This window comes from Dreissena polymorpha, chromosome 3, assembly GCF_020536995.1.
Source record: "Dreissena polymorpha isolate Duluth1 chromosome 3, UMN_Dpol_1.0, whole genome shotgun sequence".
Classification (NCBI taxonomy): Eukaryota; Metazoa; Mollusca; class Bivalvia; order Myida; family Dreissenidae; genus Dreissena; species Dreissena polymorpha.
In genome coordinates, this window is record NC_068357.1 from 684230 (window position 1) to 741298 (window position 57069).

Genomic DNA, 57069 nt, shown 5'->3' on the forward strand with positions numbered 1-57069 from the left:
AAGAAACTGCAGCCGTACTGCAGTCAGACATTGATAAAATATCCAGCTGGGCTGACAAATGGTTTGCATGTTTTAACCCATCAAAATCCGAATAAATGCTTATATCCCGCAATATAAATCAACTATCCCATCCCCCATTGACTATGCAGAAGGTGAATATACCCACTGTTGATATCCATTAACATTTAGGTGTCTTTATATCAAATGACTGTACCTGGCATGCGCATATATCTTTCACAAAGGAAAAGGCTTAAACACGAATTCATATAATGCGTAAAATAAAAATAATGCTTAATAGAAAGACTCTCAAGAAAATATATGTGTCGTTTATAAGATCAGTCTTGGAGTACTCAGACGCTGTATTCGATAATTGTTCGCAATATGAAAAGGATGAACTTGACAAAATCCAAACCGAAGCAGCGCGAATAGTATCTGGATGTACGCGTTTTGTCTCACTAGAAGATCTGTATAATGAGTTAGGATGGGAAACTATCAGTCAACGAAGACGCAATAATAAATTAATATTAATGTATAAAATGTACTCTAGCAATGTAATTACTTACAATCGCTTTTACCCGAAACAGTTGGATCGCGTAGCAATTACATGTACTCTTTAAGAAATGCATCTAATCTCCAAACAATTCAAGCGCGAGCATTACTGTATTCGAGTTCATTCTTACCATCCAGTGTATCTGAATGGAATAATCTTTCCGATGACGTAAAGAACGCTGAATTGATTCATTCCTTCAAAAGGCTTATTAACACAGATCGACCGATTCCAAATCCATTATTTTCCTACGGTGAAAGACGCTCTTAAATGTTACACACGCGCCTAAGAACAAAGTGAAGCGTCTTAAATGACCATCTCTTCAGACGCAATATTATTTCCTCTCCGTTATGTATATGCGGACTTCATGAAACGATGTCACATTACTTTCTTGAATGCACTCAGTATGAACATATTCGCGGCGGAATTATAAACTCAATATCAATGTATTCCTTCCCCTGCATTGAACCGATGTTATGTGGAGACACCACTCGTGACTACTTAATCAATACTAATACTATGCTACAGAACGACTCTAAACCCTTCTTCTCCCCTTTCACACAACAAGCCTTTCAAAACCTCTCTTTTTCTTCCCAAACCTCTGCTGCTCTCTCTCCTACATTGATCACGTGTCAATCCGTTATCTGTGTTTCACACATAAAACTCTATAAACGGAGTTTCTCTTTCTTTTACCCTTATGTTATTATTGTGTAAACCATTTACATCCTATTATGTTCGTTTGACAACATGAAACTATTATTATTGTATGGGGAGAAAAACTCTATAAAACCTTGTCTTTCGTTCCTATCCTATTCGAACATGGGTACTAATTGTGCGCCACTTATAGCTGATCTTTTTTATATTGTTATGAAAGCGATTTTATATTAGAATTATCTTAAACTAAATAACTAGATTAGATTCCATGTTTTAACCTTACTAGTAGGTACATTGCTGACATACTTAATTTAGATAATCCATTCTTTGAACAATATATTAACAAAATCTACCCGAACGAACTAGTCTTTAATAAATCGTGTCAATCCAATACAGACGCTGCCTATTTAGACTTATATCTTACTATTAATAATAATATGATTACAACTAGTTTATATGACAAACGGGACGACTTTAAATTGAAATTGTGAATTTTCCGTTCCTAGATGGTAACATCCCTAGAGGTCCATCCTATGGTATTTACATTTCGCAGTTGGTACGTTATGTCATCGCTTCTATATTGCTTCATACGACCAACTTTCACTGTTTAAATCTACATGCATAGGTCATTGGATTTATAGCGTTAAATTTTTATTTTATTTCTCTCTTACAGGCGTTTCTTGTTTGGTTTATTTCGTAGTAGTCACATAAACAACCAAGCTATTTAATATGAATTTTTTACACCCATTATTGCTGCTTCTTCCTGTATTTGCGCGATCCGATTGATGATCTGAAATATTAACTTTATGATGCTATATTCTTAAATCTTTTTCTGTAAAGAAGGAATGTAGTTGACACTTGTTCGTAATTTCATTTCATCGTTCCTCAAAATGTTGTAACTCTGTTGCTCTGGTCTCTTTCCTACCATTGAGTAATTAAATGCTAATTAAATTGAATGCGTTTTAATTCCCTTTTATTATTGTTTAATTTGAGTTGCAATGCTATGAGGTTAAATTTTATTTACACTTAAATGTATAATGAATATTGCTGGGCCAAGTGTGAGGTTGAGCGCTCTAAAACCGGTTTAAACCCCCTATGCTTTGCATTTACCGTTCCAAGGCGGTGACCCCAGCTGTATTCTTTTATGTGTTATGTATGTTGTTTTGTATTGTGCTGTTGTGTGCTGTTTTTTTTTACTGTTTTAGCAATTGGTCACTTTCCTTAAATATAGACCAACTATATAATGAGAATTCAATACTGCTCCAGCAGCTGGAGTTTCACTTCTTTACAGTGGGGTTTGGGATTTTGTTCCGGGATAAATCTCTTTAGAATCCCTAAAAAATAACCCTCATTCAGTCGATTTTTAGGGATTAATCCGTTTTCACCCCTTTTCATCCGAATTAATCTGTACCAAACCTTTTCCAGTGGTTTTAGGGGTTAATTGCGGTGAATTATAAGAGATGAATTCATCGCAAGGGATGAATTAAGCCCTATACGGGATGAATTCATCGCAACGAAGCGCAAGGGATGAATTCATCTCTTCAAGCGATTATTTAATCTCTACGCATGCGCAGTTGATGTCAGCGGGGAATACGGATGAAAAGTCGGAGTTAATCACTGCCGTAAACGAGTAGGCGGGGCGTAGACAACTATTTTTAGATGAGGTTTTAATTGTGTCGGTTTTGTGCAGAATACAATTTATTAATTTATTAATTGTACACCAGTGCACATTTATGTTTCACTGGCCATCACGCACTGGTCTATTTGGATCAATTATTTCTTTGGCGAACACCCGGGCAGCACGGCACAAGTTGGATTTTACGTTATATTTGCCGTGCTGCAACAAAGATTCGTGTCATTCCGGCAACCTATATTTCAGTCAAGTGATAAAGATTACGCATCTTATCGTTATAATCCTGTCTACGCATGTGCCGGCATGTGGTGTCACAAGCATACCAGTAAACGCTTTAAATAAAAAATGGGGACATCCACATTGAAAAGAATGCGTGTGAGCCTCTATCGCAGATTTGAATTCAAAATGTCTTTCATATATTATGTATCAATAATAAGTGAACGCATAATAAATATATGAGTTTCTGTTTGCTGTTCAATCTTAAAATTATAAATTATTTAGAAAAGTTTATTAAGAAATAGATCAGTTTAGGAATAGAGAGAACATCGCCGGGACAGTTAAATATTAATAAATCATTTTTTGTTCAACCTATAGTTTTTGTATTAATATCAAATTGATACTTGATTTAGAAACTTACTAACAATTTCAGATTATGGCAAAGGTATACATGAACTGTTGAATAAGAAGGTTTACCACGGCCTGAAATATTTCAAAGTTTATCTCAATTTAAATGTAGAATTTCAGCAGATATTCAGTAGAGAAACCTGTACCTGTTTCTTTGTGTATAAGACTAACACAGAATGTACAACATAATTTTTCTCATAAATACATTGGTATCAACGAGCATTACATAAAATTATCAAGCAAACAACATTAAATTAAAAATTAAATCTTTTTTAAATAAAATTAAATTTCATTTATTTTCATTTCATTTCTAATTAATGTCCATGTATTTACCGTATCGGATTATTAATATCCGCCCACCGCCGCCTTCCCCGCCTCACCAATAATTTTTAAAATGTTCTTGTCAAATATCGTAGGATGGCACTTTAAAAATACATATACTGCAATGCATGAGTCGTAATCTGACGTATTGTTTTTTCTCAGGGGGTCAATACTTTCCCATTGTTTGCATTAATTTGCGCGTCTTTATAACATAAATCAAGATTATTTTATTATCTCGACGCGTTTGATGTCTTTGAATTCATTTATTTCCGAATTAAAACGCGTTAACCCCCCTTTTTGGAACTAAGTTTCATTTAAAACACATTTTGGGACCTGACTTCCAAATGATAAACAGCCCTCTCCTATTTTATAAGGTTTTATGCGAATTAACTGTCTTGAATAAATTCCGCATTGGTGCGAATATTTTGGAAAACATATTCACTTGAGGAAATCAATAGTTATCTTTTTTATTAATTGTTATATTATTATTTTGTATTCTTATATGTTTTATCGCGTACTAAACGCCAACAGTTAGTGTGTGTAATATAAGACGTTCGACGGTATTAATCATTCTACTGTAGAATTATACAAAAAAACTGCCGACAAACTGCATATTAGTGCGGAGACATGAAATTATTTCGAAAGAAAGCAATTAGAGGTTCAATTCTATATGATCAAGTCTCACTGCCCACGATTACTCTCTTACGACACGAATGTTTTTGACTCTTATGGATCTTGACAAATACCTAGTGTTTTATTTTGCTTAATCTAAATTAAGGTTTGCATGTATATGTACAGCATAGCATGACTCCCAAATGACCAACAGCTCTTTCATAAGAAAACACTTATATTGCACCACATGCAATGCTATAAAACTACGCATATAAACTTTATTGTAGATAGGTAGGTATTTCGTATTAATCTCATTTTCATATGAAACAGCTGTTGGTCATTTGTGAGTCATGTCTCCGAACTAATATGCAATACGCCCGGTGTTTTTCTATACACGTATTCGGATTAATGCTCCGTTTATATCCGTAATTAATGAACGCCTCAATATTTTCAAAAATTAACACCGGATTAATGTTCACCGACATTGTTTCATACAGATTTGATATAAATATTATAGAGCTGAATAAAAAAATACATTAAGCCCTGTTTTCCCGGCACACGCGCTGGACATACACCTTTAAAAAACGCTATACCAATTCCAGTACTCGTGCACTTAATTGATTATAAACACAGACGGTTGAAATCCGTGCGTGGGAATGTTTCTGTAATCAAGAGCGACGTGTATATATGCGTCGGGTGTCAAAATCCGCACCAACGGATGTAAAATCTACTTTTAGCCTGGCATATTATCCGCCGCTGTGTGCACCCGCCAATAAGTTTAAAATGGATTCCGAACTGATAACGCCGGTCTTTTCGAAGAACGCGCGTATACATATTTCAAATATGTACAGATGATTCATTTGTTGCCGGCTGACCTATATGCTTTCTTTTATTTTCATTCTACTTGCGTTTTTCTATTCTGTAAATATAGATATTTGAGCTTGCCATAAACTGCTTAAAATGCTTTGTATTGATAAATTTAAACATTTGAACTAAAAATCTCCAGTAAAAAATAAGAATACAATTTTAAAAAAGAAGAAAAAACGTTAACCAGGGCTCGAACCACTGACCCCTAGAGTCATGGAAGCTTGGAGAAAAATGTCTCCCGACTTTACCACTCGACCATCCACGCTCACAACAATTGTCGAGGTATGTTTTATCTATATCAGCAATCCTCGTAGTTTCCCAAAACATCGATTCGCGTCGAACGACGTATTAATCTGTTGGACAGTCCCTTTAAAACTTTGCGCGACACACAAGTGTACTGTTCAAATATCGCTGAAATACTATCGCATGTCGACTTTCGCGTTTTTAAACGGTGTTACAATAATTTTTAACCATTTATTATTAATATGGCTGCCCTCGATGCTTGATGACGGAAAATATCCTATTTTTATCTCCCCTGATTTTTTTTGAAAACGCGATATTTTGCGCAATACTCAAAGCGACACACGATATTTCGCGCGATACACGAAGCGACAAACGAATTTTTGCGCGATACACGGAGCGACACGCGATATTGATATCGTACGTGCTTTTACTTGTTATTTCAATATCCTTAAAGTTTTCATTATTTCCGTCTAGTGTAATCGGTAACGGGATCTTTATTTACGTACGATACATTATTTAGTTCTTAATAATTAATTATTCTGTCCATTACGGTCTTAGTGAATGTTGTATTTGTAGTGTTTCGTTTTCAGTTAGCATTAAATGTTACCATTCTTCAATTTATGCAAATTAGCGTTAAGCGCTAATATTCTATGATCCATAATAGATGTAAATAATCAAAGAAGTCGACAGTGTAAACAGCCCATTTTATTCTCTGTAATATCCGGAAAAACACTGTGGTGAGTCCCCCACAGTGTTTTCTTAAATATTCTTTCGGATGCAACTTTCTGAAACCTGATCAGACTTTTCCTAATACGTTTCTCACGTGATCCTATGTGGTCTCACGTGGTACGCTGATTCACCTACTTTTTTATATTTGTTCGGGTCAAAGTTGTTAATCCTTGGTCATGGAACTTTCTAGAAGTTTTTACTGCTTACGTTTGCGTTCTTGATTTGGTAAACAATTTAGATTTGAATGTGCTATTCTTTGTTAGCTTAGTAAGCTGTTTTCTTATAGTACATCAATATGATAGAGTTTGTAGCTCACCTGGCACAAAAAAGTATTCCGGTGTAGTTTTGTGAAAACTGGGCTTAATGCGTGATATGAACTGCGCAATTCCTTAAGTATTTCTAACAATGTACAATAGTTATTCTAAACAATATGCAATAGTTATTTTAAACAATATGCACTAGTTATTTTAAACAATATGCAATAATTATTTTAAAATTTTGTTAATTGAAATTAATTAAAACTTTATTAATTATGATTAATTAAAATTATTAAATAAGTTAAAGTGAAAATTTAAATATTACAAATATTTCATAAGATTGTGATTTTAATTGGATTACATTTACCACGATATATCGCCTTTTGGGCTACCTACACAAGGGCGATATTTCGGGGTACATTCTCGCGCGTCGCTTCGTGTGTCGCGCAAAAGATATTGTGTCGCTTTGTGTGTCGCGCATAATATCGTGTGTCGCTTCGTGCGTCGTGTGTCGCCCTTGACAGAGGAAGGGCGAGATTATAGATGGCACTCTCCGGATTCCGTATAATTGTAATGGCTGTAGAGATTTGATAAAGCTATCATCGAATCAAGTCAAGTCTCTGTGCTGTGATAGGTTGTAGAGACTTTTGTATGCTTGCACAAAGTACAAAGATGTCGTGTGTAATTTATTTTATATTGACCTAAACTGCTAACAAATATTACACTGACAGCTTGAAAACCCTGAGGCGGTATATTGAAAGTATTGAACATAATCAGAACATAGTTATTTAAATGGTACACTTTTAAATCTTTAATTATAATATACAATTTGTCAAGTGTATGACACTAAATTCGGGACTATTTTCTGTATATTTGTGTATCTAGTCACGTCCGGTAAAAAGTTCAAAGTATTGTGAGTGAAAAACCAGTGGTGTCTGGTATAAGTAAACCGGAAGTGGTCATGCTCGCTTCTGTCCTCTCGTGCCTTGAATTCGTTGCAGGCCTTGCGTTCTAGGGTCCCGGAAGTTGGATCGAGGTTCAAGCACACTCGTCTGTAGTGCCAGTAGGACTTGCTGAACCAATTTTCCGCCAAAGTGTTCATAAAGTAATGCGTGTTGGGAACGTATACAGCTCTTGGATCCGTCTCGTGTAACCTTCCTTTGTAGTGATACGGTGAGCTCCCTTGATGGTCCTCGGCGACCTTGTAAAACTCGCCGACTGAGAAGTTGTTGTAAAGCATGTACTGCGTCGTGACAAATATCGGTCCTGCTACGTCAAGCGTCCCTTTCATCGGCCTAAAACTGGAGATCGTGTAGACAATGTGCCTTAGGAACGAGTGCTTCGGTTGCGCCATCATGATGGCGTTGTTGACGCAGAAAGGAATGCGTAGGCGAAACACGGCGTGCTCGAAAGGTTCCAGAGGAAACACTGCTGTATACTTCATAGTTACCCTATCCAGGGGACGTAAGCACTCAAAATCCAAGTCCGCGTACACACCCCCATACTCGTATAAGACGAAGTATCTGAGCGCGTCGGCCCTGTTGATTGGTTCTGCGTAGTTGTCCCAGACCGGGAGAAAATCCGGGTACCTGTCGCTAATGAACTTCCGGGCCGAGGCATCGGTCCAGAACATGTAGGTCCAGTTGGCATTGTACTTAACGAAGGATTTAATGAACGGGATATACTTATTTGGAATGAACTCGTTCTTGTATGTCTGGTGGATAATGTGCGGAATTTTAGGCGCCTGTCCGATAACCGTTGGAAAATCCTCTGTGACAAGCGGTTCGAGGAAATACTTAGAGTCGAGCTCGTGTGATGCGTAGCGAAGAGGATTCCCTTCGATGTTTTCTGAAATAAATATTATACAATAAATTAAAACCAAAACATCGGACATTCTTCAGTGCAACAAATGGTTGATGACAAACGCGGCTTATACCAGTAATATACAATAATCGATACACGTGCAGTTAAACGTGCTATAGTTGGTACCACATTTCGTCTCTAAATGTACACTAAAAATTTATTTAAATAGGATCAAACAAATAAACCGTTGTTGGTTAATAAAAAAAAAAAACACCGCTAATGGCGAAATATCGAAAGACTGTTACGACATTAAAAATAAAGATTTTCTTATTTGTTAAAACCGTTCGTGTGACTGTTTCAACTTTAAACAACAGAAATGTTGATAATCAATTTTAAATCTGTTTAACTTGTACGAACAAAGATCTATCCTTCAAGCCACACAACTTTTATGGCATTGTAAATTTAAATATAAATAAGACATATATTTTATCTATGCCAATTAGAATATATCTGGTGGTAACAAGGTAGAAATCAGTCTTTTTTGCAATTTAAAACTTATAAATAATCGCGTTTGTCGAAATGGACTTATACGTCTAGAAATCCTACTTTCGGTTTACAAAGCGTGACCGTTTGAAAAATAATAAATTACATGCTAACTAGGCTATAGATTTAATTTTATCTGTGCCAATTAGAATATATCTTGTGGTAACAAGGTAGAAATCCGTCTTTTTGCGTTTTAAAACTTAAAAATAATCGTGTTTGTCGAAATTGACGTATACGTATAGAAATCCTACAATCGGTTTTAAAAGCGGTACCGTTTGAAAAATAATAAATTACTTGCTAACTAGGCTATAGATTTACTGATAATTTTGCACACTTTCAAAGTGCATCTAACTGTATTGATTAATATGCATTTCATTTCCGTGATTTAAAAATGCTTCTTATTTCAGACAGAACAAAATAAATATTATTATCAGGTTACTTGCCAAAAAAAACATCAAAAACGTATGACAGGAATGGTATATAATATACGCCCATGTATCTTGATGCTGCGGGAGGGATTGCCCTCTGTAATAATTACCCAGTGTTACACCACTGACTATCGAACCATATTAATAGACCTTACTTTTACCCTACCTTTGTCCTGATTTGGACTTATAATAAATCAAAGGGTCTTATTCTCGGATAATTGATATACAGTTTCATCAGGCCAACAGAGATCTTGCTACATGACAATGTCCAATATATACCAATATAAAAACACGTTAAAAAAGACCAACTTAAAGGAATCTCTGATTCTCAATCGGGTATTAAAGAGACTTGTGCACAGTTGAGTAAATGGACGATTTTGATAATAATGTTCATACATTCAAAAAAGAATGTGTGCATTATAACACTCCCGACTAAGGCAAATCCAAAAAATATTGGTTCATTTATGGACAATCATAATTCAAAGTCGGTAAAATAAAATAAAAATTGTAACTCTTTTCCGTGATATTTCGGAAAAAAAGCTGAGCGGCACCAAAATAAGGCTCATATTGTCCATATGCAATTTGAAGCGTGCCAGGCGCAGTGGTAGAGCGTGAAGCGTGCCCGGCGCAGTGGTAGAGCGTGAAGCGTGCCCGGCGCAGTGGTAGAGCGTTAGCTTTTGTGCTCAGCGGTCCCGGGCTCGAATCCAGGGTATGAGAACATGTAAATCAAATCCAAGTTCTTAATTTTAATTCTCGTAAAGTATAACTAGTACTTCGTTAATGTCTAAGTTATGATACTTTTACTGAACAAAAACATGCAAAATATTATTTCAAATAGTGCGGGGTCGGGTATTTCCGACTACCTAAGGCAGATTTTGTTATGTTCGGTATTTTGTTTTACGGATCATTTCGGCTTATTTGACTCACCAGTCATGTAAAATATCAAATATAATATATATATTTATAAACAACTGGAAGCAAGATGAGGTGAAAATATTTGGTCAGTAACCATATTTTAACTAATTCTTTTGAACTGTTTATTCTTTTAAGATCAATTCAACAGTGAAAAATGTCCATAATATCACTTTAAGCAATTATTTAATTTTAAACACCGACATAGATCCGTAAAACAAAATAGTGTCGTTGTGTCGTATGAACGAATCTGCACTAAAACCAATTTTAGATTCACATCGTAAATCGAATTATTTCTGTCGTCATTTGTCAAAACGAAAGTACGGTTGATATTTAAATGCATTATTTTTCTCTTTCCGAGATATTGTTTTGATATGTTGATACTGCATTACAAATATAAGTGTATATGAAGTGAAAACACCAAAAATAAACAACGGTTGCGATAGACACCTATAAACTGATAGATGCCCATAATATCACTTTAAGTCAAAGGTCTATGATAATGTCGGTTTAAGGGTACCTGTGTTTTGACACACCCTGCTTTTTCACGCCTATAATGTCGATTCATATTTGATTTACGACCGTGATATAAAATCAGCAACATTGTTGTTGATATACATTGTATACATTCACGTGGTTGAACTTCGCGGAGAAGTAGTCTGTACAAAATCCACGACAACAGTTACTTTCTTCCGTCAAGAAACACATGTATGCCCACATTTGAAATCTAAATCAGCGACAATGGAACACTGTACTTTTATTCTCTGCTTGTTAAGGATCAACTTTCAAAATACGACGACATGAGTAGATATTTTAGGTTGTGTGCGAATTAAACATTTAGCTGTGATCATATAATACAGACATGTATATATGCGCAAACAAAACCTTAAACTTACCATTAAATGTGCCAAACTTCCAATACACGAAGAACAAAACAACGGTACTCATCACAAGAGTGATTTTCTTCTTGATCTGAATTCTCCGCCATGTTATACAAGGTCTAGTTAGTTGGCTGATAAACATTTGTCTTACACGAGAGCAACACACCGCTATTTTATCCTTATTTGTTGATCGTAACATTTGTACATGTAAACAAATATTGAATTAAATATTTCCGTTGTATCGGCTGAAATCGCGCTTCCAACTTACCAATCAAGTTTATACTTAACGTGTAAAGTGTCAAATTACAAGATCAGCTATTATTGTCAATGCAGGTAGAAATACGCTGTGTGGCATTATTCTCTGTTCTCCAATTACAACTGGATAGGCATTTTTTTCAAATGGGCAGGTTTAAATACTCATCGACCTTACCATTAAATACATTCCAGAGGCGTATCCAGAAATTTATCAGACGGGGGCTCAACAGGGGAGGGTGCGGGATGGGTGTTTCCTCCCTATCGTCGATTTTTTCTTTAAATGGCACCTTAAAATGATGCAATATACTACTATCTAATCAGCATTTTGCATGATAAAGGTGCATGTAAAACAAACAAGAACTGACATCAAGTGTGACAGACACACAGACAGACACACAGGGGTAAATCAAATGTCTCTCAAACCATTAAAGTGTTGGGTGACATAATCTTTATCCAGAAGTTTTTAACAGTGTTAGATGGGTGGACCTCCTATTTAACCTTGTTGGATATCCTACTAGGTCACCCTGTTGGATGGGTGGATATTTATCAAACTTGGTTGTAATCATATTATGTATACCTTGTTGAGTCTTGTGGTTCAAAAACTGTCAAATAAGGCAAAGTCATTGATAAGCTGAACATATATAAAGTATTCGAAGATAATTAATGACTTCAAAGTATTCAATAAATTTTCTTTTCATGAAATTAAAAAGTACAATTTGAACACAATCAATTTTTTTTTTGGAAAGTACCTGATAGCAGCAACAGACTCATTTTCAGTTGGTTCATTAGTTTTTTGTTTCTTGTTCCAAATGGATTCAAATTTTGCCTGTTGGCGTTTCATTATGAAAATGATTTAGTTTCATACTAGCAAAGTAATTCTTCATTTTTGAGTCCTTTTTAATTTTAAAAACTATGGATCAACATCAAAGCAGTTTATAAAAAAAATGCAATTTATTAAAATGTGCTGTTGAATTTCACTGGCAATAACTTGTTACTCAAAAGGATTGTCACTCTCAAGAGCGAATACCAATTCAATTCATCAAAGAAACTTACCGAAAAATTAATGATGATACTACATTGCGTTCGTCTAAACTCTTTAATTGCTACAAATTGAAATATTGTTTTTCACAAGTTCCATGCGGCAGCCAATTGTTAACATTTACCTATAGCTAGATGTATTGATGAATTTAATTAGTTCAATGTATCTCCGGCAGCCAATCAAATAGCGCAGTTTATCACTTACAGTCAATGAAGCGTGCAGTTTAGCTGGTGAAGCTTAGATCGTCTGTACACATGCTTGGGGGCTAATCACACAAATCGACAGCTGTTTATGGCTTAATTAATTGCATGTGACAAGAAATACACAAGTGGATCAAAACTGTAAGGGGCTCATTTTTTTTGTAAAATCGTATCTAGCCAGCCAGCTGGGGGGGGGGGCTTAAGCCCCCTAGCCCCCACCTAAATCCGCCTCTGCATTCGGCCATGCTATAGTAATGATGTGTTTTACATGAACTGTTATAAATCGATGCGTTGTTAATGATTCTGGATTCAAAGTTGTCAAATCGAAATTATAGACCGGGTAATTCGTGATTAGTTGAAATTTAATCAATTGAAATGTATGTTTTGTGTGTTGTTGTTTTTTTTTTGTCCATCGAAATGCTATTAAAAAGCTTTATAGAGTATATCCACAATTGTTAATGGAACAGGTGGACGTTAGTGCGGAAAACTTTTTTAGTTGCTCTCTGACTCACTAAGGAGATATACCCAGTGCGTCGCATAAACATGTCACCGCTACAGTCCAATTAAACGCATCTACATGTATAATCCGGTATATTTACTACCGATTAACTTGTATTTCTTACTCGGGATCTTTTGGATATTTTAGGATATTTCGATGTTTGTTTCGTACGCTTAATGTCATTCATATAATGATATTTCTATTTCTGTGTTTAGCATTAATTATTATATATATATATATATATATATATATATATATATATATATATATATATATATATATATATATATATATATATATATATATATATATATATATATATATATTCCTTGCCTGGTGGTTTGATGATATTAATTTAAAACAAACGATCTTGCCAAGACAGTCCAATTTTATTTCTGTTAGCGAGACAAGAAAATGTTATAATATATTAAAATAATATATATACGTGAATTTACACGCACAGTTTATAATAGTATGTCATAACGCATTTTGAATAAAATGCTTCTACAGTAATTTTCAGAAACATAGGATTTCAGTAACTAACAATAGCAAGCATATATTTTAATATATGTTATATTATATCAGTTTGTGGTCCAGTTATTATAAAGTCTACGTAATTTTTACATACCGAATAATCCTATAGAGTTAACAATATAATGTTATTGATTATTACAATAAAATCCAAATACAACCAACATGAATTATTAATATAAATTAACGCCCTTAGTAAAATAATACAAACAACAAATAAATATCCAAAATGTAAATAATTACAAGAACCATACCTGTACGGTTTTCGCACAGCTTATAACTGATAATAGGGACTGGCTGTGATATCGATCGCGATAGGTTGGCTATCTTCGAAATATCCGTAAGATAGTTTTCCACAAAAGTGCAAACTGGTATTAATCGATTTTTCCTTTTTTGTCAAATTTCAAGGTGCTGAATCAGTGACCTGCGATCAGTTTACGTAGTATTCTTTCACCCTGACTGACTGACTTTTTGGAACTGGAGATATGTGTTTTGCTAACCCGACTCTTACGTTTCTTACCTCAACCGATCGAATATATGTCTGGTTTTGTTCTTGTTAATAAGAATTTGCTTACGATGTATTTTCTTTCTGTAGGTAAAGACAGGCGTAAGAAAATGTACTAATTTCTTTTGTTCTTGGTAACCATTTGCTATTCTAATATGATTATGGTCTATGGTAATTACATTTATTATAAAAATAAAATGATAATTATATTTAATATAAACAAGAGCTGTCACCATAGGATGACTTATGTCCCCTATAAACGCTTGATATAATAATAATAATAATAATAATAATAATAATAATAATAATAATAATAATAATAATAATAATAATAATAATAATAATAATAATAATCTCTTTATTTTCAGAAAGTAACTCATTAAGACAACACATTGATTGATACAAAGTCATGCAAACAGTTTAACAATGGCAATGTTTTTTCAATGAGGCCTTCAAACAACTATGGTATGTATAATGCATTTCTTCATTATAATGCAAACATGTAGACTTTGACGGACATGAGAGTAATGTAACAGTGTAATAGAAGTGTCATAAAAAGCAAGTGTATTATATCACTTTTCTTATATTATTAATTTCTCTTCCAATATTGAAATGGTCTCAAGGGACAAATATTTATTAACAGAAAGTATTTAAGAATATAAATGTATTGTTGATTACATTTTCCCATATGCACACGCTCTAACGCACGCACGCGCACGCACGCACGCACACACACACACACGCGCACGCACACACGCACGCACGCACGCACGCACACACACACACACACACACACACACCTATACACACACACTTATACAATTACCATATCTTAATTAACACGACCAATAACAATAACAAAAAGTTAACAAAAACAGCCGCGTACATTATTGTAGAAAGTCAGAGTTTAAAAACGTGGAAGACATTATTCTTGAATTAGTTTACGATTGACAGAAGTGGCTGATAAACACAAATTTAATAATTACAGAAAACAATATTCATGACCACTGTTGTTCACAATAGGATATGAAATTACACAACTGTTAGGAAGAATAGCCTGCACCTCCTTGCTATATAAATAGTTTGAAAAAGCAATATGTATATTTGTTTGCAGAAATTTAATCTACAGTAATCATTACGATATTACGATATTACGATTATTATGAGCTTTTTTCGAAACCTAAACGCAGATTTCGAAACCTAAACGCGGACCCTAAGTTCAAGGTCAAGCTAGGTCACAGGGGTCAAAATTTGTGTGCGTATGGAAATGTCATGTCCATATATACACACATGCCAAATATGAAATTGCTATCTGAAGTGACATAGAAGTTATGAGAATTTTCGAAACCTAAACGCAAAGTGTGACGCACAGACGGACGGACAGTCCGATCACTATATGCCCTCCTTCGGGGGCATACAAATAACAATTAATGTTAATATATTGATCCATAAAGTCAGTATTTTGTTTTAAAGGGATTAGACATCTACGACAAAAAACTTTAACAACAGCATCTTTATACGTTGTATTTTAAATATATCGCCGATACGCTACATGTATACCGGTTGAAGAAGTAAACACTAATTGATAGGCCGTTGGTATTGGATACATACATATGATGCCTTATTCTTTTTATCCGTTTGTCCGTCTGCCTATAGACCCAAATATCGTTCAGACTCTCTGTATTAAAAATGAATAAAATGGAATAAAATGAACAGCCGATGAAAGAAGTATTATTGAGTATTAGTGTACATTTGGTTTTTTGTAGGGATTTGTAATAATTAAATATAAAAGCATGGTCTATTTAAAAATACATTTAGTTGTTTGTAACCTAAAAGACCGAAAACGCTCAACAATATTCGGGAACAATTTTAAACTTGTTTGTTTACATAGGACACGGTGCCTTTTCTAAAAAAATAAGCACCATAGGCACATCAAAGTATATTAATGAATTGCCATATAATTTAAATGTTATTATCGGATAACAAGGATTTGAACTTCGTATAGGAATACTTTGGGTAAGGCGGTTTATCAGGTTGTCATATATATTCGCGACACTTGCGCCAGTTTGGCCTTTTCAGCTTTTTGACAGCTTTGACATTTAAACTTTTCACTAGATCGGGAGATTTGAGCACAATCGGACAACATGTGTTAGCTTTCTTTTATAGTAAAGTGTTGATGGTTGTAACTGTCTTCATAAGAGCTTTTATAAGAAAACTGCAAAGTTTAAAAGAGCACTTCAGGTCTTGCCTTCATCAAGTTCATGTCCCTGTGGCATATTTGAAATTGATTATATTCTATATACATCATACATGCTAGAAATGTTCAGGTCCAAATTGGGACATTGCATTAAAAATGTCGGGTCTTTTGATAAAAAAGCGGGACACCTAAAACGATCACTCATGCCACCTTTACTGTAGTCAGTAATCTGTATATTACTTACAAAACCTCATAATTTCTGGCAAATATTGACAGTAAATGTGTTTACAAATTTCATGAACACAGATCTTCACCTTTTCTGGAAGTAAACACACATGTGCACTATGGGGATGAATCCATAACGTGAAATGTAGGGTTTGCCTCTATTTGACTTCAATCTTGGACAGAGGCATGCATTATCGATCAACGCGATGTGCCCGCATGGAGCACTGTTTTTACTCAACCAACCATCAATTAACTCTAAATTTAGACTGATGCAATAGGTACAAATTATTTTTTGAAAATCGGCAAAAAAAAGAAAGAAAATTTATATGAAACATCAATTTGTATCGGTCAGCGCTCAATTTGTTTGATATACAAAACTGGTGTGTTGACAGGTTTTATAGTCTCAGTTGGTAAAATGCACTGAATACTTGGACTTTATTTGGACCATTAAATACTAAAGCAGTCTGCGTCACTTTGATGCATCTATCGCTAGCAATTAGCGACCCTATTATACAAACACCATGGTGTGAATGCCCGATAATATCAATAATTTGCCGATAGAGCACTGATAAAGTGTCAAAATCAACACTTGATCACACGACTAGTGGATATGGTTTGTTAATAAAGGGGCCATAAAGGGATAAGCATTGGTATTTTAAGCCAGACAGAGCTTGAATAGTGAAATTTATTGTGTCCTTATAGTTATAGAACATCATTTTGTACGAATGTCGGGACAAATTGTGTCACATCGGGACAAACAGCCCAAAATCAGGACTGTCCCGCCAAGATCAGGACATCTGGCATGAATGATATACATGAATGATATACATGCATATAAAATATTCCATTTTACATGTTCTTTTATTCAAACATTGTTTTTCTTATTGATAGTTTGACTTAAATGTTAAGTTTATTTATTGAAAGGTAAAAAACAAAAAAATAGTTTTGGTTCAGTGAACAAGGCCAGAAAAATGTAGGAGGGTAGATTTGTTTTTTTTTCATACTTTTTTTTAACCAGTTGACTGATTTAAGGGTGAAAAAGGATCAGTTAATGCACCAATGATTGTTTAAACACTGACCAAATGATTAACATTGCACATGGGGTGTTACGTCGTTGTATATTATTCATCATTTCATGATGCATAAAGAGCTAGGAATTATAGCTCTTTATGCATCTTTTGCCTTTTAATCACCCTCTGTACTAATGCTAACCTGCATACAGAATTCACATAAGAGAACACATCATGTATTCATTTTTCATCTATAAATACAATGTATTTTTATATTCATAAAGGTTTTACATTTATCATATACCGGTATTCAATTAATTATTTTGTAGTACATATTTGCCTTTTGCGAATTCTGTCAGTAACATGTGTACATGGTGACATGGTGAGTGGATTCACAGAGACCCATGTAAGGCATTAGCTAGGTCTTGGTGTACTTCATAACAGTGCACTCAGGTCCCGAGTATGTGTAAAAACCGTAAAAATGATCGCAAAGTAAACAGTATTTATTTTGTAGTGTAAGGTTGAATTTGGAAGTCACTGGTGTACTTCAGAAAAGTCACAGAAGAGAGATACATGTATGTGCATAATGTGCTAAAAATAGATTTTTATTTTCTGTAGTTGAGATGCGCTAAATTTTACTTATTTTGAAATAAGTTAATGGATTTATTCCAATCGGTGTTAGACATCAGATATTTTATCATTGATGTTTCGTATCTAACATTTTCCTGTTTTAATAAAGCAGTGTTTGGAACAGAATCTACCAAAATGCAAACGTCCGGGTAATGTAAACACTGACAGACAATGTTAGTAGTGAATAATTCAGTACTTCCTGGTGTTAACCATGTTAACATCGACTTTAAGCAAATATTTTGGTATGAATCTATTACTTGGAAACCAATTTGTGTTGAGATGAATTTTTTTTGTGGTCACAATTTGCGATGTGTATCGCCAATATTAGAGACGTGGACGCCGGAATGTTTATAAAGCGTAAACAAATGGATTTGTCGTAATTGGATACAATGCCCTTTAGGTAAAACTAGTACTGTACCGTACCGGCGAAAAACATTGCTATCAGATTTTTTCCGCTGACCAAAAAAATGTTAGGGTTGGGGGTAAAAAATAGGGTCGGTCAGGTTCCCTGAACCAAGACATTTTTTTTTTGCCAAACTGAAAATTCAATTAGCTGTATACTTATGTGATCTAATTAAAAATGATCATGTAGGAACTTTGAGAAAAATGAAGATGGGCCCTCCGGTTTTAAGGCCTAAGTAATTTTTGAATAATTAAAAGACCACCTCAAAATATGTTGGTCTTGTCCGTCGTACCAACAGTTTGTGGGAAGTCTGGTACTGTCATCTTAAAAGATGCTAAACATGATCAATTTACATTATTTATTGAACAATTCCGTGCGAAGTAGTACAAATAAGACAAGGATTAGTGGAAAAGGACTGGAACTTGTCCTACAGTCAAGTGCCTCAAAATATTATTTTCGTTTCCTGACCAGGTTAAATAATAACAAATATTTGAAAAACTGTTCTCATGACAAAGTCTTTACAAAATCTTTAGGAAGCCAGGCTAGAATATATAATGTATCTTGACATTATCAGAATATATAATGTATCTTGACATTATCATGGTCAAGTAAGAATCTTGATTAAGTGAGGTCAAAATATAGGTCACAATGTCAAATCTTATTAAACAAACTTGTTTCCACTCTTGAATAGAGCCCTTATAATCGTAATGAAGCATTTTCACAAAAAAACAAGGCCTTGTTTTAATCTGGGCAAAGTGGGGTAAATCTTAAAAAATAATAAACACTTTTACATGTAGCTGTGTGATGGTTTGTGTGCAATCTGTCATTTTTATGCTCCCAATAAAAATTTTGGGGGGAGCATATAGTTGCCGCTTTGTCTGTCCGTGCGTGTGTCCGTCCGTGCACAAATTTTTGTCCGGGCTATTTCTCAACAATTAATGACCGTAATTCAATTAAACTTTATGGGAAGCTTCACTACCAGGAGGTGTGCATATTATCAGCTGGTTCTGGGCAGATGATTTTTCACAGAGTAATGGCCCTTTGAAATTTTCCATTAACTGTACATATTGTGCAATTCTTGTCTCCCCAACTTCTGACTGGAATTCAATGAAGCTTTATGCGAAGCTTAACTACCTTTAGGAGATGCGCATGTTATTTATGCGTTCTGGTTAGATGATTTATTCAGAGAGTTATGGCCCTTTGAAATTTTTAAATTGCTAAACCATCCATCGTATTGTTTTGTACAAAGTTATGCCCCTCAAGACGTTTTCTTTTATCTGAATATATAGTGCAATATTGTGACAAAAAAAAACTTTGGGGAGCATCACCCATCTCCAACGGTTTCTTGTTGTTAAAATTCTTAACAAAATTTGATCATGTGAATCTTGCAATCCAATTTGATTACATAACCTATTTTCTTAACTATAAAAATCTGAAAAAAAAGCTGCCTAAAAAAGAGAATCCAACACTTTCAGTTATCATCATGCCAGTGCGTCCGACAATGATGGTGCTGTACAGCAATGATGCTACGGAGGTGAGATACTCTGACGGATCACGTTTGCACGTCCTTCCCTGCGGTTCATCATTCACACATCACTGCATGCAAGATGCTCACCCTGTACATGGTATGTTTATACTGTTATAATATTTAACAATATAAGTCTTAACTAGAAATGGCGCGGCAGAGGCCGACGCGTATCCCCACGCCGAATGTTTGACCTAGATGTGCCCCAGGGTTGGTAATGGGGCCATGCATAGCTGAGATTGACCGTATTGTCATAAGAGAAGTTCATCATCAATTAGAAGTGAATTGGTGTAGAAATGAAGAAGTTATAGTAAAAGGCAATTTTGGGTGGGTGTGACATATGTGGGCAGGGCGCCCCAGGGTTGGTAATTGTGCCATGCATAGTTGAGATTGACCGTATTGTCATAAGAGAAGTTCATTATCAATTTGAAGTGAATCGGTGTAGAAATGAAGAAATTATAGTAAAAGGCAATTTTGGGCGGGTGTGGTCTATGTGGGCGGGGCCCCAGGGTTGGTAATGGGGCCATGCATAGTTGAGATTGACCGTATTGTCATAAGAGAGGTTCAGTATCAATTTGAAGTGAATCGGTGTAGAAATGAAGAAATTATAGTAAAAGGCAATTTTGGGTGGGTGTGGTCTTTGTGGGGGGGGGGGGGGGGGGGCGCCCCAGGGTTGGTAATGGGGCCATGCATAGTTGAGATTGACTGTATTGTCATAAGAGAAGTTCAATATCAATTTGAAGTGAATCGGTGTAGAAATGAAGAAATTATAGTAAAGGCAATTTTGGGTGGGTGTGGTCTATGTGGGCGGGGCCCCAGGGTTGGTTATGGGGCCATGCATAGTTGAGATTGACCCTAATGTCACTAGAAATGGCGCGGCAGAGGCCGACGCGTATCCCCACGCCGAATGTTTGACCTAGGTGTGCCCCAGGGTTGGTAATGGGGCCATGCATAGCTGAGATTGACCGTATTGTCATAAGAGAAGTTCATCATCAATTAGAAGTGAATTGGTGTAGAAATGAAGAAGTTATAGTAAAAGGCAATTTTGGGTGGGTGTGACATATGTGGGCAGGGCGCCCCAGGGTTGGTAATTGTGCCATGCATAGTTGAGATTGACCGTATTGTCATAAGAGAAGTTCAGTATCAATTTGAAGTGAATCGGTGTAGAAATGAAGAAATTATAGTAAAAGGCAATTTTGGGCGGGTGTTGTCTATGTGGGCGGGGCCCCAGGGTTGGTAATGGGGCCATGCATAGTTGAGATTGACCGTATTGTCATAAGAGAGGTTCAGTATCAATTTGAAGTGAATCGGTGTAGAAATGAAGAAATTATAGTAAAAGGCAATTTTGGGTGGGTGTGGTCTATGTGGGCGGGGCGCCCCAGGGTTGGTAATGGGGCCATGCATAGTTGAGATTGACTGTATTGTCATAAGAGAAGTTCAATATCAATTTGAAGTGAATCGGTGTAGAAATGAAGAAATTATAGTAAAGGCAATTTTGGGTGGGTGTGGTCTATGTGGGCGGGGCCCCAGGGTTGGTTATGGGGCCATGCATAGTTGAGATTGACCCTAATGTCATAAGGGAAGTTCAGTATCAATTTGAAGTGAATCCGTGTAGAAATAAAAAAGTTAAAGTAAATGGAATTTTTTGGTGGGTGTGGCCTATGTGGGCGGGCGCCCCAGGGTTGGGATTGGGGCCATGCATAGTTGAGATTGACCCTAATGTCATAACAAAAGTTCAGTATCAATTTGAAGTGAATCCGTGTAGAAATGAAAAAATTATAGTAAATGGAAATTTTTGGTGGGTGTGGCCTATGTGGGCGGGGCGCCCCAGGGTTGGGAATGGGGCCATGCATGGTTGAGATTGACCGTATTGTCATAAGAGAGGTCCAGTATCAATTTGAAGTGAATCGGTGTAGAAATAAAGAAGTAAATGTAAAATAACCTAAAAAAATGAGTGATAATTTCTGACGCGGCCCCACCCCAACCGCTATAACTTTTGACCCAGGGGTCAGATCAAAATTCCAAATAGTGCAGGGTCGCACATATGCTCATAGCTACCATGTGTGTAAGTTTCAAGGTTCTAGTGCTTTTAGTGTAGGAGGAGATAGTGGCCAGGACGGACGGACGGACGGACAGACGGACGGACGGCGGAGATAACCACAATATCCCCACCTTTTTTTCAAAAAGCGTGGGGATAACAATTGTATTTTTGCTTTGTTTCAGCTTTGTAGTACATGTATTAGTCAGTAAAGGACTGTTACGCCTAATATGAATAGACAGTTTTCAAGGCAGTTTGTACACACATATTCAGAAAAATTATATTCAATGCTAAACTAATGAACATTTTGTTTGCATATTATTCAATGTGATAATGGTCATAAAGAACGCTGTTATGTAAAAAACAAATTCCTTTTTAATTTAATACATTTTAATATCCATCTTTGTGAAGGTTTATGGACACTCTTGTTCCAATTCAATGTCAAGAAGCTTAAAGTTAAAAGCCATAAAATGGCTGTTCGTATTAGTATTTTTTATATTTACTGTAAAAGTAAAAAATGTAACAATTGAATTTCAGGGATGAAATCTGTGCAACAAAGATGTCAGTATGCCACTAGTCAATTTAAAGACTCGTTATTAGCTGCGCTGGATTTTAGAAACAGGTAAACACATTATTGTCCAAATGATGATGTTTTATTACATGTATATCTGGAAGTAATAATAATTTCAGTCTTGAGGCTAACTTTTGAGAGCTCTTGCCCGAATTTTAATGTGAAAATGTGCTTCTTGTGTGACTACCGATATAGGTATTTAAAATATTTACTTGCTTGACTTTCATTTTAATTGCCCCAGATTTCGCACAAGTTGGTTAGTGTGATGTTTCTTCATCTCGATATTTGTATTCCAGTATTGTGAAGTACTTATGACTTCCAAAATAAAATAAATAGGAAAAAGGAGTAACTATTCAATAATTTTAGCAATCAAAATTGTGTTGCAGGTTTGCAGAACGCCCGTTTCTGTGTCAGGAATTGTTGGAACAAGATCACATTGTGGTAAGTTGCCCAGTTGTTTTGAAGGCCAACATCTGTCTGTGATTTTTATTAACAGGTATTGAATATGTTAATCAAGGTTTTCTCTCTGATCACACTCCGAGGCAGGACATTTTGATTTTCCCTTATTGGCCCTTCAGTCTATCCACCCTTCAAATATTTGTATTTTCTTTGGATAAAAAAATGAAAATGCACTGATACTAAAAAATGTTCTATGGATTGAATGCTTTTCCAAGTATAAAAACAAGGTTAAACTGGGTAAGGTCATGACCTTAAAGTAATGATGTCACATCACAGTGAAGCAAGGAAATTGATGGATTATCTTAATTTGTAAACAGTACTTTATTTCAAGAGAAACCTTATAATGTTATAAAACTTGTGTTCCAATCCTGTTGCATGCATTATGCAAATTAAGAGGTTAAGACTTACTAAATCATATTTCCTATGAACACAGGACCTGTACGCAAACATTCGTGAGATAGCCTGGCCTAAAGAAGTGACAGAAGAATGCACAGAGGTTTGCCAAGATGGGAGTGTGGCGATAACCTCAAAGGACGAATTCGCAAGTTTAGTACTCTCCCCTCATCGACAAGATTTCACCATCTGCTACCTGTCCCACCTCAGTGACGATAAAAAGAAAGTTGGAAAAGGAATTGGAGCGCGTAAGAAGGTCGATGAGTTAAATACTGGAAAGATAAATGAACTAGAAGGTCATACACATGTGAAAAACTGTGTTGTAAAAGCTGAGAAAACAGAGATTGAAGGACGTTACATTGATATAAATCCTAAGCATAGATCTCTCACACCAGATATTGTGAAGCAGAATATTCAAATTGGTGAGGGGTTAAATCTTTCACCGATAACTCAAGCAAGTTGCGCAGACAGTCCACAGTCCCTGAGTGCTGGAAGTGGTAGTCCGTTTACGCTGCATAACGCCTCAACCGATGATAATGCGAAGTTCAGGCCATTTTCTACTCCGACGGAGGGCCTAGAACAAAGGGCTAGTGGGGATTACTATGAGGGAAGTTTTCTGTGTGAGCAGTTTGGCACGAAACCTCTAAAGGCTGGCATCAAAACGAGTCATGAAAACAAAATTGAGAACCGTAGCACAGAGTCGGCTGCTTTACCTCAGAAACATGATCCCATATCAGTTCCATGTTGGGTTGAGGATCAACGTAAACATAGAGGCATGTCACTTCAGGATAATGTTTGCTTTGAATGGGCTCTGATGACAGGGTTGAAGGAAACGGGGGCGGAGACAGGATTGAACCAAAAGACGGTGGACTGTAGTTCAAAGACGAGACATCGCTACACTTGGCTGACACGACACGTTTCGTGTGACGAGTGCCCAGCATATTTTAGAAACACAGTCAAAATGGCAAAAGATCTGGCAGAAAAGGGCGTTCAGAAAGTTTTATCAGGTATGTATAATTGTGTATGGTACTGTCTTTAATTTTCATTTTACCAAGTTTTAAAAATGTTGAAAATCATGGTTAAATGATTAGGGTATTGCATGGGGGCCAGTGTAAGCAGATAATATTGATAAAATAGAACATAAAAGTACATCGTGTTGTCTACAACATATATCATTTAATAAATCAGGGCAACCCCCCCAAACTCATTTTTTTTCTGAAGCCATATTAACTGTAGAACTTCAAGTTTTATAAATTATCATTTTGTCTGTTTTATGATGTTTCAAGAAGACAAAAAATCCTTTATTTGTAGCCAACTGCAAATTTTGAGGATGTCAAAAAAGATCTTTACATTTATTTTTCAGATAAAAATGGAAGTCTCTTGAATAAGCAGTTTGACCCGACATCCCTTCGAAAGATCAATCGCAAGGAGTGCTGCATGTCTTTGGTTCCAGATCCCTTGCCACTTTCCTGCCCCGGGCAACATTTGCACAAGGTCTTCGGGAAAAATGTGTACGATGATGGCAAAAATCCTGCTGAAGACCCTTCAACTCTGTCCCAGGGACGTCTCAAAGTGATCCTCATTGATGGCGTCATTTACAGGTTGGTGTTGTCTTTCAAGACTTAATTTGAAGTACTGGGTAGTGTCTCTTTAAGTAATGTCAAATAATTTAGTGATGCGCCTTTCATATGAGGTGCTTTTGATGATTTTTAACCCTTTGCATGCTGGGAAATTTGTCGTCTGCTAAAATGTCATCTGCTGAATTTCTAAAATCAGCATTTTCTTCGATTTTTTTCAAAGAATACTATCAGAATGGATCCAAACTGTTTGCAAAGGCCTTCAAAATTCGGTTCCAGCACTGAAAGGGTTAAAACAACAGTGTAGTTTCATTAAACATTGTGTTTATATAAACGCAATCTATGCAAGTATATCATTCATGCACTTCAGAGTATTATTATCTCTTTCAGTGCTGGAACTGAATTTTGAAGGCCTTTGCAAACAGTTTGGATTCAGATGAGACGCCACAGAATGTGGCATCTCATCAGGATCCAAACTGTTTGCTATTCTGATAGTATTCTTTGATATTTATGCCCCCCTTCGAAGAAGAGGGGGTAAATTGCTTTGCTCATGTCGGTCGGTCTGTCGGTCCGTCCACTAGGTGGTTGTCAGACGATAACTCAAGAACGCTTGGGCCTAGGATCATGAAACTTTATTGGTACATTGATCATGACTCGCAGATGACCCCTATTGATTTTGAGGTCACAAGGTCAAAGGTCAAGGTCACGGTGACCCGAAATAGTAAAATGGTTTTTGAATGATAACTCAAGAACGCATACGCCTAGGATCATGAAACTTTATGGGTAGATTGATCATGACTCGCAGATGACCCCTAGTGATTTTGAGGTCACTAGGTCAAAGGTCAAGGTCACGGTGACCCGAAATAGTAAAATGGTTTCCGGATGATAACTGAAGAACGCATACGCCTAGGATCATGAAACTTCATGGGTAGATTGATCATGACTCGCAGATAACCCCTATTGATTTTGAGGTCACTAGGTCAAATGTCAAGGTCACGGTGACCCGAAATAGTAAAATGGTTTCCGGATGATAACTCATGAATGCATACGCCTAGGATCATGAAACTTCATGGGTAGATTGATCATGACTCGCAGATAACCCCTATTGATTTTGAGGTCACTAGGTCAAAGGTCAAGGTCACGGTGACCCGAAATAGTAAAATGGTTTTCGGATGATAACGCAAGAACGCATATGCCTAGGATCATGAAACTTCACAGGTAGATTGATCATGACTCGCAGATGACACCTATTGATTTTGAGGTCACAAGGTCAAAGGTCCAGGTCACGGTGACCCGAAATAGTAAAATGATTTTCGGTTGATAACCTCAAGAACGCTTTTGCCTAGGATCATGACACTTCATATGTACATTGATCGTGACTCACAGATGACCCCTATTGATTTTCAGATCACTAGTTTTTTTAAGAAATAGCTAATTTTAGAAATTCAGCAGACAACATTTTAGCAGACGACAAATTTCCCAGCATGCAAAGGGTTATAGACCTTTTTATGTCATCCAATCAGATGTTGCAATTTGAACCACATGGCTTTCCAATATTTCACCATATAGGATGAACATGCGTCTGATATATTCTGTATGTGGACCTTCCAGGTTTGAAAATTCATTTCGGATCATTCCTGAGCCAATTTAGCATGTATCCTGCACAAAGAGTACATAATGGTGAAACCAGACTAATTGCAGAGCTACCAAAATATGGCTTAAAAATAAATATGATTGAAATAATTTAGAAACAACTTTCTTCATAAATAAGTATTCTCACAGGGCTTATTTCTCAAGAAACACTGTGTTTGCAGCTACATGTAACGTCACTCAATGTTAATAAATGAGTGGACCTGACCTTGTAATAAATAGTTGACTTGGCTAATGCAATTAAATGTTACTCAAAGCATGAAATAGATGTAATAAAAATATAATTTTACAGCATTGTGTACAGTACTTTTATATATTTGTACACAGCGTGCATACACACATTTGGCACGCCAATTGCCCCTCAAAATTTAGATTGTCAGCTTTGTTCTTGTACAAATATGCATGTATAGCTGTATTGTACAAAATGCTGTTAAATAACCTAATAATATTCCCTAAATTTTGTGCATGTAAGTGTTGATTAGTTTAATTTAAACACATACATGGTAGTCTCCCTTTGATTGTGTGCCATACAATTGTGGGAATTCTACACAGAGTTGTCCTTTTAAATTGTGCAGTATTAGTGTTGAAGTAATTTTTGTGGAATGATGTAACTGCACTTTTTGTTAAATTCCCTTATGGTTATATAAAGTGATACATCCTTAATATCATAAATTTACATCAGTAACATGTTTAAATGTATGTATTTCACAATCATCAGAGCTTCGTCCATTTTATTTCTGTTTTTGCTAACAAAGCACTGCACAACATATTTATGGCGAGCTTTTGGGATCACCGTTTGTCTCCCATTTGAGTAGTGTTCTGAGAAAACTGGGAATAATGCATGTGCGTAAAGTGTCGTCCCAGATTAGCCTGTGTAGTCCGCACAGGCTAATCAGGAAAGACACTTTCCGCTTTTGTGACATTTTTCATTTAAATAAAATCTCTTCTTAGCAAAAATCCAATTTAGGCGGAAAGTGTCGTCCCTGATGAGCCTGTGCGGACTGCACAGGCGAATCTGGGACGACACTTTACGCACATACATTATGCCCAGTTTTCTAATAACTCTACTCATGTGTCGTAGGTCATTCCACGCCTGTTGTTTGTCCTCAACATTTACCTTGTGAACACTCAAGTGGTAACATTAATTGCCCAATCTTCATGAAACTTGGTAACATCATTGGCCTCAATAATATCTTGGCAGAGTTCAAACTTGGTAACATCATTAGCCTTAATAATATCTTGGCAGAGTTCAAACTGGGTAACAAACATGAGTCTGCTTGTTTTTTTTAGAGGTCACAGTTATTGCCGAATCTTCTTGTACATTTCTCAGAATGTTTGTCCAAATTATATCTTGGCTGAGTTTGAAAAATACTCCCGGTCCATTGGAAAACATCGCCACCATAGGGTGGGTCAGTTTTCTTATCTGACTCTTGAAATCTTGTGAACAGTCTAAAAGTCAAATTTTTTACCCGTTGATCACGAAAGTTGCTCAAAACATTTGTTCTGATGATATATGCCAACTTTTAAAATGGTTCCAGTCTGTTGAAAAATATTGCAGCCATGGACTGGGGAAGCTTTCCTTATATAACTACAGTATAACATTTTGAACATCCTAGAGGTCACGTTTATTTCCCAATCTTCATAAAAAATTCTACATTTTTTTTATTTAAATGATATATAAACCGGTCAGTTGAAAAACACAGCCATGAGGCGGCATGGTTGTTTTCCTATAAAGATAGAGTGAAACTTTGTTAACACTCTTCTAGTCACATTTTTTGCCCAGACTTGCTGATCATTTGTTCTAAGCAGACATTTTGTTGAACCCTTCTACCGACAGCTTTATAGATGGCTACTTAAAGTATGTGCCTGTCTAAACTGTTACTCAATTATTGGACTATTTCAATATCACCCTTTATTTCTATACCAGGATTGTGAGGCTACAAACAACCAAGATTGTGGAAGTGTACCCAGGGGATGGCAGTGTGCTTGTATCGCAGGGCATGACTGGCCAGTTCTTCCAACATATTATAGCGCATGGGAACAAGGTCAGTATATCATGAGAATTATTGACCAGGGCAGCATTTCATAAACGATCGTACGACAATTTAAACTTACGAGAGAAATTTGTAATCTTAATAAGTAGACGAACTAGCTCGCCATGCTCATCAATTATATACCGCGCTTGAGATGCCAATGTAATTAATTAAGTACTGAAAATTTTTAATCAAACGATATGGACTTAAGCAATAAATCTTCGAAAAATGTATCGTATCGTAAATGTGCACTACGATGTTTATTGAAACGGTCCCCTATTCTTCCAAAACTCATGGAAATAACTGTTGGTTTGTTAGTGTGAAATTATTCTATGACTCTTCCTCTGTATCAAGAAGTGCACTTGGTACATGTTAACTGCTTTATTCTGATAGGCCTGTCCTTGAAAAGTGTGAGCAGGTTGAGGGACCTATGTAGTTTGACTGAAATACTGATAAAATATTGCAAAAATAAATGCAACAGCCATGAACAAACAAAACTTCCATGTAACCAGGATGTGATTTTTTCTCCATTTAGCCAATTTGATCCCTTTAAGTGTCAAAATAATTTTACCAATAATTATTTACTTTCCCTGGATGTTTATGCAACTGAAAAGTTTCATTGAATACTTAAATGGTTGAGGGTAATGGAATTTTCCTCCACTCAGGTTGTGTCTTAAATCACACCCTGATGTAAGAAAATTGCCACCACATTCATTTTCAGTTGGAAGAACGCACCTACTCTCTTAAAGCGCCCCCTGTGACCTCTGCGGGCAGCAAGTACTGCGTGCGGTCCCTGATCCAGCGTGCCAACAGGTTTCTTGCACATGTGAGACAAGAGGACAACATGCCTGCGTCACTTGGACTATGCTGTTGGAAGGTACATAAGACGTTAATATAACTAAATGTAAACGTTTTTGGGCTAAAATAATTTTGGTTTCCTTCATATCCAAAATAAGTCTTTCAAATAAGAATGAAATATTTAGTTAGAATTTTTTTTTAAATACAATTGAGTGTTGCTCTGTCCGCACAGGCTAATCAGGGACGACACTGTCTGCTTTTATGATATTTTCTGTTTAAAGGAAGTCTCATTTTAGCAAAAAATCTAGTTTAGGCCGAATGTGCTGTCCCTGATTAGCCTGTGCGGTCTGCACAGGCTAATCCTGGGCGACACTTTACACTCATGCATTAAACCCCTTTTTCACAGAGGATAGCCCAATTATATATGATTACATGATGGGCTGTGTGAATAAATAAGGTACAGTTGCACAACAATGGTAAAAAATCCACTTAAATCACAGAAATTCAATTTTGCTGGTAATTAAAAATTGCTGAACATTTGTATAACATTCAGATTTATCTGGGTTGTGTTGCTAATACATATATGAATAAGTCACTATTTAAGTTGGTACAATATGTGTTGCTGATATTTAGCTAGTAGACTATATCATGATTTAAAGAACATCTGCAAAAGTATTTGCTCTGTCAGTATTTTTACAAAATTAATTAAATATCTACATGTGAAGTATGGTGTACTCCCAGGGCTTTTTTTCTTTATTTGGGAAAAGGGACTGGCCTTTCATTTTGTGGGGATATTTATCCACACAACTGGAAAAGGGGAAGACATTTTCCAAAGTAAGCTTGAAATTTGGGGAAAATTGCATGATTTTTAAGAAATTGCCTGAAGGTAATGGGTCTTTACAAGGTCCTTGCTAAAGAAAGAAAAAAGTCCTGGCCTTAACGAAATTTTACAGATTTTTTTGGCTTCATCTTTTAACAGCAACTAATTGACAACTCATCACAGTGTAAAGTTTAGAAAGCAGCTTTGCACAAATTTTTTATTTTGTTGTTGGTGCACTTTTATGAGCAGTATAGTTTCAGTATGCATTTCTATGATCTCGTAATTGCGAAGCCATTCATGAATATGGCATTATTTTACATTTGTGATTCTGAATTGAAAGGAATTTTATTTAGACATAATCTAGGCAAAACTTTTTGAATCTTAATTGTTTCATTTTATTTTTACATTGCTTCTGTCTGTTGTAAGTAATGATTTTTGCCTTGTGCAACAATTAGCAACTTCAGTGCCTTCAGTATGTTGATTTTTGTATTGAGATTACTAGGTAATGTTAAATTAAGGATAAGTTAAGTTGGCAAATCATAGAAAACCTAAACCACAAATCAATGAGTTTGCATTCAACATTTACATATGCCTCGTGTGCTATAATACCTTATCAAGTTATGTACTTTAATGGCTTTTGTAAAAAGAGGGAAATTTATGGAAACCACAAAACAAATCAAAAGACGTCATGAAATAAACAAAAGGTAAAATTGACTACAAATATTCAAACATCATCAAACACGTGGTAATGGTTATTTTTGCAAAACATTATTTTTATACTGCGAGTTGTGGATGTGTTTAACAAGGTGGAAAAGGGCAGAGTTGTTTGCCACGGTTTGATATTTTATTGTGAATGGGTAAATTTAATGCACTCCCAGATGTGCATTCAAGATTGCAGTTGTCCATCTGTATGTTTGTTTTTGTATATACAATGTATTCGTCAGCGTTTGTGTTTTCACCGACAATGCGATAGTACGATGGCGACAATGCACCAGTATGATGGCGACAATGCGATAATACGATGGCGACAACGCGATAGTATGATGGTGACAATGCGATAGTCATATCGTACTGTCGCCATCGTATCATCGCATTGTCGCCATTGTACTATGGCATTGTCGCCATCGTATTATCGCGTTGTCGTACTGTCGTCATCGCATTATCGCCATCATGCAATCACACTGTCGCCATCTGTCGCACTGTTTTCATCGTATTATCCCACTATCGCATTGTTGCCATCGTACTATCGCTTTGTCGCCATCGTATTGTTGCACTTTCGTCATCGTATTATCGCATTGTCGCCATCGTACTATCGCACTGTCGCCATCGTATTGTCGCACTGTCGCCATCGTACTATCGCATTGTCGCCATCGTACTACCGCGTTGTCGCCATCGTACTATGGCATTGTCGCCATAGTACTATTGGGTTGTCATCATCGTACTATCACATTGTGGCCATCGCACTATCGCATTGTCGCTCTCTGGATTTTAATGTGTAACCACGATGGCACTAACGGTATTCCGTACCTTTAGTTGTTGATGATCTTTTTTTTCTGCCTCGAAAATGTTAGGCTGAATTATGGAGGGTTTGTTTTCCGCTATGGAAGAACCCCTCATAATCGGGGTGGGGCATTTTGCTCAAACTTTAACAGTTAAATGACCTGTATGCGGAAGTAATCCTTTAAACATGATTTTTTTTCTATGACAAGTTTATTTTTATTTAAGGTACTTATTCCTTATGTCCACTGTAGTATTAGTCAAAACATGTGTTTTAGTATCAGTGTAAGTGACACATTTTTGTATAAAACAAGATCACATATCACGTTATCATACCACTACATGGAAATCTGCTTCTTATATATTTTTATATCACGTCTACATAAAGTTGTTATATCAGTTTATGTTTGAAGGTAGGTCATATTACTATGAATCAACTATACAGTACGGTAATCATTTTTAGCTCGAATATTATATATGAAATATAAATAGTGGAGCTATCCTACTCACCCCGGCGTGAGCGTCTGCGTTAGGGTTAGTGTCTGCGTTAGCATGCAAATGTTAAAGTTTTCGTACTACCCCAAATATTGTCTTTGTCCCTTGACATATTGCTTTCATATTTTGCATACTTGTTAACCAACATGACTCCAACCTATAAACAATAGCAGACAACTCTATCAAGCATTTTGTCATAATTATGGCCCCCTTTCCACTTAGAATATGCAGCAAATGTTAAAGTTTGCGTACTGCCTCAACTATTTTCAATGTCCCTTTACATATTGCTTTCATATTTTGCATACTTGTTAACCATCATGACCCCAACCCATAAACAAGAGCAGACAACTCTATCAAGCATTTTGTCATAATTATGGCCCCTTTTCTACTTAGAATATGCAGCAAATGTTAAAGTTTGCGTACTTCCCCAACTATTTTCAATGTCCCTTGACATATTGCTTTCATATTTTGCATACTTGTTAACCATCATGGCCCCAACCTATAAACAAGAGCATTTTGACATAATAATGACCCTTTTTACACTTAGATAATTGAACATTTTGCTTTAATTGCCATAACTTCTTTATTTATGATCACATTTTATGATTACTTCGACAAAACAAACTTACCCGAATACCACAATGGATTCCATCCAAACAATACCCCACGCCCCTACCCAGAATCCCTTCCCCCCCCCCCCCCACCCCCCCCCCCCAATTTTTTTTTAACATCATCTTATAAATTACCACACCCCACATTATACCCCCCTCTCACCCCCCCTACCCCCCCACCCCCAATTTTTTTTTCCTTTTTTTATTTTTGAAAGATTGTCTAATAAATTATTGAATATGAACAATTTCCCCATGATGGCTGATGTTATCCTGTCAAGCACTCGAATAGTCGAGCGCGCTGTCCTCTGACAGCTCTTGTTGGTAAAAATAATCACATTCAACAAAACAAATAATTTGGTACCACATGTTATATATTTTAGTCTCAAATAACAGCAAAAACAGCCAAAACATATTTTACACATATCAAAGGGACCGTCAACCGCGATTGACGAAAAAAGAAAAGATCTCAAATACCGTATTTTTTACAATTATTAGTTTATATTGATAAAAATATCACGACTGGTATATTACATTACTTGAAAAAGTTCATATTTTCAGTATATTCGGTAATAAAATTTCGCGATGTGAAAGTATATTGCTCAAATAGGTAACATAACATTATACACGCTATAAATAACGCAAGTGCATTGATCTTTTTATATATAAAATATATACAATTCACTAGGCATGCACAATTTTAATTCCTGAGTTTACCACGTGACGATGATGATCAATCTACGTTATTTATAGTTAACTGGTAGTACCTGTTAACTGTACCCAGTAAACTTTATTATGCTCCCCATATATATATGAGAAACTGTAACAAAAGTGTGACCCTACGGAAGTACGGAAGTGCGGAAGGACAAACTGGCATTTATATGCTCCTTATATATATATATATGGGGAGCATATAGTTGCCAGTTTGTCCTTCCGCACTTCCGTACGCTCAAGCTTTTGTTACAGTTTCTCATAGCACCTTCAATACTCTACCGATCTCTTTCATATTTGGCATGTAGATACCTTGCATGGACCTCTACCTTTTGATGACGTTTGAGGTCACTGGGGTCAAGGTCAATGTCATTAAGGCTAATAATAGACGTTTGTTACAGTTTCTCATAGCACCTTCAATACTTTACCGATCTCTTTCATATTTGGCATGTAGATACCTTGCATTGTCCTCTACCTTTTGATGAGGTTTGAGGTCACTGGGTTAAGATAAAGGTCACCATTGCTAATAATAGACTTTTGTTACAGTTTCTCATAGCGCCTTCAATACTTTACCGATCTCTTTCATATTTCCCATGTAGATACCTTGCATGAACCTCTACCTTTTGATGACGTTTGAGGTCACTAGGATCAAGGTCAAAGTCACCAAGGCTAATAATAGATTTTTCCGTCACACTTGTGTTATAGTTTCTCATAGCACTTTCAATACTTTACCAATCTCTTTCATATTTGGAATGTGGGTACCTTGAATGAACCTCTACCTTTTGATGAGGTTTGAGGTCACTGTGGTCAAGGTCACCAAGGTTAATAATAGACTTTTGTTACAGTTTCTCATAGCACCTTCAATACTTTACCGATCTCTTTCATATTTGGTATATAGATACCTTGTATGGACCTCTTCCTTATGATGACGTTTGAGGTCACTGGGGTCAAGGTCACCAAGGCTAATAATAGATTTTTCCGTCGAACTTTTGTTACAGTTTCTCATAGCACCTTCAATACTTTACTGATCTCTTTCATATTTGACATGTAGGTACCTTGCATGGACCTTTACCTTTTGATGGCATTTGAGGTCACTGGGGTCAAGGTCACCAAGGCTAATAATAAACTTTTGTTACAGTTTTTCATAGCACCTTTAATACTTTACCGATCTCTTTCATATTGGGCATGTATATACCTTGCATGGACACTTACCTTTTGATGACGTTTGAGGTCACTGGGGTCAACGTCAAGGTCACCAAGGCTAATAATAGATTTTTCCGTCACACTTTTGTAACAGTTTCTTATAGCACCTTCATTACTTTACTGATCTGTTTCATATCTGGTATGTAGATACCTTGCATGGACCTCTACCTTTTGATGACGTTTGAGGTCACTGGGGTGAAGGTCACCAAGGCTTATAATAGATTTTTCCGTCACACTTTTGTTAAAGTTTCTCATAGCACCTTCAATTCTTTACCGATCTCTTTCATATTTGGCATGTAGGTACCTTGCATGGACCTCTACCTTTTGATGATGTTTGAGGTCACTGGGGTCAAGGTCACCAAGGCTAAAAATAGATTTTTCCGTCACACTTTTGTTACAGTTTCTCAAACCACCTTCAATACTCTTCATATTTGGCATGCAGATACCTTGCATGGACCTCTACCTTTTGATGAGGTTTGAGGTCACTGGGGTCAAGGTCAAGGTCATCGAAGGTTAATATTAGATTTTCTCAAGGTCTCACTTTTTTTACACACAATTAACCCATATATAGACAAAGCATCATTGGGGAGCATCCATCATTTTTACTGATATTCTTGCTACTTAATATACTGAAAATATTAAAACTTAATTTTTGTTCAAGTAATGTAATATAACAGTCGTGTTATTTTAATCAATGTAAACTAATAATTGTAAAAATATACGGTATTTTTGAACATTTTCTTTTTTCGTCAATCGCGGTTGACGGTCCCTTAAAGCGCTATTATCTTTATTATCTCATAACAAAACGACCAGACAGTAACTGGTTATTCTCTATTTCCCTAGCATGAAGATGTCGCCCTTTGCAAGCACATTTAAGAGGAGTGCAATATTTCGGTGTACAGACGCTTGAATTGGGCTTAATGCATGTGCGTGAAACGTTGTTCCAAATTAGCCAGTGTAGTCTTATCATGCTTATCAGGGACGAAACTTTCCGCTGATATATTATTGAAAATAAATCTCTTCGTATCAAAAATCCAGTAAAAGGCGGAAAATGTTGTCCCTGATAAGCCTGTGCGGACTGCAAAGGCTAATTTAGGACGACACTTTACGCACAGGTATCCTAGAACGATGCTCACATATCACTTTGTTCCCAGCATGTAATACCTGAGCATCAAATCTGCGAAATCTGGTCTTATTGCATATGCGTAGTGTTGTTCTAGATTAGACAGTGCAGTCCGCAGTCTTGGTTTTTGGTGAGAAGGGACTTCGATTACACGAAACATAATATAACAGCGGAAAATGTTGTCCCTGGTTAGCCTGTGCGGACTATACAGGCTACTTTGGGACGACATTTTACGCACATTCATTAAGTCCAGATTTTGCAGATTGATTCTCAGGTATTACTCTGTTCCCAGCATGAAGAAGTCGTCCTCAGCGAGCCCTCCTCCACGCACATTTTAGAGGAGTGCGATATAAGGGGGTACGGTCGCTTCAGCGCGCTCTCTAACGGGGAGGTGAGGATAGTGTTTAACGACCGCACGTGCCTCGACATGGTGGCTGACTTCTCAGCTAGGCTTGGAGAGGGCTCAAGGAGTGGGCAGGTGAGTAGGAGCGGGAATGTAATTGATGAGTTGCGTTCTGAGAAAACCGGGTTTAATGCATGTGCGTAAAGTGTCGTCCCAGATTATCCTGTGCAGTCCGCACAGGCTAATCAGGGACGACACTTTCCGCCGTAACCGGATTTTCGTGTAAAAGAGACGTCCTTTAAACGAAAAATACCATACAAGCGGAAAGTGTCGTCCCTGATTAGCATGGCGGACTGCACAGGCTAATCTGGGACGATACTTTACGCACATGCATAAAGACCAGTTTTCTCAGAACAAGGCTCAATTGATGAGTTTCCCCCCTTCCCTCAGGCTGGCATATTCTGTCCGAACAGCCCGTCACTCCGTTAGTGTGTCAGTCCCTCATTCTGTCCGCACTTTTTGTTTTCCACTCTGCAACTCAATCAATTTCCCTGAACGTTCATTTAACTTTAAGTCACTGGAATTGTTTATTAACAGAAAATGGTGGCCACTAGTCAAATCCCACGAGAACCTTTGGAGTTATGGCCATGGATATATTTGTTAAAAAAGTATAAGCAAAATATCTTATATTTTGCAACAGTGCAGCAACTCTATTATCTCTCAAGTCAACATACATGCAATTAAAACATCCCATGTTTGAACGCTGAACTGTAATTTATGAAAATCGTGATTCTAAGTGACATATGAAATTTCAGATTATATGTACAGTGTGCGTGCATGTATGTTCCTCTGATTCTCAAAGAGAAATTCAATTACAATTTCACATGTGTCTTGATGATGGTACTTTAAAGGGACCGTCAACAACGAATGAAGAAAAAAGAAAAGTTCTAAAATACCGTATTTTTTTACAATTATTAGTTTATATTGATAAAAACATCACGACTTGTATATTACATTACTTGAACAAAAATCATATTTTCAGTATATTCGGTATTAAAATTTCGTAATGGGAAATCAAAAGTACATCGCGAAAATAGGTGACATAGCGATATACACACTATAAATAATACAGGTATATTGATCATATTATATATAAAATATATACAATTCACTACGCATGCACAATTTTAATTCCTGGATTTACCACGTGACGATGATGATCAATCTACCGGCGTTATTTATAGTTTACTGGTAGTTACCTGGTAGACATACACAGTAAAATTAATTACCGAATGTACTGAAAATATGAAAACTTTTTTCAAGTAATGTAATATGCCAGTCGTGATTTTTTAATCAATAGAAACTAATACTTGTAAAAAATACGGTATTTTACAACTTTTCTTTTCTTCGTCGTCGTGGTTGACTGTCCCTTTAAGGGCGCTGGCATTCGCTGATGACCGATTAGTTCTTTAATAATTTGTAAATGACAGTTTTGTAACGAAATTTGTTCAAGTTTACCACAGATTTTCCATTAAAACTCTCTCATGATGTACATGTAACGTCACTGACGGAAAATGTTCATTATACCAGGGTTGTTTATTATTCTCAGAAAATGATGTTAATGGCTTTAAAAAAAGAGTAAAATAGAGATTGAAACCTACATTTGGAGAGAACTTTAACATTGTCAAACTTGAAGGGGAACTAAACAGTCTAGTGGTAAGTATCATTTTGAGAGAAAATGAATTTAAAAGAAATTGTCCGCGGGGACGGATCCTGTATTTGGCTGCAGCTATATAATTTAAATGCCCTGATTCTACTTACAAAGCGGAAGAATAGTCGATTGCTGAAATATCCTGAAAATCACAGCTGTTCGATCAAGCCTCGCTCTGGGAAAACTGGGCTAATACGTGTGCAAAAAGTGTCGTCAAAGGTTCGCCTGGCAATCTAAACAGGCTATTCTGGGACGGCACTCCGCTTAAACTGGATATTCACCAAAAAGTGTCGTCAAAGGTTAGCCTGTGCAATCCGAACAGGGTATTCTGGGACGACACTCCGCTTAAACTGGATATTCACCAAAAAGGACTTCCTGTAAACGAATACCATAAAAGCGTATAGTGATTTTTCTGATTAGCCTCTGTCGACTGCACAGGCTAATCTGGGCCGACACTTTGCGTAAATGTATTTAGCCCAGTCTTCCCAGATCGGTGAATCTGTATACATACATATATTTACAAACAGCAATAGTTGCTGTATTCGTACAATTATTGTTGAATTATCCTGTAAATACAGCTGTTCAATTAAACGAGCGGTAACAATATTTGTATGTCAGAACGGCTGTACTTTGCTCCGAGAATGATGTCTGTCTGACGGACGGTCTGTCCCGAAATCTTGTCCGGGCAATAACTATGTCGTTCATTGTGAGATTTTAAAATCATTTGGCACATTTGTTAACCATCATGGGACGGTGTGTCGCGCGAAAGAATTACGTCGATATCTCCAAGGTCAAGGTCACACTTTGAGTTCAAAGTTCAAAAATGGCCATAAATGAGCTTGTCTGGGCCATAACTATGTCGTTCATTATGAGATTTTAAAATCATTTGGCACATTTGTTAACCATCATGGGACGGTGTGTCGCGCGAAAGAATTACGTCGATATCTCCAAGGTCAAGGTCACACTTTGAGTTCAAAGGTCAAAAATGGCCATAGGTGATGATGGCATAATAATTCTTAAAAATCGCCATAAATTAGGTTCTCTTGTTTTGTGAAGACATCATGCAAAATAGTCTGTGTCAATGCGGCACGTGGAGGAATACGTCACGTCTGTGACAAAGGTCTAGTTTTTATAATTTTTATATTATGAATATTAAGTATGTTATATGTGGTTCGTTATCATTGTTAACCCTTCTCAAAATTTATAATATTTGATTGCCACAACTAAACCTACGTATCTTCTGTACGTATACAAATGTTAATATGTTGCATATATACACAAAAGGATATGTGGTGTAGAGTTGTAACGATTCACCCATCATTCGATTCGATTTCGATATCAAATGGTCCGATTCGACCATTATTTGCTGTTTATTTTGCAAACTATTTCATTTTTGGTTTGTCCAGGGCATGAATTAATACATGTATGTTTGGTATTTGTTATCCCCCGCCAGAGGCGGAGGGATATTGTTTTGGCGTTGTCCGTCCGTCCGGCTGTCCGTCCGGCCGGCACTTTTGTGTCCGGAGCCATATCTTGGAAATTCTTTGGTGGATTTCATTTAAACTTGGTATGAGTATATATATGCATAAGAGGATGATGCACGCCAAATGGCATTGTACACCATCTGTTAAAAAAACAGACTTATGGCCCTTTGTATCTTGAAAAAATGCTTTTTACTGTAGGCACTTTTGTGTCCGGAGCCATATCTTGGAAGCGCTTTGGCGGATTTCATTTAAACTTGGTATGAGTATATATATATATATATATATATATATATATATATATATATGCATAAGAGGATGATGCACGCCAAATGGCATTGTACACCATCTGTTAAAAGCAGACTTATGGCCCTTTGTATCTTGAAAAAATGCTTTTTACTATAGGCATTTTTGTGTCCGGAGCCATATCTTGGAAGCGCTTTGGCGGATTTCTTTGAAACTTGGTATGAATATATTCCCGCGCCAGAGGCGGAGGGATATTGTTTTGGCGTTGTCCGTCCGTCCGGCTGTCCGTCTGGCACTTTTGTGCTTAAGAACCTTCCTTTGTCTTAGTTTTGTGTTATTGTCCTCCGTCCGTCCATCTATCATTATGTTCATCCGTCCAATTTGCACCCATCCTCAAACAAAGCATATGTTGCGGGGGATACCTTGGGCCTTTCAGGCCCTCTTGTTATTTACTTATTATGTTCTACATTTTAAGTGTTTAATTTTTGAAATAAAATTAAAAACGCAACATTGTTTTATAAGTAACAAATTTATTGAACAAAACCTCCTGTTGAGTTATTTTAAATAACATAAAATGCACAATGAATCACATCTGTGCAACAGAAAAAAACATTTAAGTATATAAACAATTTCCAGTTGACTTCGAAACAGAATGCACACAATTTGGTAAACAAACCATATGTATTGAGGAAAAAGATGAGATCAAAACATCACATGGGTATAATTTAGTAACAGTAACTTTCTGTTATCAAAATGTAGGTGATACAAATCCCATCTGAAATATCAACCGAGTGTTTTCTCTTTAAATATTACCTCAAATTTGTAGTGCTTCCAGATTAGGGTAACTTACGTCAACAAAACACGTTTTGGAAGTTGCCTTTGCATCAGAACATTCGCGAAATCCGAAATGTTCCCATACTTTTGATTTTAATTTTGACGGTGCGTCTTTCAGCGTGATTGTAGAAGCCGTTTTATCTGCCTATGTAATGCTCAGCATGTTATATATTCATTCATTGGATGCCATATTGGCTATTGACCAATCACAAGACGTATTACAAATGGCAATGAAGATTAGACGACGAATTTGGAAAGTAAGGCTTAAAATGCGGATCAATCGGGATTGCAGTGAATCGAATCGAAATTGGCCGTATTGGTATCGAAATCGAATCGGCGGCGTTGAACCGGTTTTTCGATGCATCGAACCGAATCGTTACAGCCCTTACTTATGGTGAAAGATGTACACAATCAGACATTTAAGACGCGTTGAAGATTTCTTTCTCATAATTTTTGTTGATAAATAAACCAACGCGCAAATGTCTTTGTGTGCAATGCAGCCGCTTTTAACATGTAGCGTCTTGTACTTAAACACTGAGATGCGTAATATTGATTCGCGCGTCACGTTTTGGTATTCATGTGTTCATTTTCTGTCTGCCTAGGTACAATTGTGTAAAAATTATGTTTGTCGGTTATTTAGATCTTGTTTAATGCTGGGGGTAAATATGAGGATCGGCTAGCCGCTAACCGCTACATCCCAAAGTCGTTCAAAGGCGGCGATACCACGTTTAGTCATATTATGTTAATAGTTGGTGTTCAGTTATTCAACTTCAAGTCGCGGTGGTATAGTGGATATGATGTCCCCTTAGCTATTGGGAGGTAACGGGTTCGATCCCCACTGCGATGCGTTATTTAGATTCCCCTCATAGTCACTAAGCACTGGTTCTAGTCCCAGGAAAAGGACTCGAGGCATTTCAAATAAGCCTTAAGCTTTTCATGCAATCGAGCTTAAATAAATATGTAAGGGAAAAACAAGAATTTCTCTCCTGATATAGTTTATGGAGTTTCGTTGATGTAATGTATTATTGATATGCTGTTCGTGAATCGAGTGTAACCAATTAAGCATTGCCCTAAGTTGAATTATTTTACTCGTTTGAACTACGGTGCAATGTTGAACATTGTGATAATATTGCGTTTTAATATGTTACTTATTGTAATAAAACACTCGCTAGATGTAAATAACAAGCGAATGTTTCAAACACAAAGTGGGCATTAGTTTTGTATGTTATTAATTTGCCGCATTTTACTTTCATCCTCGTATTTGTAGTTTGTTAATGTGATAATAATACCCGCATGCAGCGTTTTATTGTGATCATCGACACATTCAAATGTCTCCGCACCTTTGAGAAATTGTTTGAATTGTATGCCAACAGATCATGCATACATGTTTATTCCAAGCTGCCAAGCGGGTGGAGTTTTATAGAAATGACCTTTGTCGCTCCGTCAGCCATTCACACCGCCAGTCTGTTCTTAACACTTTCGTTTCCGCTCCGTATTTCCTTTACTTTTTCACAAATTTGCATGAAACTTTCCTAACATGTAAGGGTTTTAACCCATTTATGCCTAGCGTCTAGAAAAAAGGCCTTGGCAAACAGCGTAGACCCAGATGCGACGCCGCGTGATGCGGCGTTAATCAGGGCCTACACTGTTTGCTTAAAGGAATTTCAGTAAGAAATATTCTAAAGATAGAAATAAATTAGGGATGGCAAAATTATTCGAATATTCGATTGAATGGTCAGTATTCGAATAACAGAATTGATATCCGCATATTCGCATTTTTTTCCCCAAACGTTATTGCCTTAATATGTAATGACCTGCGAGCCGCTTACAAATTGGCTACCGAAATTACTTGGGATTAACATGTCTGATGTGACGTTCTCCGTGTCAAACCAGGTATGTGTATTAGTACGTTAATACACATACCTGGTCAAATTGATAACGCGGCCCGTATCAGCAATGCAATATACACACTCTAAGAAAGGCCCCGAATTGTTGTTTGTCAATGGGGTGCCAATTAATGGCTTCATTTGACTGGCGAATAAAAATAAAGTTTCTGTGATCACAGTATGAACAGCCATTAAAATGAGTGAATTACTCAATTTGCGCATAATTTATATTTCAGCTGATCTGTCGATCAGATCTCCGACTTTCATTTATAAAATACCGGATTATTACGCTGGTGGAAAATGTATCGGCATGTTTTGGTTTTGTTTAGTTACAGCGCGTGCTTTCAGTGTATAAGCTCCGCCCATAATTATTCCAGAATAACCCATTGACGATTTTCTTCTCTGTTTATATGAAATTTGGCACGTGCCGTGCTAAATCGAGGCTCGCTTTACGTAACCTACGACGGGCTTCTTGGTTTCTAACCGGCATCGGTCGGCTAGGCAACGACATATGACATTATTCTCGTTTGGAAAAATACGACTTTGTGTTAGTATTGTGCTTGTTGATTTTGCAAAGAAAGTGCATCAATGGTTCAGCGCGAAAAATGACAAAAGAGTGTCGTTTTGGAATTAAAGTACGTTATAAAGCAATATAAAATTCTATGACATGATGTTTTTCCTTTTTTTTAAACCTATTTATTTAAGCTCGATTGCGTAACAAGCCTAAGCTTATATGAAACGCTCTCAAGTCCGTTTCCTTGGTGTCTATGGGGGAGATCTAAAGAACGCTCCCACAGAGGGGATCGAACCCGTGACCTCCCGATCGCTAGGCGGACACCATATCTTACAATAATATGTTTTTCCTTATATTTGCTCTTGAATATTTGGTGTACTTTGCATGCATTATGATATGTTTCTTTATAAAAATGTACACGCAATCGTTACTTTAAAATTTCAAATAAAAATAAAATGATACAACATGATATTTTCTCTTCTATTTGTGCCCGATTACAGTATCGGTCATAGTATTAGCCGACAGCGATAAAATTATTTGATATCAACGTTAACAATCAGCCTCGTATTCAGCATACAGATATAACTTAAAAAGCAATGGAAGTTAACTCAGAACAAGTTTCACTCTTTTCTGATATATTTGGCTTAAATAGGCTTTACCAAAGTTTTTTTTTACAATTAAGCTACATTTTCTTTTTATTTCTCAACAAAACAATTGTATATTCAATTGTATTTCTGTGTCAATTTATATTAAATATCCCAACTGGATACGAAACTGAGTATTAGAAGTTATATCCAACCAGCCGTTTTATGCGAATATTCGAATATTCGATTGAATGGATTTGCGAATATTCGAATACCGATATAGGTATTCGATGCCATCCCTAAAATAAATATACTAGACATCCCTAATTTCGGAAATAAATTGATCCATTTTAAAAGGAAGGGAGAGTCCACTGGGCATAAATGGGTTAGGACAATGAGCAGAAATCATGAGCCATTCGACTCAAGGTCAAGGGCATGTTTCAATGAGTCGCGTTCTGAGAAAACTGGGCATAATGCATGTGCGTAAACTGTCGTCCCAGATTAGCCTGTGCAGTCCGCACAGGCTCATCAGGGACGACACTTTCCGCTTTTATGACATTTTTCGTTTACATGAAGTGTCTTCTTAACAAAAATCCAATTTAAGCGGAAAGTGTCGTCCCTGATTAGCCTGCGCGAACTGCACAGGCTTATCAGGGACGACACTTTACGCACATGCATTATGTCCAGTTTTCTCAGAACACGACTCATTTGTTATATGCCATAGTCAGGTAGAGTCCACATTTGTCAATGATTTTGCAATTGAAATGTAATGCTATCCTATCATCGCCTGTAGTTCATGGCGCATGTCTTGACAGTTTATTCCATTTTAAACACAGGTTTTTTATGTATTAGAAAATTAACACGTTTTTATTTTTAATTTTGGACCAGTGGGAATCAGTTCTTAACCAAGAGGTATGAAGGTCTATACGCTTTTTTTTGGCAAATCTTACATCCGCGAATTATATTGCAGGTTACGCGAACTCTGGCGGACAAAACTGCAGGAACCTGCCGCTTGCTTCTACAAAACGGACAGTACCAGATGGTTAGCGTTCAGCAGCCAGGGCAGTTCAAAAGGTACCATCTCAAGTGTACAGACACTACTTATGTGTCAGCCGAAAACCGGGCTTAAAGCTTGAGCGCAAAGTGTCATCCCATATAAGCGCAACGTGTCATCTCCGTGCTTAGCCTGTGCAGTCCGCACAGGCTAATCATGGTCAATACTTTTCGGCTAAACTGTATTTTAGCTAAGCAGAGACATGCTTTAAACGAAAAATACCACAACAACGGAAAGTGAAACCTCTGATTAGCCTGTGGGGACTACACAGGCTTATCTGGGATAACACTTGACGCTCATGCATTAAGCCCAGTTTTCCCAGAACACGGCTCAGTTGATCTGCATGCCTAATACCAAGTAAATCACTTCACGAGTTCAATTGAATGTGTTATGTGTGGCAACTTATAGAGGAGAATGCTATTAAATGTTTTTTTTTCGGCTTGAATAATAGAATGTTAACGGTTTAGTAAGCTATATGAGCGTGGGTTGATCCATCATTTGATTTGTTTGTACAGTGAAATGTTAAAACGCGGTCCTCTGCATGTGTACTAACTTAAGAACAATTCTGCCGAATCATTACAAACGTGCTGTAATATTTTGCATAGGACAAAAAAAGTTGTCTTCAAAGGTAGGTTACGAAAGTATTTTTCCAAAATGTTGTTACATAATTATACACGAATAGTGAAAGGCATATGTTAACCACTCTAGGTACGTTTCCGTAGCCCAGGAGTGGATAGATTGGGTCAATTCCTCGCCACAGAAGAGGGAAACTTTCTACAAAGAAAGGTCGGACAACTCAGTGCAGATGTATGTATTTCAAAGTATCAAAATCGAGTCATATAACCTCTGTGTTTCGGGATTTTTTGTCGCTAATTTTAGGATGTTTATAGATTGTTTTCCGTAAGATTAAGAAAAATATGCTCCGTTCTAAACACAAGTCATGATGAAAAGAACCTCTCATGTAGGTGTCGAAATATGGGAAAAAAAGATTGAATTCAATTGTTGCAAAGGAGGAAAACAATGCAAATGATAATCAGCGAAATATTGAATACATTTCATCTTGTTCCTTTTAAGAAATTAAACGCGTTCTATATAATTTTCACATGTACATTAGTGTAAAAAAATACAAACAATTGGTATACTTTACAAATAGTGAGTTGTTTTAATATTTGTTGTTAACAATAGTTCATGGTCATCACAGAGGATTGCAGACTGTTAAAATTGGGCTTAATGCATGTGCGTAAGTGTCGTCCCAGATTAGCCTGTGCACTCCGCACAGGCTAATCAGGGACGACACTTTCCGCTTTTATGGTATTTTCAGTTTGAAGGAAGTCCCTCCTTACCGAAAATCAAGTTTAGGCGGAAAGTGTTGTCCGTGATTAGCCTGTGCGGACTTCACAGGCTAATCTTGGACGACACCTTACGCACATGCATTAAGCCTAGTTTTCTTAGAACAAGACTGATATGGTACTCATTTGAATCAATGTACTTTCAGGTCTGTAGAACGGGAGTTGCAAAGAATACAATGCTTTAACTGTATCCTTTCTTGTATATATATATAAATAATTATTAATCAAAGGAAATTGATTTACCCTTATGCATACGCTAGCATCAGTTTTACATTTTTAACCAGGTTTTCCAAAGGAAAAAACTGGTTATTAGATTGGCGAATGCGGGCGGGCTGGCTGGCTGGCTGGCAGGCTGGCTGGCTGGCTGGCTGGCTGGCGGGCGGAACAAGCTTGTCCGGGCCATAACTATGTCGTTCATTGTCAGATTTTAAAATCATTTGGCACATTTGTTCACCATCATTGGACGGTGTGTCGCGCGAAATAATTACGTCGATATCTCCAAGGTCAAGGTCACACTTTGAGTTCAAAGGTCAAAAATGGCCATAAATGAGCTTGTCCGAGCCATAACTATGTCGTTCATTGTCAGATTTTAAAATCATTTGGCACATTTGTTCACCATCATTGGACGGTGTGTCGCGCGAAATAATTACGTCGATATCTCCAAGGTCAAGGTCACACTTTGAGTTCAAAGGTCAAAAATGGCCATAAATGTCCCTTGAGATATAACCTTCATATTTGGTATGCATGTGTATATGGACAAGGCCTTTCCATACACACAACAATTTTGACCCCTGTGACCTTGACCTTGAAGTAGGGGTCTGCGTTTAGGTTTCAAAATCTGCGTTTAGGTTTCGAATAATGCTCTTAACTTCTATGTCCCTTGAGATAAAACCTTCATATTTGGTATGCATGTGTATATGGACAACGCCTTTCCATACGCACACAAATTTTGACCGTCCGTCCGTCCGTCCGTGTGTCCGTCCGAAAACTTAAACGATGCTCATAACTTTTGCAATATTGAAGATAGCAACTTGATATTTGCCATGCATGTGTATCTTATGAAGCTGCACATTTCTAGTGGTGAAAGGTCAAGGTCATCCTTCATGGTCAAAGGTCAAAATAAATAAATTCATGTGCATATCTCCAATGTCAAGGTCGCCACGACTAAAAATAGATTTATTTTAAAACAAACTTACAAGGGGGGTTAATTTTCTTTGTTCATTCCAAAAGTTCAGTTTGAGTTGTCTCCCTTTATGAGATTTTTTTTTCACAATGAAAACCTGGTTTTGTGACAATTTTGTCCCTTGTCTTATCAGTTAAAATTATGTTGTGTCAGTGTATACCAAGTATGCCATGTAGAATAATCGGCCAATTCTCTTATAATACTGTGAATTACCAAAACTATGTGAACTCTGTATATTCCTTGACTGATGATCAGACATAGTGGACAACACGGTACTGAAGACCGGACAGTCGTCAACGAATGTTTCAAAAGAAACTAAGCAATGCGCATTCAGGCCATTTTCAGGGAACAGCAAGCCTGGGCCCAGTATTTTACGTAATTCTGAACAAAATAGGGATCGGATTGTTGACTCGCAGCCTAGATCTGTACAAATCCATTCTCCGTCCTCTAGTGCTAACACGACTAGTTCAACACTTCCGCCATCTTCGCAATCGTTCAGTGCGCAAGACAGGTGCGCGCCGAATGGAAGGCCGATTCCCATTGGTCAGGCTTCTGTGCCGTCAGAAACTAGATCGAGTGGTCTTGACTTTAATATCTCCAATTTTTCAGGTTATGAAGGATTTAATTCTGTTCGCAAGGCGCTGATTATGACTTCCAGTGTAATAAAAGATATTGATCAACTTCTAGAGAGAAAATAAAGATTTGCGCCATCACATATTTATAATGATGTGTTCGTCGTTATTAATACATCACATGATTCCGTTGACATGCTATTTTGCGGCCACACATGTTCACGATAACGAATTCCTGTGTTTACGAAGTTGTCTTGAGAAATAGACATGCTTCTCTAGAGCAGCTCTACGTGATAACGTACTTAGAATAATTCTCATTTACATTACTAAGAAGCTATTATTTATTCAAAGAGAATTTACGTCGATGTTCCAAATCCGATTTGTACTATCTATTTGAAGGCAATCAGGGCGTATTGTCAGGCACTCTAGTTAAGACGTGTTTGTATCATGACACAGCTTACAGAGATCTCATTTGTCTCACTTTTTTAAACACACATCAAAGCATTTATCACATTAATTTCGCAATCGCCAAACTATAAATTCAATAGTTTGTTATTAGTTGAAGTGTCTTTGCAATTCATTATTAAATCAGTTCACCTTATCTGGTTCCAATTTCATCTGATCGCACGGCTATTGCCATTGTCGCACTACACTCTTATGTGTGCAGTTTTGGTGCTGAGATGGGAAATTTGGTTCTAACAATAGTTGTACTCATGCAATTGCATAGAGATAGTTTTTTAGAACTTGACGTTTGTATTCTATCATGCTAAAATTTAGTTTTTAAACAGGCATATGTATACTCTCTCAAAGCAGCTGTTGGGTATAACCATTTGACATATTTGCTTAACACATTAGTGACAAAAATACTACAATATGACTACCAGGTAGATACGTTTTATCCGCTATTTATAAACAGGTCTACTTGATAACCAACTTCAAATAATCTCTGATTTATCACTTAGACTTGATTATCTAGACAACGAATATTTGAGTCGTGTTCTGAGAAAACTGGGCATAATGCATGTGCGTAAAGTGTCGTCCCAGATTAGCCTGTGCAGTCCGTACAGGCTAATCAGAGACGACACTTTCCGCTCTTATGGTATTTTTCGTTTAAAGAAAGTCTCTTCTACACGAAAATCCAGTTAAGGCGGAAAGTGTCGTCCCTGATAAGCCTGTGCGGATTGCACCAGTTTTCTCAGAACACGACACATCTATATAAAATATATCTGACGCACATTGGTATTTTCTTTTTCAAAGTCGCCACGTTCTTTTTGTCAGACAGTCTGTTTTAAAGACGGTGTACTACGCTCCTTCAGTCCTTTTTGTCATTTATCAAATTTATTGCGAACACGCGAATCACCGCGAACATGTCAATGGTATGAACAAGTGCTGGTTGGAGAGTATTTCCCGGAATGTAATAATTTTCAGGCGTTATGAAAATGGGACATAACACATCAACGATTGAACTGTTCATGAAATCAGACAGATTATTACAAAGTGTTGTTCAATGCGCTATGATGTTACATATAGTAAATTCTACTGCTTTGCTGAAAAATATTGCGTTAATGAACCCTTCAATACGTAACGTTTCAGTCTATCGTGTCAATGCCTTATTTAAATTATATATTTATCGCTATGATTTTTTGTGTGTAAAATGTCGACTGATGATTTGGTTATTTATCATACGCATACAAAGTTATAACGCATTTCTTCTTTTATTTTGCAATTAAAAAATATTGTGCAAAACAAATACAACTGTCAGGATGTATAAAGCTGCAGCTGTGTTTCATGTAAAAATGTGTATTTTTCGTAAGCGCAATACCCAAGTATTATTGAAAGTCTGTTCCGCATATAATTAAATGAAGGAGCCGTTTTATGTTTAACAATTATGTTTGCATTATCACGGTGCAGAATCAACGGGGTTTCCCGGGTTTTACACACGGGTTGGACAGAATGTAAACACACCGTTAAGAACGTTATTTTTGCAAATAGCTCAATTGATTTAAATTCATTTGAAAAAATCTTTAGTGCATAAAAGACAGTTTTTCTCGCAGTTTGTGTCGATATCTAAAGGTATAAGAATACATCATTGAATACTTAACATCGTTGACAAAATTTCAGGGTGCGTGAAACATAACCGTGGTCAATAAATGCAGTAGGACAGAATTTTTTAACAACAACACAAGATTATTACATGAAGTAATTCCGATGTATTTCACATTGTCATAAGCAGCACAAAAATATTTTACGCACTAGTTGAAATTCTTAACAAAAATAATCTTAAAAAGTTATTGGAAATAAAGCACCACTTACCGATGTGTATACATCCATTAAAGTTAAAAGGTGGAACCCCACAAAGTCACGTGATCCTGCATCCTGATTATTGTATGCAAGTCAGATGCCTTGAAATCATATGGTGAATTCCGTCAGTAAAATTACCAAAGTTATATAAACCATTATTGTGCTGTAGCAATAAATATTAAATAAAAGAAACGAAAAAGGCAAACACGTGTTTTTGTTTTGTTTTATCAAACGGCCATACTGAAATAATATATAACTGTGAATCGCACTTCACTAATAAGGTTACATAACACCAATACAGTATTCAACACTACAACCATATCGGTTTTGAACAAGGCCGTGATTATTGACTGGCACTTGCTATTGGCAAAGAACGATTATTATCACGTACTTTTATTTACATAATAAATACTTTGTTTACGTTATCTGTGAAATAGGTGTTCATTTTAGAAATCTTTTTAGCAAACATTATATGTAGCCTTGGGCCATGTCAACAAATCGCCGAAGTTGAATTAACCTTTGACGCAACCGGTTTTCCTATTTCGAGGTCATATTTTTAGGCAAGCGCCTCTCTATATCGTTAAGAATAAAGTCTATATGTTTTAAGATAGATATTTATTACTATTTGTATTTAACGAATAACGATAGACTAAGTGGAAGCTATTGGAAATTTATAAAGCTTTGAATGCGAACGACAGAAAGCGCGAATACATTAATGAGAGGCGTTCTAAGAAAACGGGGCATAATGCATGTGCGTAAAGTGTCATCCGAGATTAGCCTGTGCAGTCCGCACAGGCTAATCAGGGACGACACGTTCCGCTTTTATGGTATTTTTCGTTTAAAGGAAGTCTCTTCTACACGATAATCCAGTTAAGGCGGAAAGTGTCTTGTCGATTTTTTGTATCGATAAATAATGATGTTTTTGTCGGTCGGGTAGATTTCCGTTCAACATAACATACGTGACGCACGTGTAGCAATTGACAAATATCGGGATTTTCAGTAATAAACAATATCTTTACATAACTAAGTGACTGAAGAAAACAACAGTTATCAAATATCCTCGTTGACAAACGAATTGCAACTCTCTTCTATTAACAAGATATAAGAATGTAATATTTGAACGTTGCATGGTCACGGACCTGTTAACCGAAGGAAGATAATGTCGAGTGTTATTTGTTTCTAATGACTTTTAATGTAGTAGGATTTGAGTGTTGCATATACATGCTTTTATTATTAGGGAATAAATAACATTTAAAAGCGGGTCTAACCTTCTTATATAAGTGTTAATATGAATATATCATCTTAGCTTTCTTTCCTGAATAACTGCTAATAATACTGTAAGAAAATGCTAAGAAAAACCACGCAATACAACGGCATTGGTTTCCAGGTCAGAACTTTAGTTTACTGAAATGCACAATATTCTGAAAATAATAATGGCATTAAAAGCATAATGTCTACATTTAACATTGGGTAATTGGATTGATTAAGCTTACTTTATGGGATAAACACTGATTAAAATTCGTTTGTGACCATATAACATAACACAAAACATATACATGTACTAAATATTATACTCCATTGTGAATCACAATAACCGAGCAAACATCATATTGTTAACGTGTAGTTTGTTGTAGTCTCCTGGTATTTATTTCACCTTACCGTTTTGTGGTAAGTATAATGAAGCGTGTCGACCATGTAGATGTTGTTTGAAAGAACACGTACTCAGTGCATGCGTAAGCAATGTGATTTTCAAGCTGTAATAACGTCGGTTTTAGATCATTACGGACAAAAGCTTAACAATGTTACTGTTTGTGTAATTATCACTTTTATATGGTCTCTACATATAACACGCTAATTATATTTTCAAAAGCAGAACAGAACCGATGAAAATCATAACTATTACAATAATAATAACTAAGGTGTGGCGTAATCTGACCTGACTCGTGTGCAAACACTGTCGTACAAGGTATCTTATATTGTGCGACAATTTAAGCTTTAACTGGAAGTTCGCAAAATAATGACTTCTTTAAACGAATAATAAATAAGGGACGTTTTGCCTCTTATAAGCCTATGCCGATTACACAGGCCAACATAGGCTGACACTTTACGTATTTGAGTCGTATTCTGAAAACTGGGCATAATGCATCTGCGTAAAGTGTCGTTCGCACAGCCTTATCAGGGACGACACTTTCCTCCTAAATTGGATTTTTCTTAGTAGAGACTTCATTTAAACGAAAAATGTCATAAAAGCGGAAAGTGTCGTCCCTGATTAGCCTGTGCGGACTGCACAGGCTAATCTGGGATGATAATTTACGCACAAGCATTATGCCCAGTTTTCTCAGAACGCGACTCATTTGTATTAAGCCTCGTTTTCCCAGAGCGCGGAATGTGCTGTATTGGTACAACTCTTGCTGAAGTATCCTGAAAATACAGCTGTTCAATTAAGCTAGCGGTAACAATATTTGTATGACAAAACGGCTGTATTTTGCTCCGAGAATGATGAGAAAAAGATTCCGATTGGTTGTGATTGTATTTGCACCATGCACATCTGCCATTCGAGAGTGACACGGAATGTAACAGCAGTAAATGTAGGCGTTAATCACTACATCAGTAATACAATACCGGAAATCGATACATAATTTGTCGAGAGAATTTATTTTCATTCATAATTTTTGGGATGCTTTTTCTATTAAATGTAGTTCACAAACTTTATTTCCAACGAGCGCTTGTCAGATTCACATATTAGTTGAAACGCACATTTTATGCCGATTTATTCTGAATGTAAAATAACTTTGTAGCTACCGTTAATTCACATCCGTGATTTTGATACGATGGCGTTCTTAATTTCCAATCAGTGGTTTATTTCTATTTCTGCATTGCGGTTTCATAAATCGTTTGAGTGAAAAAATATTTCAGCTTGATTTAAATAATTTTCGATTTAACTTGATTGATATCTTATATCAATATGTTCTTCGTTTTTATTTGATTTGTAAAGTTGTTCAAAATGTTTAATTCACATTACCACAACTAAACCTACTTGTCTAAATTTGTGTTCGTAAATAAAATGTTAATGAGTTCCGTTTGAAGTTATATGGTGACCGATGTAGTCAATCACGAACAAATGGCCTGGGAAAACACTGACTGAGGAATTAAAGAAATTTCAATGTTTCTCTCGTAAAGAAAATGTGTATTGATTTATTAACAAACGCGATGATGTCTTTGTGTCTAATGCACCTGCTTTTAACATGCCTTGTATTTTGACACTTAAATGGGGAATATCCGATACGCGCCTCATGTTTTGGAATTAATGTTTTCACTTTCTGTCTGCATCGCAAATCGTTCGTGAATTATACTGGGATAAGTATGAGGTTTCATCAGCCCTCAAACCAGTTTTACCCCACGATGCATTGAATTGACCGTAAAAAAGCGGTGGTCTCATGTTAAGTAATTTTATTTGGTATTGTGTTATAAAAGTTGTAGAGAAAAAAAAATGTTTGTCTCCTGATGAACATTCTGGAATTTTATTGCTATATTGTATTATTGATACACCGTTCTTGCATCGAGTGTAATGAATTAAGCTTGGCCTCCAGTTGAACTATTTAATTCGTTTGATCTACGGTGCAATTTTCAACATAAGAGAATATCGTATTATAATAGTTTCCTTATAATTAAAACAAACACTCTCTAGATGAAAGCGCATTTAGTAAATGTTCAATCATAAAATGGCATACGGGTTGACATTTTATTAGGTTGACCCATTTAGTGTTTTCATCCTCTTATTTGAAGATTGTTCACGTTGTCATTATCTTTCTGTTGTGTTATATTGTGATCATCGACACTTTCAAATGTTATTACACCTTCGAGTTGTACTAGTTGTTATATGGCAATGTCGTACCTTCCACCATCAATTCTATTTAAATTAAAATGCAATTCAAACTTATAAACGCTGGTAGATCAAGAAGGCACATTTGTTGATAGAAAAACTTTGGAAGCGCATATGGTACACCCTGATGCTGTGATGATGTCAACATTCTATGACGGCATGATATGAAAAAGGTGTCATGGCGTAAAAAATAACTCATCGTGTCGAATAAACCTATAATGGCAAGTCATTTTCACAAGAGCATGACGCCAAAAATTATGTTGATTTGTCGACTTAGGATAAGATTGCAAGACTTAAAGAACCCGCATGTTGGCATAACAACCTAAATCTCTGACGATATTTTATCCTTTAGCCGATCTGTATATGTAACTATTTCTGTGTTGTTTAATGTATGCTGACATATATCTTGATGACTTGAAAGTAACGTAATGTTGACATGTCAATATAACTGAAGGGGGGATTGCTTGTTGTATTATTTTCTGTGTCTTGATGACAGCTTTTACATTATATGAAGACGAGTCGATATAATCTAAGTGGATAAGGGCGTTGTTTAAAAATGTTTGAATAATATCTGTGCGGATCACTGGATGTCGACATGATTCATGTAGACATGGATATAAAATATTGATATTGCGATAAATATATGACGAGATATATATCGTCAACATTATATTGGTGAGATTACCTAGATTATGTCGGCCAACTATTGTTGTCGTTATGGCGAGTAAAATTAAGAGGGAAAACGTACAAAAATATGACGACATACCGTGTTATTTCACAGTCAGTCGATATAAACTAATCTTGCATGACAAAATTATTGAGGTGTACAATATACGCTTCCATAAAAAACCTACAAAACTATGACGACATACCATGTTATTTCACAGTTAGTCGATATAAACTAATCCGGCATGACCATATTGCTGGGGTGCACCGTATACGCTTCCGTAATTTATCGAAACGTATATGGTACACCCTGATGCTGTGATGATTGCAACATTCTATGACGGCGTGATATGAAAAAGGTGTCATGGCGTAACAAATAAATGATCGTGCTGACTAAAACTATGATGGCAAGTCATTTTCACAAAAGTGGAACGCCAAAAATTATTTGATTTGTCGACTTCGATCATGTAGATCAAACATTTTTTTCGGGAAAAGCCGGAAATATTTACGTCGAGACTTTAACTTAATGTCGTTATGGCGAGTAAAATTAAGAGGAAAAAAACCTACACAACTATGACGACATAATGTGTTCTTTCACAGTAAGTCGATATAAACTTATCCGGCGTGACCATATTATTGGGATGCACCATATTATATGACGGCATGATATGCAAACGGTGTCATGGCGTAAAAAATAACTCATTGTGTCGACTAAATCTATGATGGCTAGTCATTTTCACAAGAGCATGACGCCAACAAGTATGTTGATTTTGTCGACTTAGATCATGTCGACCAAATATTTTTTTTAGGAAAAGCCGGAAACGTTTACGTCGAAACTTTAATTTAATGTCGTAATGGCGAGTAAAATTAAGAGGGAAAAACCTACAAAACTATGACGTCATACCATGTTATTTCACAGTAAGTAAGTAAACTAATCCGGCATGACCATATAAATGGGGTGTACCATATACGCTTCCGTTCATAAACGTTTCCGTAGGCACGAACGTGATATATGATTGCACAAACAGCGCACACAGTTTGCATGAGATCATCTTAAAACGGGGATTGCAAGATCAGTGATGTGTATAATAAACATCACGATTTTGAATGACGATTCTGACTAATTGCACGAGTTGTATAGCATGGCCGGACCTGAATCTTTTATATCCGGATGTCTTCATTCAAATCACAGTATAGTGCGTTAAACGTGAACAATAGACAAAGTATTGAATCGAATAAATTTTACACTATAATGAACCGATATCCTGCTGTTTAATAAGTAAAATATCATATAAGGGGATATAATATTACGGTTCAACAGATGTGATATGTGGTTGCTTCACGTAGTTCGATACCAAGGCGTAGACTTGTGTTCATTTGATTAATAATTCGACGTAACGAGTCGTTTATACTAGATACTCAAGTCCTGGGAACGGCTTAAGCAATGTTTGGATACGAAGTAACTAAATCATGAGAACGACATCGAAAGTCACAACAGCGACTAAATAATGACATAATAAAGTAATCAGAATATCTCGAGGTTTAAAAAAGCAGAGTTTAAAACGCGAATAAGTACAATTTTTAAGAAATCATTTATTCTATTCAATATGTGCCATTTTAAAACAAACGTTTAACGCCTTTCAAATAAAGTGTTAGAATGTGTGATCTGTTTTTAGATGATTTCCTAATGTATATGCACACATTATTTATTTCAGAGCATGGCGTTTTTTACAATAGCGTTATAGACTTTGGTGGCAAGGGTCACAGCTTACTCCAGTATACCACCTGATTATGCCTGTGACTCAATGACCCCGAATCACGGTCCCGTCTCCGCGCAGAACGAATCCAACCCGTACCAGATTGATCTGTCCAATGCAAGTATTCTTCATCTGACCAAATTCAAGGTACTCATAGTTAATGTTTTTTGACGTTAGGTTTATGGCTATCCTACTTGACGTTAGGTTAATGGCTATCCTACTTGACGTTAGGTTTATGGCTATCCTACTTGACGTTAGGTTTATGGCTATCCTACTTGACGTTAGGTTTATTGCTATCCTACTTGACGTTAGGTTTATGGCTATCCTACTTGACGTTAGGTTTATGGCTATCCTACTTGACGTTAGGTTTATGGCTATCCTACTTGACGTTAGGTTTATGGCTATCCTACTTGACGTTAGGTTTATGGCTATCCTACTTGACGTTAGGTTTATGGCTATCTTACTTGACGTTAGGTCTATGGCTATCTTACTTGACGTTAGGTTTATGGCTATCTTACTTGACGTTAGGTTTATGGCTATCTTACTTGACGTTAGGTTTATGGCTATCTTACTTGACGTTAGGTTTATGGCTATCTTACTTGACGTTAGGTTTATGGCTATCTTACTTGACGTTAGGTTTATGGCTATCCTACTTG

At 36.5% G+C, this 57069-nt stretch overlaps 2 protein-coding genes across 3 annotated transcripts; one reads left to right on the top strand and one right to left on the bottom strand.

Annotated features, from left to right (window-relative positions):
* Positions 1-7158: 7158 nt before the first annotated feature.
* LOC127872706 (uncharacterized) lies at positions 7159-11350 on the bottom strand. Its single transcript, XM_052416042.1, has 2 exons — positions 11070-11350; positions 7159-8335 (listed from the first exon to the last, which is right to left on the bottom strand). The coding sequence occupies exons 1-2, from the start codon at positions 11251-11253 to the stop codon at positions 7320-7322; spliced, it is 1200 nt and encodes a 399-aa protein (XP_052272002.1). The 5' UTR covers positions 11254-11350; the 3' UTR covers positions 7159-7319.
* A 4562-nt stretch (positions 11351-15912) lies between these two features.
* On the top strand, positions 15913-47951 carry LOC127872699 (uncharacterized protein C5orf34 homolog). 2 transcript variants are annotated; one of them, XM_052416031.1, is made up of 13 exons: positions 15913-16020; positions 20024-20173; positions 22649-22733; positions 23069-23123; positions 23575-24541; positions 24898-25135; positions 28689-28806; positions 29516-29671; positions 36342-36527; positions 44619-44722; positions 45411-45509; positions 46198-46238; positions 47490-47951. In XM_052416031.1, exons 2-13 carry the CDS (start codon positions 20032-20034, stop codon positions 47930-47932), a joined length of 2634 nt encoding a protein of 877 aa, XP_052271991.1. In that variant the 5' UTR covers positions 15913-16020; positions 20024-20031; the 3' UTR covers positions 47933-47951. The 2 variants fall into 2 exon arrangements, with proteins under 2 accessions (XP_052271991.1, XP_052271990.1); XM_052416030.1 differs by having other exon boundaries at positions 15922-16099.
* Positions 47952-57069: the final 9118 nt, after the last annotated feature.

Coding starts and splice junctions, on each gene's coding strand:
- LOC127872699 (XM_052416031.1), top strand. CDS start 20,032: ATGCCAGTGCGTCCGACAATGATGGTGCTGTACAGCAATGATGCTACG. Junction 24,542..24,897: donor CGTTCAGAAAGTTTTATCAG/GTATGTATAATT, acceptor TTTATTTTTCAG/ATAAAAATGGAAGTCTCTTG. Junction 36,528..44,618: donor AGGGCTCAAGGAGTGGGCAG/GTGAGTAGGAGC, acceptor ATTATATTGCAG/GTTACGCGAACTCTGGCGGA.
- LOC127872706 (XM_052416042.1), bottom strand. CDS start 11,253: ATGTTACGATCAACAAATAAGGATAAAATAGCGGTGTGTTGCTCTCGT. Junction 8,336..11,069: donor GAAGTTTGGCACATTTAATG/GTAAGTTTAAGG, acceptor TATTTATTTCAG/AAAACATCGAAGGGAATCCT.